The sequence below is a fragment of the Saccostrea echinata genome, unplaced genomic scaffold, assembly GCF_033153115.1.
Source record: "Saccostrea echinata isolate AGI-Se365-2 ecotype Australia unplaced genomic scaffold, CSIRO_AGI_Sech_v1 ptg000064l, whole genome shotgun sequence".
Classification (NCBI taxonomy): domain Eukaryota; kingdom Metazoa; phylum Mollusca; class Bivalvia; order Ostreida; family Ostreidae; genus Saccostrea; species Saccostrea echinata.
The window spans coordinates 7501940-7574028 of record NW_026889813.1 but is presented as its reverse complement, the minus strand read 5'-3'; the positions used below and the strand labels follow the sequence as shown (position 1 = coordinate 7574028).

The 72089-nt window shown below is 33.2% G+C and overlaps 3 protein-coding genes and 1 long non-coding RNA gene across 5 annotated transcripts; 3 read left to right on the top strand and 1 right to left on the bottom strand.

Annotated features, from left to right (window-relative positions):
* Positions 1-25685: 25685 nt before the first annotated feature.
* Positions 25686-27883, bottom strand: LOC133175829 (schlafen-like protein 1). The gene is made up of 4 exons (XM_061310958.1): positions 27166-27883; positions 26785-26937; positions 26346-26488; positions 25686-25978 (listed from the first exon to the last, which is right to left on the bottom strand). The coding sequence occupies exons 1-4, from the start codon at positions 27857-27859 to the stop codon at positions 25862-25864; spliced, it is 1107 nt and encodes a 368-aa protein (XP_061166942.1). The 5' UTR covers positions 27860-27883; the 3' UTR covers positions 25686-25861.
* Positions 27884-29565: 1682 nt separating this feature from the next.
* LOC133175623 (Golgi SNAP receptor complex member 2-like) lies at positions 29566-30553 on the top strand. The gene is made up of 2 exons (XM_061310738.1): positions 29566-29922; positions 30167-30553. Exons 1-2 carry the CDS (start codon positions 29648-29650, stop codon positions 30531-30533), a joined length of 642 nt encoding a protein of 213 aa, XP_061166722.1. The 5' UTR covers positions 29566-29647; the 3' UTR covers positions 30534-30553.
* Positions 30554-32591: 2038 nt separating this feature from the next.
* Positions 32592-47186, top strand: LOC133175735 (coiled-coil domain-containing protein 13-like). Its single transcript, XM_061310842.1, has 17 exons — positions 32592-32799; positions 34420-34491; positions 34659-34755; positions 34873-35015; positions 35322-35393; positions 35549-35668; positions 36324-36428; positions 38078-38251; positions 38346-38422; positions 39968-40067; positions 40367-40573; positions 41791-41960; positions 42211-42378; positions 42899-43024; positions 45953-46083; positions 46280-46412; positions 46772-47186. The coding sequence occupies exons 1-17, from the start codon at positions 32617-32619 to the stop codon at positions 46935-46937; spliced, it is 2244 nt and encodes a 747-aa protein (XP_061166826.1). The 5' UTR covers positions 32592-32616; the 3' UTR covers positions 46938-47186.
* Positions 47187-52368: 5182 nt separating this feature from the next.
* LOC133175956 (uncharacterized) lies at positions 52369-53418 on the top strand. 2 transcript variants are annotated; one of them, XR_009719358.1, is made up of 4 exons: positions 52369-52447; positions 52784-52879; positions 53034-53137; positions 53341-53418. It is a non-coding gene; the product is annotated as an uncharacterized LOC133175956 (long non-coding RNA). The 2 variants fall into 2 exon arrangements; XR_009719359.1 differs by lacking the exon at positions 52369-52447 and having other exon boundaries at positions 52694-52885.
* The last annotated feature ends 18671 nt before the right edge of the window (positions 53419-72089 follow it).

Below are 72089 nucleotides of genomic sequence, written 5' to 3'. Positions count from 1 at the left end.
ATCATTTGAATATTTTCCCGGTGAACTTGTACTCTAAACTTTTGGCCATTGAGCAGTGAGGGATCTTTTTCATGCCAGCATCTACTGCGACACTGGACCTAAGTTTTTAAGCTCTCATTCGAAGGACCGGTCTCAACGTCCCGCACTGGGATCTTAACCTGTGTCTTAGAATTAGCTCCTTACTTCGGAAATCCAAAACGAAATGTTCTAGAACCACTTCACAATTCGAGGCCTTTGAAAAAGTACGCTACATATGTAAGCACTAGTTTGAAAAATATACTCGGATGTCCAGTTTTGCGTATCTGAGAATTTTGTCTTATTAAGGTACCGGTATTCAATGTATAATGAAGGGATTTTGAACAATTTTGAATCATTTAAAACTAGTCAAAAATGCATTGCTAGATAACGATGAAAGTGAAATGAACCAAGTTCACATGACTGATAACACATAAGAAACCGGTCATTTTGCACTTTAAAAGTTTTCGAAGAGTTATCTGCCCTTGATGCAAAGAAGAAAATTTTAATTTCGTCAAAATATCTGCGGTAAATGATTAATTTTATTTCATATTTTAATAAAGAGAGAGTGTATGCATAATTTCACCAAGAGCTTTTTATGACATTCAAATTACTTTTTACAATGTCTTAATAACACATGCATTGCCCATAGACTTCAATGTAAAATTCAAGGTGCAATTAATTTGACAATAATCAAAATTTTGTAAATTTCTTTGGTGGAGTATTTTTATTTCATAACACCTTCAAAATGATACCATAATTACAAATATAGGACCTTTCATGCATTAGATACAAAATATGGTCGTTATACATTGAATACCTTAAATATTCACTTTCAATAAATTCACTTTGTATGGCATGAGATATTTCACTAGTTCAATTGAATGTAGTTGTGAATTAATTTACCTCCAATATTGCTTTTAAGTGGCATTTGTATGTTATTCTGTTTACAAATCGCTTTCTTTTGTATTTTTTCTTATTTATAAAGGTATATTTTCAAAGCTGCTGTCAGAAAAAAAATATTTACCTACCTACCTACCTAACTTGGAATATATATCTACTACTTTTATATTGATTTATAGAAACATCAATGAAAATCTAAATATGATAGCAAACAATGTAATAGTTTTAAGCTGATTGAAATATGTTTTTCCACAAGGACCACTCTTTTTCAAATTTTTCTATGTGGAAATTTTTAATAGCTATACATTTTTCAATATTATATTTCAATTTAATATGACTCAAAAGCCAAAACAAAAAAAAATGGAATTTTACCATGCATTAAACATGTAAAAATGTACTGTTTTATATATACATGTAATATAATATTTTTTTTTTTACTTTTTGCTATATGTCATTGTTAGTTCGCCTAAAATAATATTTTCAACATTAAGGATACATAACACAAATAAAAAATTGATGCATGGGTTGTTATATATTTTTTGACTTATTTTGAATGGAAATGACAGAGATAATAAATCCCTAAAATTAAGAGAAAACGTAAGTTTTCTTTGATGCTTAGATATGCGACTTTGTGACCTTGTCTATGTAATTCTATACAAAATTTTGCACATATTTTGAACATTGTGACAAAATCTTATAAAATTCTCCCACTTTGCCTGGCAAACATTACTCAGATTACCTATTTGAATATAAATCCATGAGAAATATTGCTGATATCTGAAAAAAAGTTTGTTTGTGTTATTTATCCTTAAAACCAACTCTTTTGTTCATGTGTTATAAATATGTAAACTGAGGTTGAAAAGAAATTATGGATTTTTAGCTTAATTATGGTGGAGAATATGGTTTGATATTTCAAGTGAAAGTTGCGGATCTTTCGGTTGACCTTAAAAATCGAATTCCCTTGTCAAGGCAGGTGTTGGCGCGAAAAAGATCCGTTCATGTTCAATAACCCTGAGTGCCGAGTAAAGGTCTAAATGAAGCCCTTCCGATGACGTCTCATATGAATTAAAAAAATCGAGCAAGGGACGTAAACTATAATAATCCATTAAGAAAAAAAAAAGGAAAAAAAGAAACTATTTTTTAAAAAAAGGTGGCAAAACCTAACGAACTGTTTGAGCACATGAAAAAAGCTCCTCCTATTATATATATGCTTACCAATTTGCAAATTAAGAAAATTCAATAATTTACCCCCATAAAGTTTTTGGCTGATCATGTCGTTATTAGAAGAAACTGAATATTAAAAGATGCCAAAAATTCCGTCTTTGTCTGCAAAAAGGAAAAAAAACTGAAAATTCCAAAAGATTCAACGAATGTATTATTTAGACATATTTATGGAAATGATGTCACCTTAGTATGAATTTATTAGAATGTTAATACAGGTATGAATTTTAATGTTGATTTTAATATGAATTTTCAGTAATATTATAAAATTTTATATATTATATATTATATTATAAATATTATTAAAATTATTATTACAATATTATATATTCATAAAAAACATTAAATTTTTTAATCAAGCTGTGTAATAAGAAAATCAATTCATGATGTTTGGTTAATGATTTGTGATTTCTTCAGGTAAAATTATCTTGCTGCACAACCTTCAAGGGCCAATAAGTCATAGACACGGAAGCTGTTCACACCCTCACTATAAACTACTATTCCCTTGCGTCATTACTAAATATCTGCAACATCACGTCCACACTATAGCAATAGGGTGTGATTTCACCTTATATAAAAATCTGTCAGTTATCAAGGGTTTGTGCCAATCACTTTTTAACACTTTTCTTCTGTTGGTTTCTGATTCTTCTTCAGATTCTAAGGGTCTGTCAAAAGCTGGGGTTCTGGTTCTGTTTTTTTTTTATTCTGGTTTTTTTTCTTCTGAAAATTGACGCTATTTCAAAATGCTGCATCTGAATGTTGCATAACACAAAATGGAAATTAAGTGACTGGAAGCGGGTGTACCACAGTCTACAATTGCAAGTGGTTTTAATGTTGCACCAAACACCATATCTCACCAACCAACAGCATGTTACAGCAAATATGGCAGACCAAACGTGACATCAGCAGCACAGAATCTCAGACCGACAGAGTATGGCCACATCAACACCACTGAACAGTTTGATTTAGCTACCAACATGTTTATTGCGAGGCCTGGTGGAAGAATCAGCGTGCATAAGCTTCGTAATAAACATTTTATTGAAAACTGCTTCCGGGCTGTTGATAGATTTGGTGTTGGTAGTTTAATGATGTGGAAAACGTTCTTATATACAAACAGGACTGATTAGGTTCATAATTAAAGGGTTTTGATCGCAAAAAGTACTCTGAAGATGCCCTACCTGCAAATGTCTTTCAAATAATGCAGCACCCTAGAGCAGTATTTCCATCTGACATTACACAACCACATACGGCTCGTCTGACAAGCGCATTTTTGTAAAGCAACAGTATCCTGTTCTGCCTTGGCCATCTTAATCGCCATCTTTAAACCCCACTGAGCATGAATTGTACAAAATACGAGGGCCGTTCAAAAATTACGCGAACTTGTTGCACAGAAAATATATTTGACGACATAATCAAGCAAAAAGTCATGAATAATATAAAAGAATCTTTTCATATATGATCATCAAAATTTCATATCAAAATATTGTAAATTGGTATCAATTTCAAGTGATTTAACAGGACATCTCATAAAGTCACGGGGCAGTACAACTTCCAACGTCACGGGCATTTTAAAAAATGGGAGCTTTCATTTTCTTAATATTTTCCCTTTGTATTTGATACTGTATAGTTTGGGTTACCCAATCCACTCAAAATAAACATCCATATACCATTTCCGATTCAGCTTAAAAAACTATAAAAATATAATTGTGTGTTTTAGTTTGTGTTAAACCCCAAAACTGCAGATATTTCTGAGGTAAAGTTTGACGTCAGTCGATCTCAATCCCATTCTTAACAGCCCAGATCAGTGTTTTGTCGATGAACTTCATCCATCCCTCCCGGATTGCCTTTTAACTAAGGTCTAACAATCTAAAATTCTTTTTTACATTTTGTAGAGATGCGTCGGATATTCCGCTGGTTTACTACATGTTTCATTAGGATTATTTGGGGTCTGTATCGGCGTTTTCCCAGCATGATTCATGATTTGACAAAAGTGCGCTGCTCCGTCAAATCACGAGACGTCATTTTTGCAGTTACATCGGAGAAAAATTACAATATTTCTGTTTGTACTTCAAATATTACGCCAAAAATCTAAATACTTAATATTAAAAAAATAAAAATAAATTATAGAGAAAATTGATAAATAATATCGTGAAATATGGAAAATAACTGAATAAAATTTTGGATACCGCATGTTTGTTTTTCAACATTTTTGCCGTGCTCCGTATATAACCATCAGCAGTATCAAGACGGCAATAATTTTATGAGATATTAAATAAAATAAAAAAAATTACCAAGAATTTATTGGAATTTTCAAGAGATATGTTCCGTGAAATTTCAATTCTATAAGACGTCTGTAAGAGTAAATAATAGAAGAGTCCGCGTAATTTTTGAACGGCCCTCTTAGATAGGCATATCAGCCAAAGACAACTGCATCTCCAGACTCTGTAACAGCTGACCCTAGCTCTACATTTAGAGTGGGAGAGTGTGCCGATACAGTTTTAGTACATTCATTTTCATCCATTCAGGTGATGTTTTATGCTATCATATGTGTCAAGGGGGGGGGGGGGATACCAGAGATTGATCCTTAATGACCTTGAACTGTCTATGATTGTAAAATTCTTGTGTAATTATTGTCATGTAGATCGCAGACATACTCAGTATTTTTTACCACATTTCTTTGTCATCAATATACCATTCTACTAAGTAACATTCATGTTCAATGCGCCACTAAAATTTTACTGTGCGTTTCTTTTAAAAGTAAATTATAGACTAAATAAAATTGGGTAGTTAATATGAATTAATATTGATCTGAAAATATGGAACTATATAAACCATGAAAAAGTTCATGTTTTGCCTCTGATACTACCATTTATCAGATGTCAATCTTTATTGAAATACAAACAATCAGCACTTTCATGCATTCTAGTTTTATTCTATATATCTTTGAATGCATATACAATATTGTGACCTCTAAGGAAGTTAGAGGGCAGAGTTTATACTCGATCTATCTGTCTATTTATCTGTCTATCTGTCAATGAGGTTTCTCAAGAAGCTGGAAAATGATTTTTAAAAAGTTCAAAAATATATATGGTTTTAAATTTGAAAAATTGATTAAATTTTAATAGATACAGAAACAATGTGGTAACTAAATGATAACTAATGACACAGAATGTTGCATGAGTGGATGTCTTTATATCTACGTGCATTAATGATCGATATATTTATTTCACAAACTTAAGTGGACAGATTTGTACTTAAAGAAAGAAAAACACAAAGAATTAGAAAGAAACCTTTCGCAAGAATTAAAATAGATCATCATAGAGAAATGTTTTGTCATATTAATGTTGCTTTTTGAGTTGCGGGGATGCTCAAAAGTTCATTATTTGCTAGAAAGTTTATTTGATTTTATTTCGTCCTTATTTCTATTGTTGACGCATAAAACAACTTCATCTTTAAGATTAAGCATGCTTAAGGAATGTTTGATGTTATCATTATTAACATTCGAAAATGTTTTATTCCAGGAGCAAGCTCATATGTATGAACCAACTTCACACGTTGAAAAATCCATGAAACATTGAGCTTTTTTTTTACAGCCTTCTCACCTCACCCTGAGTTCGCCGTCTGGTCAGGGAATGGTCATCTTTTACTTTTGCGTTTACAATATACTTTCATCTACGTACATGTTTTTTTCAAAAAATTAGTTACATAATCACTTTTTATCTCATCTGGGCCACAGGCTCAAGTGAGCTTTTCTGTATTCAAATGAAGGGCTCCGCCCCTCCCAAGAGGGGAGTAGGCAGTTAGAATAATCAAGGTAGTATAAATAAGCAGGTGATATGCGAGGCATACTTATAATACAATAAAATCATACATAAAGTGTTTCAATTTATGTTACCGAGAAGGTGTCGTTTGAAAGGAATAGTTGAATTTACTGCATGTGCAAATGAATTATGTTAATGATTATTTAGTCGTATACCTACTCAAAAGATAAAATGTAATAAAATTTTGGAGTTTGCATTGCATATAGACAAGTCCTCAACTTTCAGGTATGTTAAAAACCAGCTGAATTTGCAAAGAACAAGGTATATAAAGGGGTCGCTTCTACTTGTAAAGAAGTGTGCAGGTGTGACAAATTGGTGGATAAAGGATTGATTGATTGTTGTTTTTCGTGAAATATATGGAGATAACGAACAGTATTCAAGCTTAAAAGTCCATTAAACAATACAAAATAAGAGCAAACACGGACCTCTAGATATCAGAGGTGGGATCAGGTGCCATGGAGGAGTGAGCATCCCCTGCCGACCGGTCACACCCGCCGTGTGCTCCTTGTCATGATCGGGAAATAACGGAAAAATCCGTCGACAATTCAGTGTATAAATAATACGTCTCATTCGAGAATTTTTCACTCATATATAGACGTCACCATATACCGATGAAGGGCTTCAAATTTAGACCTTTACTCGGCACTAAGGGTCATCGAGCAGTGAGAGTTCTTTATTGTGCCAACGCCGACCGTGACACTGGGCCTCGGTTTTAAAGGCCTCATCCGAAAGACACGCAACTTTCACATCAAAGTGCCATATGCTTGGCGAAGGAACAGTTGCTACCTATTTTTATCGACTTAGGTCAGTTGCGGCGGTAATTCAAACAAAACCTTCCGATAACGGAGCGAGCGCTCTACCGACTGAGCTACCATGACGGCCGCGCGTAAAGGAAGAACCTAGACATTAGCCTCGAAATAAGTCTGATTCTAAATTTTAAAAGAAACCTTAAATTTTAATATATTTTAAAGAAACCAGAATACGTGCATTATTTGTTATTGAAGTATAATAGGGCTCGGAGAGAATACCGAGGTTTTGAAATCAAATAAAGATAGAGCTCCTTGTTCTGTCCTTATAAATATTTTTCCTGTATGATTGATTGATTGTATATTGTTTAACATCCCATTCGAGAATTTTTCTCTCAATTAAAGACGTCATTGTATGCAGGTGAAGGGCTTCAAATTTAGAGCTATACTCGGCACTCAAGGCCATTAAGCAGTGAGGGTTCTTTATCATGCCAACGCCTACCGAGACACGGGACTCCGGTTTTTAAGATCTCGATCTCATCCGAAAGACCCGCGACTTTCACTTCTAGTGCCAGACGTGTAAAGACGAATAATGACCCCCGTAGAAAAATGACCCCATATCCGTTGAAAAATGTAAATTTTTGTAGAAATATTCCCTTGCCTTTTTCTGATTAAGTCTGGACACAATCAAAAGTATTTAACAGCATTAAATGTGCTCTTTTTATTAGATTTATTGTGATTTCAGCATACCAGTGAAAGTGCACAATAGATACGTCACAGTGGCTATTGGTTAAAGCTGTTATGTCGACCAGAACTTTAGTTAGGACGACATATTGTTATCGCTAGACCTATTATTTTGTCCGAGCATTTTTTCAGAGATGTCTTGCACTTAAAATGATACTTTTCAGAAATTAAGGTCAGCAAATCTAAATGTTCATTAAATATTTCAATTTTCTAAACTTACCACAATTGCCATGGAAACAAAAAAAATTGACAAATTTTATCAACGAATGTTTCACGGTTGGCTTGGACAATTTTAATGAAACTTAACAAATTCATTTACATTTAAGATTTTAAAACCATTGCCATGGAAAAGGTTGGACAAACCTTTTTACATAACGAACGATTTACCTAACTTGTACAGTTCGATTTTTTTTTTCCGGGAGGTAGAAAATCTGTCCTCATGTGATCATTATGTATGGATCACTGTGCATGCCTATTGCTTGCAATAGCAAACATTCTAGTCTCAATCTCTTTTTATAATCTGTTTCAAATTTCAATATTTTCCTCATAATAGATGTTTATGACCAACTATCAAGCGGAATCGGCTTCCCCATCGCCAACTTCTTACATGTATTTATGTAGTAATATTCCATTATCGCCTGCATATGGTGTTTTTTGTCTACCAACTTATTCGGTACGCTAGAGCATAGTCTGAGTACAAAATATTTATGTGGATAAATAACTTCTTTCTTCGGACAAATTAAATATATTCGTACTCTAGAAGATTAATTGTTTTTATTTTGAAGAATCGGATGTTTACTTGTATAATTTAGCGAATTACATATTTGTTCGAACAGATCTGATGTTTCTTCTTTGGACCAGACTTTTCTCTGAGAAAGGAGAGCATCCAGAAAATCAAACATAGTACATGTATAAAGCACATGGATCAAGCGCACGTTGGTTACGAGATATGGATATTTTTTGTATTGATTCTATTCCTTTGCAGTTTAGGTTAAAATTGCTTTCATCTCAACTTTTGTTTTCATATTTAGTTAATTAATGCTTCTTCTTTCGGTTTTCATGAGAATGTACGAAAGTCTCTAAAACATCACGTAATCCTTCTTATTCATATTGTTCATTGTCTTAAAAAACAGACACTTGGACGCAACTTAATTAACAAGCAGATAGACATTATCAATGGGGTCTTATGTGCCAGGGGCACGAAGAGGATAGGTGAGATGAGGTGAGACATTATCAACAATTCTCTAGACTCTAGAAGTGTTTGCTAAAAAAAGATCCCTCATTGCCCAAAGGCCGTAATTGTTGAGTACAGTCTAAATTTGCAGCGCTTCATGAGCAAGTGGTGACGTCTCAATATAAGTGAAAAATTCTCGAAAGGGACGTTAAACAACAAATAAACGAATCTCTCTCTCTCTCTCTCTCTCTCTCTCTCTCTCTCTCTCTCTCTGGATAATTTAAGCGAAAAATGAAAAAAAAATCGATTATATTGTTGTCAATTTATCATTAAAAACATTTGAAAGATTTCATGAGAACAAACGATCACCGCTGTATCCTCAATTTACATCAGATGAGCATTTTGATCCACGGGCCTCTTGATTTATAAATCTTAGTCTTTTAAACCAAAAAGAAAATATAACCCTAATAAAATCTACAAGGGGTCATTATTCTCCAGGGGTCATTTTTTTTTACGTAGGGTATGCAGATTTTAAGGGTGATGCCACTTTTCTACAGGCAAAAGCGTCATTTTCAACGTCGAATAATGACCCGGAATCATCTCTCGACGTCGAACAATGACTCCTGGTCATAATTTTATGGGGGGTCATTATTCGTCTTTACACCAGGCGCTTGGCGAAGGAACAGTCACTACCTGTGTCTCAGTTTTGACGCGGCGCGGCGAACGAGAATCGATCCCGGACCTCCCGATCACGAAACGAGCGCCCTACAAATTTTTTACATTTTCATTCTACACATGTTGTATAACTGTGGTAATAAATATGAAATGTGAAAATGAGGAACAGTGATCATTCTTAAAAGTCCATTAAACAATCAAATTATGAGCAGAGCCAAAAATAAAGGTGGGATCAGGTGCCATGGAGCAATAAGCATCCACTGCCCAAAAGGCCATTCCTTTGTCATGATCGAGTAAACGAAAAATCCGTAGATTTCAGTGTGACAATATGTATGACCTGACAATATGTATGAACAAGATGTGTTTGTGAAACACTGATGCCCCCGTAAGGCAACTTATAGCAAAGGTTAAACTTTCTCAAATGCAAATCAAATATGTTGGTACCCAAAGTTAGGTCTTGTCTCGAAGAATAAACCTGTGAAATATGAAAGCCCTAGAAGCAATCATTGAATAAATATGGAAAAGGTTAATTTTTTTTTCAAAAGTATGTCAAACATCAAGATCAAGGTCAAATGGTCAAAATTAATGGTACCCAAGGAAAGATCTTCTCCCAAGAAATACACAGGAGAAATATGAAAGCCGAAGCACCAATCATTCAAAAGTTATGACCAAGGTTAAACTTTTCAAAAAGTAGGTCAAACTCCAAGGTCAAGTCAAAGGGTCAAAGTTGTTGGTATCCAAAGGAAGTTCTTGTCACAAGGATTACACATGTGAAATATAAAAGCCCTAGCACCAACCGTTCGAAAGTTATGGCCAAGGTTAAACTTTTCCAAAAGTAGGTCAAACTCCAAGGTCAAGGTCAAAGGGTCAAAGTTGTAAGTATCCAAAGGAAGGTCTTGTCACAAGGATTACACATGTGAAATATGAAAGCCCTAGCACCAACCGTTCGAAAGTTATGGCCAAGGTTAAAGTTTTTCAAAAGTAGATCAAACTCCAAGGTCAAAGGGTCAAAGTTGTTGGTATCCAAAGGAAGGTCTTGTCACAAGGATTACACGTCAAGTATGAAAGCCCTAGCTCTAATTGTTCAGAAGTTATGGCCAAGGTTAAAGTCTCATAAAATTTTGCAAAACTGGGTCAAACTCTAAGGTCAAGGTCAAAAGGTCAAATATGGTGGTACCCAAAGAAAGGTCATGTCACAAGGAATACACATGAATGTGAAAGCCATAGCTCCAACCAATCAAAAGTTATGGGCAAGGTTAAAGTTTTTGCGGACAAACAGACAGACAGACAGACAGACGGACAGGGCAAAAACTATATACCCCCAAATCTTCGATACGGGGGCATAAAAACGTCAGTCAACTTAAAAACAGATTGTATTTGCAAACAAGTTCATTGAATTGACCGTTGAATTTGCGAAATGTTGACTTTAAACAAGATTGTTGATATCCATGTATCATCAACTTATTTGTCAATAGCCTTCTTCGTTTTAGAAATTGTTCGTACGTTGAGCATGGTCTTGTGTATCGAATCAACTGGAAGACAGCTCCATATGTAGGTGAAAATGGTATATCAATATATAAGTAAGGGGAAATGACGACAGAAAAGTTGAGTCACATTTATCATAAAGTTGTCATTTTGCCATCAATGTCTTTCTCTAGTAAAACATTCAAATATGAAACAGTAATATCAGGTTCTGTTGTGTCTTTTATTTCGAGTTCAGTGGAATACATTGTATTCTTTTCATGTAGAAGTTTGTTTTTTTTTTAATAGATGAGTATACAGGACATAATAACATACTTTTTTTTATTGCTTCATCCATCTTATTCATGCATGCTGCGTTAATAAATTGGAAACACGGACAAAAATCGGCCTTAATATATACCACTTTACTGTAAATTAATACGAAAATACATGCACAGTTTGATTGTCTGGCCTTTAATTAGATAAAATACATATGTATATAATAAATTATGTTACAATCCACTAATTTTCAGATTTTGATTCATTGTTCCTTTCGTGGGACATTCTCATATAAATCCTAAGATGTAAATATGCAAAATTTCCTGTTACTTTCAAATTTGGAAGTGTTCACAGATATAATTTTGCGACACTACTTTAAAAAAAATGGCCAAGACAAATCTGTAAATCAGGCTCTGAGGATAGAAAAGTACTGCACTGTAGTTTGATTTTATTTATTTAATATTTTTTTTAATTTATTTATTTAATTAAAATAATGTTGTATAAAAACATGCTTCATGGATACACAGCACATATATATGATCGAGGAATTGTCCCAGCGGTGGTTTCCATCTGCCCTGTAGTGGTGTCTGTCCTAAGATACAGCTGATTGGAGCCTGTACCGGGTTCTCCGGAGTCCCACCGGAAATACGTCACTGGAGTACCGTCATCGTACAGGAAAGGATCCGAGACAGTGGCCCGTTTCCCTTGGAAATACGTGATACAGAGGCCATTCACATCTGAAATGCCGTTTAATTCAAAATGATATAAATACTTTTCCTCCACAATTAATACTACTAAGATTCTAAAGTGGTGCGGTTTCTAATTTTGACTATATTTGGCTTGAAGGAAATACTTGAAGGAAAGTATTACCTCCTCACGCATTTGTACAGTTTAAGAATATGTATCGCCGTTTGAAATAATGCGTACTTAAAAGAATTAATGCATTACATGCCATTTTAAAAATTAAAGGCCATTATTTAAACTTCATATATGACCGTGTTCTATTTGTTTTCTTCTTTCACTACTAGCCTAAGTGACAGACAGAATCTGTAGGTATACATATAATGTACCGGGTATGTGTTAATGTTTACCAGTGAATTCGATATTTCAAGAAATTCAATATGTTTGAACAAATTATAAGCCTAGACAGCTTACTGAAAATAAGTTGAATACAAGGGTGTCTCTCAACATTTTGCGTATTCTATGGTAGACAGAATGAGTTTCTTGCGAAACGATCTGTTGCCAGGTCGAATATTTACCGACGTTTTTCTGAAACAAATTGCTAGGTCATTATTTTCATGCTGAATTGTCTCGACGGATAATTCCCTTTATCGATGAAGAAAAAGGACTCGGGTCGGGTGCGATCGGTGGGCAGGGAATGCTTACTCCCCCATGGCACCTGATCCTCTCATTTTTTCTTGCTGAATAGGACCTTTAAGCATGAATACTGTTTGTTATCTTTACATTTCATGTGTAGTATTCCTTCAGTTTTAAGAAACCAAGATACATGAATGTATCAAGAGGATACATATATTGAGTGATCCGAGTTTATTTCGAAGAAAAAAAATTAACTTAATGTAATACGATACTAGTTGTAAAAATTATTTTATGAATAAAATAGAATTAATTCATTTGTAGGACCCCAAGAAAAAGATATGAGAAGATATTTTGATGCTGTGTATAATTTTGTTTCAATATTTCCAAGGCAAGAAGGGTATAATTATATGTAATATGTTCCCAATCGCTTGACACATAGTTCTAATTTATATTCACAATTACCAATTTTTCTCGAAGAAAACAAGGATTCAAAATTATAAAGTATGTCCCCATTTTTTAACTTTTTTCTAATAATTATGACCGACAAATTTTCATTGCATAGTTGCTTCATAATGATATTGGAATTGTAGAGAACAACTGTTTCTACAAATAAATGCATGTACTCCATAATTTTTTTTATAAGAGTATATAATTAAATACGTGCATGTACGTACCAATCTGTTCTTGAACAAAGTCATATATTGCATTACTGTTGATCCGTATCAGTTGAGCGTTAGGTCCGTCTGCATTACACGCGGAAGTCGCGTCAGTGACGGTAAGTCTGGGTTTCCTGACGACTTTGTAGCATATATTGTAGGTGTTATCGTATTTATAGGCAGGGTAGGCATCACAATAGGATGATGGTAGAATTAGGACAGCTGTGGCGAGTGATAGCCCTAGCCACTCTGGAAATGACAAATCGGTGACTCCTGCTGTAGAAATGAGAGATATTGCTAGATCTGATGTATAAAGAAAAATAAAGAACTTTACAAAATTGTTGTCCATGTGTTGATATTGAATAAATGATCTTTTAAACTTTTTTGATTTATTAATTAAGTACTGAATACGACGACTTCTGTCTAGTTGAAAGAGTCTGCCAGCTTTTACATCGTCGACTTTCCTTATTATGTAATAATATTCCGATATCAGCTGCATATGGTGTTTATGTCTCCCAACTTATTCGTACTCAAGAGCATGTTCGGAGTATGATTAATTTCAAACTGAGCAGGCTACTGACTGATAAGTTGATGTTACAGGAATTTCAACATCCTCGTTTACAGTCAGCATTCCATAAAGTCTATGATCGTGAAAATGACCTTGTTAGCAAATATAACCCATCACTGGGTCATATATTTTGACTATTTCATATCAATTATTAGGCCTTTGTTTTTTTTTTTTTTTTTTTTTTTTTTTTTTTTTTAACTAAATTTGGCTACGGAATATTCCGTCTACATGATCAATACATAGGGCTCACAGCGTTGTGACCATTCGACAGGGGATGTTTACTCCTCTTAGGCACATCTGGATTATCCGGGGGTCCGTGATTTCTTTGCTGTTCACAGATTTGTATTATGGATTTTTTTTTTTGAGATCGATCACTATTCGTTATCTTCACTTTTTCATAGGACATGTTACTTTAAGCGTACATTTATTACCTTCCTGGTACATGTATATGGTGAATTTGGGATCATATCACACTAATTATTTATTGTTCCATTTTTTTCTTGAACAGGTTTGGAACAATCGCCGAAATGGGATATAATAACCCGTCTGGGATATAATATCCCAAATGGCATATAAATTTACAGTGCAAAATATGAAAATTGTTATTTTGGCTATAGATATCATAAATCCGCATCAAGATACTTTAAGATTGATCCCCAAGAAGTTTAGGAACTTCTGATGGATCAATCTCTTAAACAGTGGGCATACAGAAAAACTTGTTAACCAAAAGTTATTCCTTTATAAGTATCTTGATGCGGATTTATGATATTTATAGCCAAGATAAAAATCTTCATATTTTGCACAGTAAATTTATATCCCACTGGGATACTATAACCCCGACGGGTTATTATATCCCAGACATGCGATTGTTCACAACCTGTTAAATAAAATATCGGGATTCCGATAAAAGTATCCAATTTTTATAGTTAGGTCTCTTACCAGCGTTGGACGCTAGTTGAGATACAACAGCACCAGCCAGGAGAGTTTTTACGACTGGAGTACGTGAGTGAGTGACCGGAAGTGTTAGATAGGCCAAGAAAACCAGCAGAGGGAAAATCCGGATATTCATCTCTCAGTAAATTTAGGTCTGAGCTGTAATGCCCCCGAGACTGTAATAGTTACATTTTATTCTACAAAACACAAGTTAATCTGTAAGAAACAATTTGAAACATACGTATACGCACTGTCAATTTCTTCACAGGTATTGAACGAAATGCTTTTATGGATATTTATTTTTACTGGACATATATTCTTTTTCAGAAATTATGTGAAGGAATTTGACACAAATATGAAACTACAGAAAGTGTTCTTCAACTCTATTTAGGGTTACATGAAAATAAAAGAACATACTCTTGAATAACTAAACTTATTACAATATGGATTCGATTAGGAAACAAACCTTATCTGAAGACAATTCACTTCTTTAAACTACATGTATTTATATCCACAATTTTAATGTTTTTTTCCAAGCAAATGACTAGTTAAAAAACCCAGCAGAGATGAACATTATAAAAATAAAACTTTCAATAAATGGTCCTGTAATAATCCAAGCAAAACATAATATAAACATACTACATGTTTGTAATGGATATATGCCGAATACTGTTCTATATGTAAAATTATCAGACTGTTTGAGGCCCGTTAGGGCCGAAAACAGTCTGATAATTTTACATATAGAATTGTATGAGGCATATATCTTACTTAAAACATTGCTATTTAAATGTCCAAAAGTTACCTGGAGGAGTCCGATAATTACACAATAGGAGTTCAGGCATCAATAGTTTTCTACCTGAAACCATCTAATAAGTAGACAAAAGAAAAGAGAATTTTTTTTCTTTAGACAGTAAAATCAGTGAGTGAACTCTTTTATTTCATTCATTCAATGGCAGTCGTTTGGCTGAGCAGGAACTATGGACGGTGGTCAGGTAATGAAGGATTTTTTAATGATTCGGAATATTTTTTTTTATTAAGTGCGTTTGACATTGATACAGATACAGTGTTGGATGATATCTTCAAAATGCATTTAAAGTAAAAATACGGATTTTGATCTAAAATTTTGATTGGATGATATAATGAAAATCTTGGGTTTCAAAAGTGCGGTATTTGGCGAACAAACCTCGTTAAATGAAGAGATTCGCAGACTGGTTCTTTATCAGAAATGGATTTAAATTGGCTTATTCACAGTGCTGTATCGAAAATGCTTTGAAAAAAAAAACACATGGAAAGTGTTACTTTTGAGGAAGTTTAAACTCCAGTTTCTTCTTGGATTTGCTATTTTTAACAACTTAATTTCCTCGCGTTCGCTTTCCCTGAATTTTTTCTCCCTAACTTTTTTTTTTTTTTTTTTTTGGTTTCTGGACAAATTAAACCTTGATTTCACTCTAGTTGTTGTTTTTAACTACTGTCCGATTTTGTTATCACTGCCGTCCGATAATATATTATTGGACTGCTTATTATTATTATCGGACGGCTACAGGTAAATTTTTAGACAGCAAGAACAAAGGCATGACGTCACAGCAATGTTTTAAATACATGTAGATGTAAATGCGCAAAAGACAGTTTACACATACACGCTCGAACACATACTCAAAGGGCCAGTAGTGTACAACTGTGCATCAAATACATTTTAGAAAAGGTAAACATCTATATATATATATATATTTATATATATAAACCTGCGGGAGGTGGCTGAAAATGTTCGAGAGCATATAGGATGTTCTAAGATCCCACATCAGTACCTTGTCTCAATTTGCATTTACAAATTTCTAATTTGAAATTAATAATTTGTCATTGCAAATTGATACTTTGTAATAACAAATTAAGAAAAGCCCCTGGTGTGACCCTTAGAAACATGTAGATCTGTGCGTCATGAATTTGATGAGGATGTAGTAAAAATGCATGGTTCCACTTCGCTTCCTGCCTTGTGATTGTTTAGGAAAATCAGTAAACTTAAAAATATATGTAGGCTACTGGTATACAGGATGGTTTCCTAAAAGTTCGTGGGCAGTTACGAGTACATTTTTAAGATAAATTAATATCATATAAATATTGCACCCCAAGAAAACCATTGTCAACCGAGGCGCAGCCGAGGTTGACGATGGTTTTCGAGGGGTGAAAATTTTCAATGTTACACTCAGCTACATGCAATATTTATTATTTTATACTGAATGTTTTATACAAATACATTTAACAGTGAACTTTGCGCGCATAAATGTTGCGCAGTCACTATTGCTTGGAATATCACCCGTCGTCAAGCAATGTTGACTGTTGCTACGCTTGAGGGCGTGGCTTCATCATTCAGCGGGCAATAGTGTGTTTTAACAAATGTCTCTCGACAAATCAGATTCAATTAATTTACATGAAAGTATGATATCAATAATTATACTGTTGGATGCATAAAAACATAAAGTATACAAAACTCTTTATCAAACAATTGACACAAATCTGATCAATATTTGTGTATAAAGCAATATTTCTCCTATTCATGTTATGAATCACGGTAAGGTTAAGAAAAATATGAAATACACAATGGAACCAAAGCCATTCGACCAAATTGAAATTTAGAAATTAGAAATAATTTAAACACTAGTATATAAAAATATGGAGGGACGATGAAAATGAAAGAAAAGATATAAAATAAATCTTTAAAAAAAAAATCTAAATAAAATCAAATATACAAAACCATTCCTATAGCTCCATAACAAATGAATACAGAATTACTTACTTGATTTAAAAATATTTTAGACCATCTGGACATAAACTTCAGCACATTTTACTGGTAGGTCAAGCGTCTACGATGATTTGGTGACGTAACTGACAAGTATGCTGAAGGGTCACAGAGGTGACGTAATTAGTCGAACACCATAGACTACGTATATTCCCATTTCGCCCCAGGAAGAAAATTAATTTTTATTATTCCTTCAATAGCTTGTACTTTTCAGAAGATTTTTACATCTACTCTATTAACCCCTAAAGATAATTGGGGCATAGAACTCCACCCTAGCCTCACCCCCTTTGTTTTGTTTTATGTTTTTCCTAATCTTGATACTAGCTGAGATCGATGACAAACTTTTCCTTCTCATCTTTCTAACTTATAAAATTGTATAAACATTATTTTGTTGACACAAACACAATTACAGTAATTAGCAAAGGTCCAAGGTGTAAACCGTTTAAGACCATAGTAAAGATATGCATCAATCAACATTTTATTTCATGTATCATTTGCAAATATTTGTTAATAAAATTAATGAGCATGTTATTTTTAGTATATTTTAAACATTTACTTCACAAAGCTTAACTTTTGGAGTGTCTTACTAAGGTGATATTCCAAACTTTTATATAACAGATGTTAAAAGTATGATTATCTCTTTTGACATATGAGTTCATCATTAAAAGACTACAATAAGCTCTCAACTAATTGATGTATTTTTTTTCTGTCAGAGAAAATGGGACAAAAATGTTCTTATGTTTGCAAACAAGACAACCGAGCTCTTTAAATTTGCTAACTAATAAATAATATCAATACATAACAATAAAATCAAATAAAACATGTCAAGTTGACATTTTAGCATTTCTTTATCATAAGAAATAATTCATGAATATGAAAAGCATAATTTGTTCACTTTTTTTTAAATATATGGATGAAATATTCAAGAAATTGAAATAAAAATTTCGAGATTTAAGAAGAATCGTTATACAAGGTTGTATAATACAGTACTCGGGTGACCGTCAAGGCCCTCGGGCTTCTTGTTTTATGTAAAATTAAATCTTTTTTTTTTCAAATTCAAAAAAATAATGTCAATATAACGCAGTTGCCACGGAAAAATCAAATTGCTTAATAAGTTAAGCTAATTTGTAAACTATTTAACAGCTAAACGATCTTTTTGTGAAAAGTTTAATATTTCCACTTAATATCCACTGAACTTGGCATCAGCTTCTTTTAGATCGGCATAGTACTGTAGACTATTTTTTTTTTCTATTTTGCAATGTTGTTTTGATTTCTTTTTTAAGTATGATTGTATAGTATTTCTTTCATATATGTAAAATGTTTTTGGAAGAAATCCATAGATTAAAAATAAATTCACAAATTGTGATTTTTTTATGTTTATAAATATTTTTATACTAAAAAAATTAAAATGCTAACTGACTCTTCTTGACATGTTTTATTAGATATTTTAGTATTCATTAATATTAACAGCAAATTTGAAGCTCTCGGATGTCTTATTTACCGGTACAACAAAAACTTTTCCCCTGAAAAAATACAAAAAATTTTTATTGAAATAATTAAGATAATTATTTTGGTCTTTAGATGATGAAATCATATTTCATAAGAGATACTTTAAACATCCAGTAAATAAAACTTTGGTGTGGCACACCTCCTGAATCTCATTCTTCTATCAATAACTGATCGGTTTGGATTTCTTCTGAGTATGTCAATTTATCCGTGGTATGTAAAAGTATAAAAAAAAATCACGCGATAAAACTTTAGTTTTGGTGAATTATCAATTTTTGTAGCTTAAGATTCTTCTTGTAAATATTGAATTGTTATTCTCTTAGTAATTTGTTTTATTGAACATTCTTTTTTCGTACTGTACAGCAGGAAATTAACTCGCGGAGTTAATATTTGCGGAAATAAAAATTCCGCGAATTCAACATACAGTGAATAATTCTTCAAAAATTGATAAGGATAAATTGAAATATTACCGATGTCTGCGATTAGATTTGTTAACTCTATTTGTGTTTTCTTGCAAATATAAAAGCAGTAATTAATATAGCGGAGATGTAGACTGTCTTTCTAATTATGCTGGTGTACGGATCAATTACTAACACGTAGTTGTTGTTTTTTTTTAAAGCTTAATTGATAAAAAACATCTATAATAACATTTAATTCTGCCACCCAGTAGAGGTGCGATGTAATTGTCTATAAAACACGTATTGTTAGATTTCACCCGTGCGTATCACTTAGTCTTATTATCTTACGTAGTAAAGACAACACTGTTACACATTAATTCAATTTTATTAATAGTTCAACATTCTGACTATCGGTACTGACAACTGATTTAGATTCAGAGGGATTTAAACATATTGCAATAAATACTACTCTTTACTCTACTCAAAACATACCTATGAACAAACACCTGCCAAAGAGCTTCTTTTCTTTACATGTCATTGAATGTTTTGGATACGACTTGAAATCACTTGAATAAATCACTCGAGTCTAGACTCATATGTATTTCAAAAATATTTAATAAAAAGAAAGAAAGAAAACACGAGAAAGAAAAAAAATTTATCTGAATGCGTAACATTGTAAATCGTGCGACATTTTGTCTTCTAATCGGGATCAGTACGGTGTTTCGTTCTATTTAATCGGGTTCAGAATTGACACAATACGCAAGAAAAATATTTGCAGTGCTGAAAAAGTTTTTTTTTTTTTTTAATAATTTTTCCTTTCTGCGAATACAAACGACCGCGATTTGCTGCAAGTTGAACAAATTGCTATCTTTTCAGACCGCGATTTTAACCAACTGTACAGTATTACATGAAATTGAAAAACTTAATTTGTTGAAAATGGAAAAAATATTATTGTTGTTATGATGTGATCAACGTCTCTTTTACAAATTGTTAAGCCGTTATTTTCACGTTGAAATGTCTACGGATTCATCCGTTTACCCGATGATGACAAGGAGCACACGGCGGGTCTGTCCGTCCGACAGGAGATGCTTACTCCTCCATATGACACCTGATCCCTAGATTTAATCTATATTTTTGAATATACAATAATTATAATGTACCTAACAAAATGAAAAGAAGGTTGAGTTTTCATCCCTACTACATGTATCTGTCTGTTTATCCTTCTACAAGTCCATAAGATTTCTCAATAAACTGAAAAGTGATTTTTCTTTAAGTTAAAATGTAAAATAAAAAAAAAAATGATTAAATTTTAATAGATACAGAAACTATGTAGTGATCGAATGATAACTAACGATACAGAATGTTGCATTAATGATTACCTTAGGATCTACATGCATTTATGATAGAACGCTCGCTCCGTGGTCGGGAGGTCATGAGTTCGAATCTCGGCCGCGACTTACCTTAGTCGATAAAAAATGGGTAGCAACTGTTCCTTCGCCATGCGCTCGGCACTTTGAAGTGAAAGTTGCGGGTCCTTCGGATGAGACCTTAAAAACCGAGGTCCCGTGTCACGGCAGGCGTTGGCACGATAAAGATCCCTCACTGCTCAATGGCCGTAAGTGCCGAGCAAAGGTCAAAATTTGAAGCCCTTCACCGGTATATGGTGACGTCTCTATATGAGTGAAAAATTCTCGAATGGGACGTAAAACAACATGCAATCAATCATATTTCATCAGTGGACAGATTTGTACTTATTCAAAATTCTTTAACATTTAGGATGACATTGCTATCTATAAACGTTATAATTTGTGTCATTGGTGGACGTTGTAACTTTGGAGGCTAACGTAGTGATTCAGTAATGATACAATAAATAAATATATCATTAGTGGATGCTATGTTATCCTCAGATGCTTCATCATATCATAGTTGATTTTATATCATATGTAGCTGCTGAACTGTAGTGTTACAGTTTTATATTTTAGTCTTTGACCATAACGCTAATATAATGCAAATATGGTGCAATTTAGGCGGAAGATTTTCTGCGCATGGTTGGGGATGTATTTCTCCACTTTCCAGCATTGGTCAATCAAGTAACTTTCATTCCCTAATTCTTGACATATTCTATTATCAACCTTTATATTTTATCCACATTCCAACAGTTTGCCTGCAAGATGCCCAGGAGCAGAGAAGATGATTTTCAAAGAAATAATGCATTTTCACCATACATTCAACATGGGCCAACCCTAACATTAGAACCCTTGACCCAGGGGCCAAGAAATTCACAAGAGGCATTCTTGCTCATCATAACCAGGCACTTAGTTTGTTTGCTTAATACCTAGGGGCTGAGAATTTTCAAAGAAATGATGCATTGTTACTATATATTCAAAAGAGCCCCGCCCTTACACGAAAAACCTTGACCCAGGCGTAATGAATTTACACTTCTTGAAAAGGCATCAATGCTTATCATAACCATGCACTTAGTTTATCTGCTAAATACCCCAGAGCAGAGAAGAAATGTTCAAAGAATTAATGCATTTTCGGTATATAATCCAGCCCTAAAACTACAACCCCTGACCCGGGGGCCATGAAATTCACAATTTTTGAAGAGGAACCATTGTTCATCATAACTATGCGCTTGGTTTGCTTGTTAAGTGCCCAGGAGCAGAGAAGAAGATTTTCAAAGAAATAACTTAATGTACTTCTACTATAATCAATAGCCCCCCCCCCCCCCCACCGCAGAACCTCTCACTTTAGGGCCTAAAATTTCACAATATTGAAAGAGGCACCCTTGATCAACATAACCATGCACCTAGTTAATCTGCTTTAAATACAGAGGGAAAGAATAAGATTTTTAAAGATTCTATGCATTTTCTTTATATGATCATTAGAGCCCCATCTTAACAACAGAACCCCTGACCCTGGGGCATAAAAGTGTTAGTCTTTCCCTCATTCTGTCAATAACCAATTTTTCCGGTTTTCCTCTGAGTTATGATCAATGTACCTCGGCGTTTAGAATTATCAAAAATCAGTTGATTAAGTTTTAGTTTTGGTGAAATATATTTTTTGTAGATAATATAGTTTTTCTCCGATTAATTGAAGAAGTAAAGAAACGATGGGAGTAGTGGTATTTCAATTTGTGTGGACTCTTGCTTCATAGATTTTAAATGCTTATGTATTATTATAGTAATAAAATGGCTCCAAAATTTTATACATGAGTATACAAAAACAAAGGTCTAACAATTAGTATGAAATGTATCATCAAAATACGACCCAATGATAGGTCATATTGCGTAACAAGGTCATTATAACGACAACAGAATTTACGAAATGCTGACTTTAATCAAGGTTATTGAAATTCCTGTAACTGAAAAATATACTCCTGTCTATGAAGGTTGTCTACCAAAATCAACAAGGAGCATTATTAGTTTTACAGTGTATACCGAGTACTTCCTTTATAAAAGTAACATGCGTAATGTGAATTTTTTTTTTTCTATAATTACAGAATTTTCATCCGTATTATTCATGTTATTATAAAAACCTCAATTTTCACATCAATGAACTGATGTTACAATCAATAGATATGAAGCCATTACTGAGGAAATACAGATGGATCGGCTACGTCTTAAGAAAGCCAACAAATGACAAAACGAGAGTGGCACTCAGATGGACTCTAAAAGGGAAAAGGAGGAAAGGTTGACCAAAAACAACTTGGAGGCGAACAGTTGAGCAAGAACTCAGAGACATGGAATTTCCTTGGGGAGAGATGGAGAAAATAGCTCAAGATAGAGCAAAGTGTTAATCCCTTGTCCTTGCCCTTTGTGTCTCCGGGTGCAGCAAGGACTATGTACAGGTAGGTAGGTGTTACAACAGTCAAAAAGTTTTGCTTTTTAAGGTAACACGGACAGCATAACCAATAGTTTTATGAATCTTAGTTAAAATAGGCTTTTCTGACCTTTTCCGTGAGAACTGTCATAACGTTGTTGAGCTCTAATATGTATTTTTTGAAAATAATGTATGTTGACAATATAAACGTTTTGGCTCATTGAGTTATTTGCAATAATCGCCCTTTCAACTGACACTCATTTTTAAGGAATGACTGTCTAGTTTTTCGGTTAAAATTACATGATCAAAAAGTTTGCTCACATGATAATTTGCGTTTTTGCATAAAATTATCATGAGAACAAACTGTTTGATCATCATCATAAAACAAAAAACAAACAAACAAACAAAAAACAGGACAAAACAAACAAAAAAGTTTTTCCTTATATTTAAATTTTTACTTGGTCTTTGATTAAATAACCAAAAAATAAGATATCTGCGTTATTTTTATTCAATAATTAGAAATTTAAGACTTGTCTACAAGCCCCGTCCAAAATGTAAATACAAGTAAGTAATTACTAGCAGCCAGAAGGCAGTTCCGTCACGTGATGAGTAAAAGGCTTGATGAAAATATAAAGCTTTTCCCCTTATTTGTAGTTTTATCTCAGAAAATTGAAAATTTTAAATGTGTATGGAACAAAAAGAATTTTGAGACTTTGAAGCTTTTGGAAGTTACGTGTTTACATATTGATCCAAAAAAGATCAAAACTCAAAATTTTGTCCTACCTTCACTATTTTAACAGAGCTGCGCTAGTAGATATGACTAACATCGACTTGCAAATGCATAATGTTGTTGTTTTGCAGTGTTGTGAATGAAATAAGGGGTCTCCAAGGTAGATTTACATGTATGTTAGTCATATCCTCAGAGGAGAAGTCTTTGTATAAGCTGATACAAAAACTGGTTATAATTATCTCTGAATCTACATTGTAGATTCTTTTCTGAACTATACAATGTAGACTCTTAGTACTGCATAAAAATAAATAGCTTTAAAACTAAAAATCACAGAGTTTAAAAAAATATATTTATTGACTTCCAATTCACAATACTGATATATCATATCACAGATAAGCAAAATCACAAAAAACTAATAACCGGGAATGCATATATGTATGAGTATAAAATATAAGATGACAAAAATTACACATTCAAGAAATATTTTTATATAAATTATGGATGTATTCTTCTGATGTGTCAGTCATTTTTACTATTCTTCTCTCCATCAAAATAAGCATATTTTTTAAATTTGCCCACTAATTAACAACAACCCCAACCTTTGATTCTTTGTAATTTTGAAATCTTTAAAAAAAAATATTTTAAAAAATTCAATTCTAAATCATTTGTTTTCAAAGACGACTTCATTCAAGTCAAAGAAAAAGCCAAAGAAATCTGGTTTCTTGCAATATTTTCAATGCCTTATATCTCAAAAACCTGATCACTAACTCATCTTTTTTCTTTGTTTCAAAAAATGAATACTTAGTACATCAAATTGAAATAAAAACTGAAAAGTTGAATTTAATTTATCTCTGCAGAGTACACGTATTTCCATAAAGGAGAATGACCTTCTGCTCACTATTTTGTTATGATGACAATTTTCGGACGGAAGAACGAGAAGATGGAGATGTATATTTAAGGAATCACTGTCTAGTTAGTAGAGTATGCCAGGGCATCAACGATAGTTGGAAACGTGGGATAATTTGCATAACGGGCCAAGCCCGTTATGCATAAATTATCCCACGTTTCCAACTATCGTTGATGTCCCTGGCATACTCTACTAACTAGACAGTGATTCCTTATATTTCCATTTCATTGTGAAATAAAATTGTAAATTTAGATTTTAAAAATGTAGATTAATAGATTTAAATTACATGAGGCCTCACATGTCAATTTCAATAGTCCCCGCCCACTGACGTCAAACACAAAGACAGCCGCATGAGATTTACATGCATATTAGGCCTCCTTAGAGTCAGACACAAAGACAGCCGCACGAGAATTACATGCATATATTAGGCCTTCTTAGCTCCTGACATTTCGCTTGGCGAAATTTGCATTCGAGTGGAATGATCAAGAAATCAACTCTCCTAACTTTCAAAGAGTTATCACAGAGAAAACAAATCGAAATGGAAATATATAATATATAATAATATATATAAAATTAAGGCAAATTTGGCATAATATACAGAGCCAATTTTGAGACAAATCATTGAAGATGAAAATTTTATAAGGATTGAAAGTTTTACAAAGGAAACATGGCAGTTTATCAATGTAAGTGTAATCTTTCTAGGCAGAGGGTCGTTTTTCCTGAATCATGTTTTTTATCCTATCCTGGAAAAGAGGTGCATCACATTTTCTATTTTAGAAAAGAGGTGCATCACATGTTTTCTATCCTAGGAAAGAGGGGCATCACACATTTCCTATCAAGGGACAGTCGTATCTCAACTTTGCTGATTAAGTTGAACATAAATCCTAATACACAGAAACAATCAAATTGCACAAAAGAAGTAAAAGCAAAAAAAATATTATGCATACTAATGTTAATGATTTCAATTAAAACAAATCACAGCAAACATATATTCTTTTTAAATTTAAATTGAACTACATGTACTGTTAAACAGTGGTATCTATTAAAAAGCTTCAATATAAAAATCTTAAGGTGCAACAAGACTTGGAAGTCTTAAAAGCTATTGCTCAATGCATTGAAAGTAAATGAATTAAGTGTCCTGGATTTTTGTGTGTTGAGCTAGGAGAGATCTTTTTCCTCAGGTGAACAGAACTACATGACAACACAGACTCTGGATTTCTTGTCCTTTTCCTCCTGTGTTCTCCTCTCAAATAAGTCCTCCTGTTTCTGGAGCCTTTCCTCCAATCTTCTTATTTCTTTCTGGTGTTTCTGATGAGGAAATTTAATCAGAAATCAAATTTTAATTGTAATTGCATGCCTTTTACTTCCAGCATTGGACATTTTAGTGGATTGAAATGCCTTTTAGCAGAAAAAAAGTGGACGTTTAAGCAGAAAATTTATGGATATTTTAGCAGAAAATTTATAGGACATTTGAAATTAAAATAGGATGTGGACATTTTAGCAGAAGATTTATTGGATACTCTAAATAAATTAAAGTAGGATGTGGACAGTCAGAAACACAGTATATTTACAGTGTTTACATCTCTGCTTAATATTTCTATCTGAAAAAAGGCTTACAATGTTTCCAGTTGATTAATTAACTGTTCTCATTATTTGTATCTGTATTTGGATTTACCTGAATTGACCACTCCTGAATCTCTGGGACAGTCAGTGATTGCACCCCTCCATCCCTCCTCAAGAAAACTCCATGGGGAGAATGATACAATCGGTCTATATCCCCTGTGCCATGGACTATTATTTCTATTACTTTATAATCCTCTGTAATTGTCAAATTTTAGCTCTGTTACTTTCTGCATGCATATGAACATTTTGAGATTAAACAAATGCTGGTACAACTTATTAAGTCTATACTTTCATTGCAACCTTTCAGATATGGATTGTAATATGTTAGCATACATGTAATTTGTTACTAATAATAAACATATTTTTTCCAAGATAAAATTCTTTTTATTCTCTCTCAAAAAATAAAAACAAAGTACAGTATTTGTGGCTTAATATCTAAACCAATTAAAGCCACAGAATACTTTTCTTTTATTATAAAGGTAATGTCATACCTTTGGGGACTCCTAATTTATAGAACACAGGTGTGAACTTGACTTCGTAGATGTTTGGGAACACAGGAGGAATGATAGTTTTTATTGCTTCATCAATGTCCAACCTTACCCCATCCTCTCTGGCCTGTTGGCAAGGGATTCCCTCAACACACCCTAAAAGGGAAAATGTGTGGATAATAATTTAGTTTGAGCCATTAATTAAGTCACCTTTCTTAATTTTTTTTCCCTCTTAACTGTATATATAAACCTTTACTCTAATTTTATACCTGTAATTTGAAACATATCTACCCCATAATGCATTTCTATTAAATTACACAAGAAATGCTCTTACATAATGAGTGTATTTGAAAGTTTTTTTTTTAAATTAATCTATATACTTACCATTGTCATTTACCCCTAGATACAAAGTACCCTCCTCTCCGCTGTTCAGAAAAGCACACACATACTTTGAAACGTGTTTTTTCATTACATTTTTAACATATTCTCCTCCACCTTTTTTGAATTCCTTATTTCTAGTTTCATTTCCAAGTTGTTCTCCATCTAAGTATATCCCAAGAGCAGGCTGGTCAATTTTCTTTGTTAAACCTAAGAAGTTCTTTCCACTCTTTAAGGAGGGTAGGCTAGTGTAATCATTCTCTTGAAGCGGCTTTTCTCGAGTTAAGTCCTCTGGGTAATATTCATCAAATTGCTCTGTAATATCAGGGGAGTCATTACCCTTTGGTTTTCTCTTCTTTCTTCTTGATTTCTTGTTTTTGTGTTTTGTTTCACGTTTGTAGTCGATCAACAAAGGCTGAGATCCTTCACAAATGGAAGTAAAATTAAAGCGAGTGTGTCTCCTAGACTCCCATGTCTCCAGCTGATCAAGGACAAATTCTGCTTGGTGTTCCTCGTGACAATTTACAAAAGCATACCAGGAACCTTTCCCATGATTCGTGTGTATAAAGATATCATCAAGGGTAATTCCGATACCCAAGTAGTGTCTGAATAGATTTAGGATGTTATCTTTGAGGTTCTTCAGGCCTGTGTCACTGCGAAGATTTCCTAGATACACCACTCTATAGTTGATCAATGCCATGGTAAATGACAGATGATTTCACTATGATCATCACTGTGTCCCTAGAACTATAAGTGAAAGATCCATGCTACATAAATGAGGAGTCATTTGAGAGAATGGTCAATTTCAAATCCAAAAATTTTACATTATTTTGTACAAAACCACAAAATATTCTACATATATGCACTCTAAAACTATATTTCTTTGCAAGCTGTCTAGAAGGATGGAAGATTTAAATTGTAAAAGTTTGTTGCTTGAAGTTACCATAAATGTATTTGGTGTGTATGACATTGGACAGAAATTGTTTTTTCAACAAATAAGCATAGATTTGATTTAGCACTTTCTGAATGTGCTTTATATGTCAATGAATATACAGTTGAACTTTGGTATCTCGAACACGGATATCTCGAATACCATGTATAAGTTGAAGTCATTTTGAAGTCCCAATCGCTTATTTCTTTTCTAAATTACGATTCAATCCCTCCCCCCCAAATAAATATAGTAAAGTTTTACTCTTCTTCGTCTGTTGTGAATTAAACATTGAAGTATATTTTTTATGGCAATAATATACATTTATACAACTTAATTATATACATGTATTTATAAATAAATTATAATGCGGCGTATTTAGCTTGAAATAATTTTATATTACGTGCTATGTGTACTTATAAAAACATACTACATGTATATCACCATAATAAGATAATTTGTTGAAATCCCGAAAAATTTAAAGTCCCGAACCGTCTTTACCCAAGTCCCGAACTGTCTTGTCGCTAGTCCCGAAACGTCGTATTAGTCAGGTCCCGAAACGTCGGGGTCCCGAAACATCGTGCACCCGACATATTCATGCTCATCCACGCGAGTTCACATGGAAAATCACAGTCCTATTCGAAAAGAATCTTAAGGGAAAGTTATTTAATAGAAATGTATAAATATATTAGTTGATGATTTTGATACCCTGCAAAAGGTACATAATGTACACAAAAAAGAATGAAAACTTCAAATGAAAGAAACCCACAGCTAAAAGACAGAATTGCAAAAGAAATCAATTGCATCATGTATAGGAAAGTTGATGAAAAATATATTTTATGATAGAGTGTGTATAATAGCTACAAAAAAATCCCTTGCTAATGCAGCAGTGGTTGGAGCATGGGATTCAAGGAAAACATCAAATTAAGGGACATATAAAAATACATATTTAAGGGACGTATATAAATACATAATTATTTAAGAATGGTGTGAATCCAAGTCAGTTCTGTTAGGCTGTGTGTGCGGTTTTTTTTTTTTAATTTCTTGTCATGCTAAATTAAATGTTTAAACCAAAAAACTATCGCAGAAACAATGATTTTACTAGCAGTGTTTAAAACTGTTACTAGAAATTAAAAAAAAAAGAATAAACTCACCATTGAAAAAAAGAGAAAGGGTTTTCATGCTTCACGCATTGTAAACAAGGAAGTCCAATGTAAACATTGTAGATGCGCGGTGAATAAATTGTGACTAGTAGGCCTATGTTTATTAAAAAAAACAATAACTGAAGAAATATTTTATACTTCATATTAAGGTTTAATTTTTATAACTTTTATATTATCATGATTATACAATATTTTAAAAAGAGCATATTGTGGATCTTACACGAACCAGTTCATGTACGAAATATCACACATCTGTCAGAGCGGAAGTGGCTTTTGTACTGACAGCTGTCTTGGTATGACACGTAGGTTTTTGCTATTTTAGAGCAATATTTTCGTTGATGAACACTTGAGTTTCTTTTTAATACGTAGATTTGGTATATTCAAAGGCGTTTCTTCAATGGAGTCCTTATATACCAACACAAACAAACTTATTCAGGAGGTACAAAGTGATCTTGGGAAATTGGCCAGGTTTACAGATAAAGATGGGGTTCATCTTTTTGAGAATGAAATTCAAGCAAAAATTGACATCATTGTTAGTAACTGTGAGCGACTTACCATTCTAGTCAACAAAGAACCTCCCACAAGGAGAGCCAATGCCAAACTGAGAGCCGACCAGCTGAAGTATGACTGTCAACACATCCAGTCTGGACTTCGGCAACTACAACAGAAAAGGTAAAACTCCTGTTTCTGTTAGTTTCATTTCTTAATTTACACAACAGAAGGTGTAATTACTGTTTTTATAGATAAATTGCAAGTAATTATTTGAACTTAGTCAGAATCAATATTTATCTATTGACTAACCGTATTTTGGGACGAGCACACATTGTATAATCCATTGCAATAATATGCAATATTTCAAACCTTGGAATGGATTTATTGCCATTTGTTCCTATCAAACTTTATCCTTTTTTACAAGGCATATGTTGGAGCAACAAGAACTAGATAGAGAGGAGTTGATGTCAAGGACCTTTACGGCTAATGATCAAGACACCTCAATTGAAATAGACCATGCTGTTCAGCATCATGACAGACTAGCGTTTTCAAACAGGGAAGTGGACAACATGATTTCATCAGGCCATGGAGTTCTTGAAAACTTGAGGTCTCAACGCTTAACACTGAAAGGGGCACAAAGAAAAATTCTGGATTTAGCCAACACACTCGGACTATCGAATACAGTCATGAGACTTATTGAGAGGAGAACATACCAGGATAAATTCATATTATATGGTGGAATGATTTTGACTTTGATTATTATGTTTCTCATTTGGAAATATTTTTCATGATTAAAATGGTTAATTTCTTATTGTTGTATTTTGTGTTTAAATGATATATTGATTTTATTGACACTGGTGATGTGCATTTTAAAATTATTTTTATAATTATGTGAAGTCTACATGAATTTTGTGATAAAGGAAGTTTTATCACATACTTGGCCAAAGTTCAAAAGCTTCTAATGTGCTTAAAATGATCTCATTTTCCCTAAGCTTTAAAAGCAAATTAATTTATTATTCTGTGTTAAATTTCACTGCTTTGTAACTACTTTAGGAATGGGCAATAAAACCCATCTATTACACTAGTGAAATTGATATTTGTCTTTTGCATTACATGTTGAAAATTAACAATTTATATTATGCTAAAAAAGATTACATTGAATGTCAGAATATGATGATGGGAGAATTGACATTATTTACAAACATATGCATAAATTCATGAAGAAGACAAATTTTCAAACAACAAATACTTGTACTTAAAGGAGATTCATCAATAAATGAAAATTAAAGAAAAAATATTGTTTGATAATCCTCTGAATCAATATCACTAGGATTTAAGCTCACCTGTCATTTGTTGTCTAAGCTTTTCATATTTTTGACATTTTCTCTAGAACCATTGTGCCAGTTTCAAACAAATCTTGCACAAAACCTCATTGGTGGGCTTTTGAGTTTATTGAAATGACTGGTCACACCCTTTCAAGGGGAGATAATTAAAATAAAAAAGGTGAATATAACAAACAGTGTTTGATATCAAAAATCTTTTAAATAAAAGAAATTTGTGAACAGGGCATAAAACACAGACACCTTGATACTTCAGAAGTGGGTTCAGGTGCCTCTAGCTAGGAGGAGTAAGCATCCCCTGTAGATCAAATGACTGAACAGCTACTTGTCACAACTGGCCTTATAATTATGGTATGAAACGTGTCAGTCAATTAAAATGCAACCCATTGATTGGTTGTATATGCAAATAAGGTTGTTATAACAATCATAGAATTTTTCGAAATGCGGACTGTAGAAATCCCTGTAATATAACAACTTATTTGCCAGTAGGTTTGAGGTCCCAGGGTGGGGCCTAGTTTGTTATGTATTAAAAATGCTTTACATTCACACATAACTTTTTGTATACTCTTAGTCAACTGGCTAATTGCATAAATGATTGTAATGAACAGTTATCAGTTTACCAACATTGTGAAATTTGTCCCTGTGTCCAGGGATCAGGCCTAGGGTGGGGGTATAAGTAGTCATCCTCACAGTGAGTCCACTCATGGTTTTGGGACCCCTGACAAACTTCATTAATTTTTTACAGCTTCTCTCATGGAGAAGCACAAATCAAATGGGGGCCTTCATAAGTTGATATAAGATGTGAACAGAAAGTATAAGCAGTTGACACCTTTTGTTTGTAGTCGAAAGGTTTAATGTCATTTGTCAAGGTATATAAAATTTATATTCTTTAGAATTTAACAAAATGGGAAATGATATCAGCTATAGATATCAAAATGTAACATAGGCATAATATGTCAGGAATTCATGTTTTAGGTGCTTAACAAAAATCATAATATTATAGATGTGTTTGGGGTATTAGGCCTACATCATCCATGTGTCACGTGCCTGTATAAAACATAAATCATTAAATATTTTGTAATCCTATATAAGTATGAATTACGATGTAAAATACAGAGATTTTCTTCTGTCACTCAGAGTATTTCCCCTTTACAAGATTTAAATTTCCCGCATTTTCATAACAAAAAAATCAACCACTCAGAGCGCGCCGATAAAGTCGGTGCGATTCTAAAAATGCCATTCATCGACTTCCGTTTTGTTGCTACCTACGCGAATGGAGACACCTGAATGATGCTCTTTTTCGCGTTTATCTATAAAAAATTAACATTCAAAAGGTTTGGGGAAAATCACGAGGTAAGTATATCATAATTAGTTCAAATATTTTCTTGTTCAATTATTTTATTTGATACAAAATTCAAATAAATAGCCAATATATACATGAATTTTTATCCGAATTTTCTCGCTATATATATAGATATTTGTGTTATGTAAATTTAATTACAGAACCGAATAAATTAAATACATTCACTGGATCATGGCCACAGAAACAGCAAGTGAGACACTAAAGCAACAATTTTTACTGCTGCAAGAACAGCAACAACAAAAACTGTTAAGACGTAAACAAAGAAAAGAAAAGAAAGAGAAGGAGAAATCAAGCCTCACTAGTAGAACAAGCTCATCGGTAGCATTTGGGGTAGAAGATAACTTAGACCTTAAGGTATACAGATGATAAGTCTATAAACTCTGTAAGAAATAATTGTACTTTGCAATAAATTCATTTAATAGAAATCTCATCCTACAAAATGCAGGGCCATTATATTCTCCCTCACTCTGGTTGTCTGAATATAAATTAATTATACTTTAATGTTAACAAAAGACTTTGTATAAGAATGATGCTTGATTTGTTTATTTATTTTCAGTAACATTTATTACAGCATTCATTCAAACGAAATAAAATGACATGTGTATCCAGCTATTATCAGTGCAATTTATCATAGCGCTTGATCATTCAAATAGCATATAGAGACATATGTATCCAACTACTCATATATTAATAAACAAATAATAATTTGGCATGATGAACAATCTTGTAAACTTTAGTTCTAGTGAGTAGTAGAATGACTTGAACAGCACAGACTTACTATGTATATCATCTATCAGTCACAAAAACCATAATAAAAGTAAAAACTTGTCCAAGCATATTATAATTAATAATGTTCATATTGGGATCCATATAACCAATTTTTTTAAAATTATTATTATTATTTCAAATTCATAACTTTTATCTCAGCATTAAACTTATTATTTATATTTATTATTATTTTTTAAAATAAAAATCTAATGATACATGTAGCAGCTGCTTACACATGACTAGAGGAAGTAGGGGTGCCTTTATTTTATCTTATAAATATTTAAATGAACAGCAATAAACAAAACAGTCTGAATTTTAGGACTTGAACTCATAAAATAGTAATAGATCTAGTTAATGAAGTTAACATATTTTGGGTGTGTACAAGTTGTTATTTACACCATCATTTTGTTTCTCTTTGTGAACAAAAAAAAAAACAAAACAAAACAAAACTATTTTCAATGACTCCATTGACAGCATACTGCAACATCTAGGGCATTGTCAAATCACCAGTTACAAGTTCAACTCAACCTTGACACACAATAAATTATAATTATGTCCTTATAATGAAAAGTAAAGAAGAGTATCAGTCATTTTAAAAGTTATCAAATGAAATATTCATAATTTATAATAATTATCAGCTTAGGAATTGGAATTAAAATATTTTAGGCAGTACTTGTATTAAATTTTTAAAGTTGTGTGCCTTGTATTTTAAATTAACAATTAGCAATTAAAACCACAACACATTGTTTATTGGAAAGTGAGTTAATTTCTCCTGGATAAATATGGGGGAATTCAACAGGATTTTCACAAAAAATTAATTCAACTTCATTCATACAAGTAACCTTCGTGAACACATTTATGAAAAGTTAATGTTCACAGCAATTAATCGAAACGTCACCGTTTACACAATCATGAAATCATTTCACTCCTAGTAGGAAGCAATTTCAGTTGGGGGAACAGTTGAAAAGAAATTCCTTGACAAGAAAAAAAAAAGTAAGAAAAGAAAAGAAGAAAAGTTAGCCATCAGATGTTAGTGTTGAGGAGGCGAAACTGCTATAGCTCTATTTTCTATCTTGTACATTAGCAAAATTGTTCCCCTTCTCCCAGAAAATCATTTTTTATCAACCCCTCTCTGGTTCCACTTCCTATGGCCATCATAATGGTCATTATTATGAAATATTTGAATGAATATTTTACATTTTGCAGTTAGCTGATGCCACTGCCAAATCTAGTTTTGTCTCAGAAGAGCTTGTGGACCACCTTAATGACCAAATTAGAGTAAGTATATACTGATATCTCTGTAAGTCATTTCAGTTTTATATAAACTGTACAGTTATACCTTTAATTTTGTTATGGGAAAAATTGGGGAGTTTTAAGACTGAAATTTTTTTAAGTTTTGAAGGATGTTGACTAAAACTCTTAAAATATATCATTTTTTGCAATAGGAACTGAAAGATGAGAATGCAAGGGTTTACAAGCTCCTCAGTGAGAAAGATTTTGAAGTTCGTCAAATTAAAAAGAAGCGAGAAGACCAAGCAAGAGGTACATGCTTACATTTTAAGATATTCATTAACATTAAGCATTATGTTTAATTCAAAGATAATGATTATAAGATTTAATTGTAAGTCAATTACATACTGATATTTTTGCAACTTTTAGTTTCAGGAGCTGTTACTAATGAAACAGCTGCCACAAAAATTGTGGAATTATCCAAAAAGGTCCGAGATCTGAATGCTGAATTAGAATCAGAGAGAACTAAGTCTAGGCAATATGGCAAAAAATGCATGGATCTACAGACTCAGGTAGAAGTTTTAATTTTGTATTACGTGGATGATGTAGTCTTGTGTGTGCATGCATTTTGATGATGCTGATTTTCATGAGGTGATCCAGATTTAGCTATTATATGGTCTAATGTCTCATATGTGTGCAGAAAAGGAAATTTTTTCTGAATCTACCTGAATATGGAATTTCAATTACATTACTCTTTATACTGGTATAGTATAGACAAATGAAACTCAGATTTATTTATCCACGGAACTGTTAGTATACCCATGCAGTGTAAGGTCATTTAGATTAAATATTAAAGGGACTTTTTTTTATTTTTATAGCTGAATAAAATACCTGAAGATACTAGGTCAATGATAAGTTCAGCGATCAGCCGGTCCACATTAGATGATAAGGTATTAATACTTTATAGCTGTCATCCTTTTAATTTCATTTGTCATATAAATCATGTTGTAGCACTTTCATAAAGGCAGCTTCTGCTCTCAGGTAACATGATATTAAATTACAATAGCATGTTTTATGAAGGTTTATTGTTTATTTTTACTTGTAGCCAGATGATTCTGTAGATATGAAGGCTTTACAAGACAAATTAAAATATGCTGAAAACAAAATGGCTGAATTCAGAAACCAGACCTCCGTACTAAAACAGGAACTCAAAATGGTTCATAAGGTATTAAATCACTTTATGTGAAAAAAATCGGATGTAAAGTTGCATTCAAAAAGAGAAGTGAAGAGTTTGCATGAAGCAAAGCAAGTCAACTAACTTTATTTTTGATTAAATGAACAATAAAAAAAAGCGCAAATGTAATTCTTATGTAAATGATATAAGGCATGTTACAAGTGACTAATGCAGTTTATGATACATTACAATACTTTTTAAAATGACATTTATTATAAATACTGGTACAGAGACATTGTAAATTGTAATATTGATTGGAATTCAATATATTTCTTACTGTAAAAGTATGTGTATATGAATTGAGATGAACCAGTTTAAAGAAAAAGTATTCTTTTGTTATCAAATAGAATAAAAATGACACACAGAAACAGCTGCAGTTGTACTTTGGTATCTCTATTAAACAATGCTATCTCATATACCTTGGATATGTTGAACTAAGTTGGAAGTCCCAACCACTTGTTCTTTATGTTTTTAAACCTTAGTACATGTATCTTGAATTCTTGGAATCTTGAAGTTTATTCTTGGCCCTGTGGAGTTTGAGATAGCAAGGTTTGACTGTACTTTCAATGAGTTTCTATGATTAGGGTCATTTGATCTGAGATTTCTGAAGTAGATGGCTGTTTTTAAGAGGTATTGTGTCTTATAGGTGCTAAGTCAGGAGCTGGGAGACAATGTTAACATTCAGTCACTACTGAACAGCCAGAGCAACTGGAAAGGAAGGGCTCAACAAATTATGATGCTACAAAAGAAGGCAAGCATAGATTGAATAAGTTTTGTAGATTTCTCTGTCTCTCTCTCTCTCTCTTATTTAATCAAAAATTTTCCAAAAATATCCTTAATTTAAAGCAACATAAGTTTAACTGTAGGAATGTTTTTAGCTCACCTGAACCGAAGACTGGATTGGGCTATTTTGATCAAAATTCATCCGTTGTCTTTCAGCAGCGTCATTAACTTTTCACATTTTAATGTTCTTCTCCAGAATCAATCAATTTTCAACCAATCTTGGTACAAAGTATCTTTGGATGAACTAAACCTTGGAGTTTAGTTCAGACTTTTGAAAGGCTTTAATGTTGGACATGAGCTGCCATATGGGGGCATCAGTGTATTTTGGTTTGGTTTTTTATGCTCCGCCGGGGCATATAGTGTTTGTCATGTCCGTCTTCTGTCCTTCCGTCTGTCTTTCCGTCACACTTTGCATTTAGCTCTGTTCAAAGCTCAGTTTCAAAGAAACTATCCAAGATATTTTTATCAAACTTCATATGCTGATAGATATTGATGAGAGCTATGCAACTGCATCAACATTTTTTGACATTGACCTTTCATTTGACCTTGACCTCACTTTTCTTAAATTGGTGTTTGGCTCAGTTTTAAAGATACCATTCAAGGTAGTGTAATCAAACTTCATATGTTGATACATATTGATGTAAGCTATTCAACTGCATCAACATTTTTTGACCTTGACCATTCCTTCGACCTTGACCTCACTTTTCTTAAGTTAGTCTTTAGCTCAGTTTTAATGAAATCATTCAAGATATTTTTATCAAACTTCATATACTGATACATACTGATTTAAGCTATTCAACTGCATCAATATTTTTTTACCTTGACCTTTCCTGTGACCTTGACCTCACTTTTCTTAGATTTACATTTTGCTTAATTTTAAAGAAACCATTTAAGATATATTTATGTAAGTTTATGCACTTATACATAATTTGGCGAGAATTTATCATCTATATCCAACTTCTTATATTTCAATTTCAATTTTAAATAAAAATATTCAAGATATTCTCATCAAATTTCATACACTAATACAAAATTTCATGTTGCATTACTAATATACCCTTGGCGGGGCAATCATGTCCTATGGACATATTTCTAGTTTTTTTTAATTTTGAGAGAAGCAGGATGATACAAAATCATATAGTAAACATCCCTATATCATGTTGATTGAGGTTTATCTAAATTATGGACACTGGGGTTGGGGTGGGTTAAAATTGGGGATCAAATTTTACATAATACAAGAACATGTATATAGAGGGGGGAAACTTGGGAAAAAACATCTTGTCCAGAACTGCATGTTAGTTTCATTAGATATTTAAAATCCCTGTGTATTGTGCATTCAAGTTTGGTCAAGCCCTGGCCCATTGAGGCTAGAATGGGGCCATATTTTGGAGTCAAAATTTTTCAATGGATTATAGAGGGAAAAAATTCTTTTAACAACCTGATGATGAACAGCAGGGCTAGGGTAACTCAGGTGAGCATTGTGGACCATAAGCCTCTTGATTCAATTGTCCATTTTTAATTTCTATTTTTAAAAAGGATGAGTACAGAGAACAAGCTATAAGGTCTAGTCTTTCTATAAATACTTGAAAATCATGGTTTTTCTTTCTGATGGTGTAGGTGGATGAGCTAAAGGCAGAGATTTCTACAAAAAAGCCACAGAAAGAGAAAGAGTATGATCTGGAGGCTGAGATGCTGGGGACTGGAAACAGTTCTGCTCGACAGAGAACGGCCATAGAGAAGCACAGAGAACAGCTGAGAAAGATTGAGAAAGAGAGGAAGGAATCTCAGGAAGTAAGAGAAAACCAAGACTTAATTACTCTAAAGTCTTTAAAAATACTAATAATCAAAGAAAAATTTTTTGCAACTTTGGCATTAACTTTTGTAGAAAGCTGCCAACGAGTTCAAGGCATTAGAAGAAGAACATGCAGCATTAAAGAAGAAGTTTGATGCAGCCAGAACTAGGTAGATACAATGGAAACTAAAATTTCAGTATCGATCCCTTTTTGGAATAATTTTTTTTTCCCCCTTCGAAGAAGAAGGGAGGGCATATTGCTTTGCTTCGGTCGGTCGGTCCTTCTGTCGATCCACCAACAGTTTCCATTCATTTTTTTCACAGAAGTTGCACATACTGAAATGAAATTTGGTATACAGATTTTTCATCAAAATATCTAGGTCAATTCTGTTTTGGGTATGATCGAGCAATTTTTGACAGAGTTATGCCCCTTGGACTTAGAAAAATTCCAATAATTGTGGGGGGGGGGGGGGCATAAGTGTTTCACAAACATCTTTTGTTACATTTATTTCAGAGTAACGGTAGATATTTTTAAAACTTGCTTACTTTATTGATTGTGGAGTGGAAAAAATAACAAACAAGGAAAAAAAAAACAGATGAGTGAACATGCAAATGACAATGAGGATACTTCATTTCAAATTTTCAGGAACCGTATTTTGTCAAGTGAAGTCCTTGCATTGAAGGGTCACTTGAGGGTATTACTTGACAAAGGGACCCATGATGATGAATTGATAGAAGCTTTAATGGTATAGGAGTAGATTTATCTCTGTCACTAACAGATGGCTATTTGTAATGATATAATGATTGCTTATGTTGTAATGCTTCACAGTGCATTTCAGAGTTGATGTATACATAAGTAGACTATAATGTCAGCATTACTTTAAAAAAGATATTTGTTGCAATTTAGTGTCTCCAATCCAACTCTATTGTTGATAAATCAGAGTGTTTTGTATTGGACATTTGTGGTAAATAGAACTTTGATAACATCAACTTGTCAGTTACTTTAAAAGCATGGAGGCTTAAATTTGTTTTCAATATACATAAAACCATTTTTCTTGCATGAACATTAACATTAGTCTAAAAAGCATACTGTAAATGTATTATATATTTAGCATGTACAATACAGTTGAACTTCAGTGTCTCAAAAACAATATCGCGAATATCATGGATATGTCGAAGTGACTTTGAAGTCCCAAGTACTTATTTCTTAAGTATTTTACCTTGGATATCTCGAATCCTCGGTTATCTTGAAGTATTTTTTTGGTCCCATTCAGTTCAAGATAGTGAGGTTTGACTGTATTTGGCAGATATTGATTTTTCAGCAAGCTGGCATCGATTTCCGAATGTGCAAGATATAAAAGCTGCTTTCCAGCGAAGGCTCTCAAAAGAATACCCAGCCAAATGAAATACCTTTACAGTAACTTGACTGAATTTAGACAACGGTGGTTTCACACTGTTATAATCTGTATACCTGTAGTTTATCATCGTTCAGGTTGACGTCTTTACCACAAATGTCCATTACCCTGAATAGTTTGATCTTCAGTGTTGTTCATGTTTGATCAGATTTTAAATTTAATACATGTATGCTTGCACTTTCCGTGTTCAATTCTGTAGTCATTAACAATAATATTTAGTAGTTGACAATGATTTTACTGTTTGATTGCATGATCATCAGTTTGTCTGATTTGAGCTCTGTTTGAATGTGTTGCTTACAGAAATAGTGTGCTAGCAAATCAAAACAAGGGCATTAAAGAGCAGATGAAGACATTGTTGGATAAAGGACACCATGATGATGAACTTATTCAGGCTTTGATGGTAGTGAAATTGCTGTTTACTCACAAATGCTTTGATTTAATATCTTTCAAACATTTTGCCTTGTACAAGGACACAATTAGGAAATCATGTTTTATTCAAGTATTTGTATAAATTCAAGCTACTGATATGTTTCTTTATTTAAAAAAAAAAAACTGAATAGAATGCACTTATTGTGCAATAAATGTACATGTAGTGCACATCCTTAAAAATCACATAAGTATTAAAAAACGGATTAGAATGCACTCACTGTACAATTAATATATCCTTAGAAATCACTTAAAAATATCAAATTACCACAGAAACAACAGAGCCATCTACAGCAATTGTTAGAGCAGACCGCCAATCAGCAAAAAGAAACATCACAGAAGTCACAAAACGAAATTAAACAAATGTCCATGAAAACCCAACAGGACAGTAATGTGGTGGAACAACTCAAGGCCATTGTAGCTGAAAAGGAGGCCAAGGTTCACAGGCTAGAAGATGAGATTCAGCAACTTAAGCTCAATGTAAGTTATAAGGTCGGAGAAACAACAGAGTATGATACTAGATTAATAGGAAAAAGTATTTTAAAATGCTTCATGACTTTTTTAAAAACCAGTTTAAACATTACATTGAAAATACTTTATCCAAGTACAGTTGAACCTCACTATCTCCAGCTTGACAAGACCAAGAAAAAACTTTGAGATGATCCAAGGGTAAAGTACTTAAATAAAAATTGCTTGGGACTTCCATATATATCCATGGTATTCAAGATATCTGTGATGAGATTCTGAAGTTCAACTTCATGAATATGTTTTTAATTCACCAGAGCCTATGAAGCTCTGTCTATTAATTTTTCAACTTCTCAATAACCACTTGGCAATTTTCAACAAAACTTGGCACAACTGAAGCATCTGTTGGTGAATGAGATACAAATTTGTTTAGATGGAGGACTTTATCCTTTCCTGTTAAATTTGGTGCCATATATTGACCACCCCTAGACTTTCAAGTGAAAGTCCTGGCAAGGGCAGAAGAATCTGGGTTAATTTCTTTGGGGGTAAATAAATTATGGAGGGTGGAATGTGGTGGTCAAACAGGTTCCATCAACAGTGGTCAGATAGCTCAGTTGGTAGAGCACCTGTATTAAGTGTTCATGGGGCTCTGATTTGATTCCTGGTCTGATGCATATTGCATTTTCTCTCTTCCTGTTATATTTGGAATATAAATACAAATGTATTTAGTATTCATATAAATAAATGGCACAACAGGGTAGGTTAATTTAAAAATTCTCTTCTGAAGAACCACTGAGACAAAATTCATATGAAGGCTTCCTTATGTGTACACTTTTAAGTTTGTTATTCATGAACCAGAGTCTAGGGATGTGTACAATAAAAAAAGCATTTCAACCACAATTAGTCAAAGTAGTATGTAAAAAAAAAGGATTTTAGTAATAAGCACAACTAATTATATTCAAATATGCAAGACTGATCCCCATTTAGTGTGGTTTGTAAATTCAGATTTCCTCAATTGTGGCCTTGAGGTAAGAGTTATAGTAACAACAAGGTTTTGTAAATTTGCTAGCAATGATGTAGGTTAATAATCGTAAAGTAATAAAGAGTTTCATTGTGCACATTTTCTGTCAGATAAAAAAAATATGACCCAGGTGAGCATAATGACCTTGGGGCCTCTTAAGTTGGCTTTTAGTTTTGTGTCACATGTTGATTTCTGGATTGATTCTTTGCAGCATCTACAGAGAGCTCAGATGGAGTCGGCAAATATGCTTTTCCAGCCAGCAGGACAAAGACCACCCTCCTCAGCTCAGGTGACCCAGAGGGATTCCAGACCTGCAACAGCTGAAAATGGGGACATCCAGCTGGACTTCCAGTTAGATCCACACACACCATCAAGTTCCAGGTAGACAATCAGGATTTTTAATTTAAAATTACTTATCATTCAATGTGGTATATATCATTATTTGATATTTTATTGACATGATTTGGAGGCAAATCAGAAGAATTAAATTCACTAAGTTATATGCGTTGATTTGAAAACATTTTTTGAATCTGCTTATAACTTGCATACTTAGCTGTTTTTTCTCTTGTGTAACAATGACATCATCAGAAACAACCAAGCTTGATATGTATTATGAAAATGCTGTTCGCAGAATGAGTGATAAACCTCCAGTCATAAACAGTGCACTGGACCGGTGTCCCTCTGTCACAAGTACAGTAGACACGGCACGTCCACCATCCAGAAAAATGGACAACAATACAGCAGAGGTTACCAGGAGTGCCTCTAGGAAAGGAGCTGTACGGACACCCTCATTTCACATGTAAGAAACAGACATAGTATTGGTTTAAAACAGTATTTCTGTTACATACATATACTTATCAAAACTTTTAGTGATATGTGTATCAACATTATGTCTTGTAGATATATTCCTAGTTCTTGGCTTTTTAGAATATTACTAATACATTTATAAGCATTTTTGATGTTTATGGTCAGTTGTGTTCAATGACCAAGCATTACCAAAAGAAACCTGTGTATATTTTCATAAGCTGTATACCGAGAAATTTTTGCCTCCATTTCATTTCCACCCTTGTCTCAAATGGGTGAATTTAAAATGGGGCAAATTCAAAGGAAGCATCATTATCACTTACTAGTACATCAGCTGTGTCTGGGTGAATTTAAAATGAGGCAAAATTGTTTGCAAGTGTAAAAGGGCAAAAATAACATGGGGCAGAAATAACTCTGTATACAGTAGCATTGCAACTCAATTGAGTGGCGGATTTGAAGTTTCGATAAGTACATAAGCTTTGACAGATTTGATGATTACCTTTTATTTTCACCAGGAGTAATACTGATAAACAAGCCATGGCTGAACTCCAGGCCCAATGTCAGGAATACAAGACTATATATCAGGTGGCTCAGGTGGAAAGAGATAAACTATCGGAACTAGTCAAGGTGTTGGAAAAGAGGTAGGTTATCCATCTTATTACAGAGAACAGAGAAGGTAACTTTTATTAATCCGATAGTTCTGTGGATAATGTTTCAAAAGTATAGTTGACACGCTGTAGTACCTAAACGGTTGCTATCAGAAAAAATGCGCGTACATTACTGCTATCTGAAAATTGTACGGTTGCTAATGGAAAAAAATGGACGAAATGGTAAGTATTTTTCTTCGCTGGCTCAATGAAATGGTCAATAATTCAATTATCAAAGTTTAGCTGCTTATTTTTTGCACCCTTACGGAACGTAACATACCTTTTAAAACTAATATGTATCTCTAATTTTTTTTATGAAAAAAGGATTGTTGATGTATAGAACGAAAACTGTCGAAAGTCTCGGACACACTTACATGCACATAAGAAATATATTCAATTAGCGTCAAAATGTTTAGATATTTGATAAAAATGAATCGACAGATCGGTGTATTTTTGTAAAACGTATTGATTATTTCATAGAATTACCCATTTTAATAGGTTTCTTAAAAACAAAAACGTTTTTATGTGGAGAAACTTATGTTACGGCTACTATTAGACAACAACACCGGTTTCTAATGGAAATGTCTTAAGTTTTCAATTTTTCTTTAATACACATCCTTAATTTACATCTATTATGCAATAGTTTAGAAACTATATTTGAAATGTTCATTCTAGATTCTTTTTAATAACTGACTTGTTTATATTACCTTGATTTCGATCCTATAACGATAAATTGTTTTATTTCTATATGTATGATATGACTAATAATAATAGTAGTGTTTGAAATACCCTGTACATTTACTAAGTATCCTGCACACAATAAAATTGTTACATGTATTTTTTAAAATATGTGCACCTTCTATTGAATTTATTAGATTTCACCTGGGTAATTATGCTAGATTCACAAATAAAGGATATCTCATGGTTTTTTTTTTTTTTTTGGGGGGGGGGGGGGGGGGGTTAGGATATAAATTTTTATCCAATGAGTTGTGGTAATATAGTTTCTTTAGAATGGACTTATTCCAAACACTTTTCAAAAATTGAAGGCCAGATCAGCAGCATCGGATCCTATGTATAAGCAAGGCAACCGTCCTTACAAGTTTCGTCGAAGTGAGCAGCTTGCTCGAATAACAGACCTTATTATATATGCTACCATATCATACATCCAGTTCAATAAACTACTTTTGTAAATTCAATTTTTGATGTACGAGTAAAGTATGCCAAACACTCCTAATGTCCAAAAAATATGTACATGTATTGAAAATATGAAAGTGGAATTGCACACAATTGCCCACCCCACCCCCCTTTCTATTTCGAAAAAGACTACATATGTCTGTAAATAATTGTAATGCTCTCTCCTTTAAATGTACATAATTATATATTACTTACTGGATAGAATACATGTATTAGCCTTTTTCATGTTCGGATCTCCACCTTTTTTAAAAGGGGGGGGGGGGGGGGGGTCCAAGCCCACTCAAAAGAGACAGAGAGAGAAATAGAAGTAAATATAAGAAAATTGACAAGCAAACAAGTAGAAGTCTTCTCCATCTGAAAAACCTCCTTCTTTCGAGCCTCCCGGGGGTGAGTTTGATTGTCTCTTCTATCTGTATAAATTTAATAATCCAGAAAATCACCCAAAAGGGGGAATCGGACATCCTCTCCATTCAAGATCTGATGGTTTGAATAATGCGTGTTAATTGTATTTTCTGATGCTACAGCGTACCAAAGCACTACCATCAAAGGTTATACTGAAAATTCACTAAGTGTACATATAGACTACAAAAATTAAAAAAAAAAATTAGTTTTCAAAAGCTTAAATTTCCAAAGCTTTTGAGGTACTGATGGTAAAGTTCTTTCATTTAATTTAAACTTACATTTCCTTTGTATAGCTTTCTTTTTGATTTTGTATAGTGATGTTTTTCGAAGCTCAGCTCTACTTGGCAGAACACAACAAATTCGAGTTAAGTTCATAAATGTCAATTGTACATGTCGACATTGTGTTCCATATGCTCTTTGGATGTTTTAAATATATTTTTTAGGCCTGTGCAGCCATAAAATTTTTAATTTTCTGTTTCTTGATTGAAAAACAAGTTATATTTCAAATAGCAGCCGGTGCATTATATTCAGTTTATAGCCGGTGCCTACATACCAACATTTCTGATAGTAACCGTAACTTAAGAAGATCGTGTTTTGTCCAAAAATCTCTTTCAAAATACACTTTTTAATAAAATATTATCATATCTACAAATTATTATAGATTGACGCATCTTTACGTACCAAAATGAACTCAAACTAACCTATAAATGATGAAAAGAAGTATGGAAACTTGGAGTATATTGACTTGCAAATGGGTACATACTTCGGAAAATTTACTATATTTAAATTTTTAGAAGGTTGTTCTACAAAATACATCTGGCATCATTTTAAGAAATCCCTTACTTGTTCCGTGCACAAGGATTTTTCTGAGACTTAATCGATTTGGGGTCACTTTCTGACAATTTTACCTCTCGTTACAAGTTCCTCCAACATATTTATTTCAGCTAGCAGCCGTAAAATTTACGAATAGAAACAATGAACGCTTTTTTGTTCTGATAGCAACCGTTTAGGTACTACACCGTGGTTGAACTTCAGTATCTCAAAAATGGATATCTCAAACACCATGGATATGTCGAAGTGATTGGGATGTCCTAACCACATATTTCTTAAGTATTTTACCCATGATATCTTGAACCCTTGGATATCTCAGAGTTTTTTTCTCGGTCCCATTGAGTTCAAGATAACGAGGTTTGACTGTATTTTATTTTTGAAAAAAATAAATATTTTCAGTTACATTTATTCATCACAGATACTGAACTTGGAATGCAAATCACTTATGTATTTCAAAAGCACAAAGAGAAACTTTAAAGATTTATTTGATTATAGGAATGAGGAGGCTTCCCAAAAATATTTAGAATGTCAGAATGAACTTGTCCAACAAAGACGCAAGAATGCTCTACTTGAAAAACAGGTTGGCAAAAGTAAAATAGATCAGACTGGAACAAAAGGGGGAAGTGGTGAGTAATAGATGTTAGGAAATTGATAAGATATTTTCTTTTAAGTTTCCTGTACACATAGATTGACTTTTAAATGCTTATATAAAATGCTCAGAGAGTTAAATGGGGAGACTTAAAATAAATAGATAATTTTAAATTTAAAGTGCATTTTAAGTGCAAGGAAATGAATTTAAAGTAAACAAAGAATGATTTTTAGCTGCAGTTGGAAAGAAAAAGGTGCTTGGAAACAGGGCTAGCAGCATGACAAATGTGTCAGTGTCAGCCAGTTTTTCTGCAGGTTTGACAAATGAAGAGAATGAATTTGAAGATTATGAGGAAATAAAAACAAAGTAATTATGACATTTTTTCCATTATTTTCATCTAAAACAGTAAGAATCTTCATTAAGCTTGTATTACTCCATGTTTATTTGAGTTTTACTTAAAAATTCATTAAGTGACCCTTTGATAAGGGAAATAACTCTCACTGGAAAAAAAACATTATTCCTTTATAAAATTGTCAAGTTAAAATTTGATTTTTGTCGAATTTTGCCCCGCAAGATTTGCTGACTTTGTGTGTATTCTAATTATGTATTAAATCTCTTTTTGAAACATAAGTTTAAAGCCAAATTTTTAAAGAATGAATAGAGGATTGATTAACTTTAAACAAAAGAAATAAAAAACTAATGTCTCATTTCTTTCTTTTTTTAAGTCTAGAGATTCAGAGGGATGAAAATGAAGCTCTGAAAGCAGCCCTGCAAAGTACACTTAAGGCAAAAGAAGAGGATCTCCGAATGTTTGGAGAAATGATGGAAGAGACGAAGCAAGTGTTTCTACAGGCACTGAGACAGTACAAACAAAATGCACAAGGAACATAATCTTAATAATTAGGAATTTTATTTATTTGTTGACATTATTTAAAGACTGTTTTGACATTGTGCTCAAGTTGTTGTAAATAAAGTAATGTATACTTGTGCATCATCGTCGGATACACATGGGTGATCTCGTCTTTTACTCATCACCTGTGGGCAAATTCACCAAAAAATTATCGTATGTAATTAATATGCACAGGTCATTTGATTGGCTGCACCACAGAGTCGTGATGGCAAATCAACAAATTAAAGTTTATGTTACATATGTACGTTCGGCAATGACAAAAACTTTTCTGTAGTTAACACACGGATTGCAAATAAATCCACTCAACAGTGCATTTTGCAGTTTGAGAAAGGTACTCCCATATAATTTCTTACTGGCATTTGATGCAAGTGACCTGTATGATTTGTCCTTAATCGTTTTGAAACAAAATTTGCACCTTTTAACGAGCGTCAAGATATTAAGCATAAATAGCAAACTAATAAAATTATTTTCAAAATTGAAGAGTTCCAATTTTCTGATTGGTTGTCTATAATCAACAAATTAGGCTAAGCATATTTTATGACGATATTTCTGCAAGTTTACCCATGGGTGGAGAGTAAAAGATGAGATCAACCGTGGGTATCTGAAGATGCTTGTACATGTATTGTAAGGTTTATTAAATTTAACAACAGGAGTCCTAAATGTGAAGTATGCATGTATCATGGTTCCTCATTGTCTGAGAAATAATTTTGTAACATGTCAGATTCAATCCATTTTAGGATTAAATCCATCTTTTTTATTTTCATTTTGTTGACTTTTACTTAACTTGTTGGCTTTCTAGCTCACCACCACAAAGTCGAGGTGAGCTTATGCTATACCCCAGCTGAGGTGTTAGCCTCGACATCCCAGTTAAAGTTTTAGGAGCAAGTCATTCCTAAGGAACTGTAAGTCCCACCGAGACCAAACTTTCATGGATGATGCATCTATGGAGTTCACTACCAGGCTTAATCCAGGTCATGGATCTGACCTACATTTTCCAGATGAGTGAACAGGCTAAAGTTTTTGAGCATGTACATTCCAAAGTAACTATAACCTTACTAGTGCAAACTTGCAGGGAAGATGCATCTCAGGATGTGCACTACTTCGGATGGTGGATATGACCTACATTTGATGGATATAGGGATGGACAGTATTAGACTTGCTTGGGATTCTGAATCTGACCTACATTTTCCAATTGAGAGACCAAGTTCAAGTTTTTAGAGCAGATACCTACCAGACTTCCTTTGGATATGCAGAATCTGACTTACATTTCCCAGATGAATGACCAGGTTAAAGTTTTTGGAGTAGTGCATGGATGATCATCTAGTGATGGACTCTACCAGATTTGCTTTGTTGCTTGATCTGACCCTCATTTTCTGGATGAGTTAATTAAGTTTGTAGAGCAGGTACATTCCCAAGTAACTATATCACTGCTTGAAAAAACACCTTTACAAAACTTTACTTGCAAAGTAAATCTCATTAAAGGTGCTCCAAAAAGCAAGGTCATCTTTGTATTAACTTTACAAAGAGTAAAGCTGAAATGGTAACCTTTACTTAAACGAAAAGGTAATTAAATTTAACCTTTCACCTTTAATCCTGCATTAAAGTTGATATAATATATATATATATATATATATATATATATATATATTTAAATCCTTATTTAAATACAGGCTTTTTGTTTAATACACTCTACTTAAGATTTCAACAAATGGTTTTTGACTTTTAAAATAAATAGGTATCTGATGTGTCTATTGTGATACCCCCAGGCCATTTTTGTTGAACTCGATCTTACTAAAAATACACAAATTTTCAAGCATTATATCAATCCAGTTGTGTTTAGTATTAGAGATTGTCATCTACAAAATATAAAAATTTATACTATTTTTGTATACTGTAGATGGGCAATCAAAAATGTAAAAATGGTATCAGATATCAGAATATAGATATAATTAACTTTAAAATTCCCTATGACTTAACCTTTAACTTATCTGATTTGCTGATATCTGATAGATGGAGAACTCTTTTTTTTTTGCTTTTAGTGTAGATACATTGAAACCTTTTTTGTTATAATTTCTGCTTCATAAATATCTACCAAAAACAGTTACAAACATTACAAGATTACATCTTGTACTTGAACAGGCAATAAAATGACAAAGAATAAAATTAAAAAGGTTAAAATACAATACAATATTATTTATCCTTTATGGTGGATGTACATGTGTTAAAACTTTGCAGTTTATATGGAACTAAAAATGCCATACTCGGTTATTACTCAAGATCACTGACGAGAAACTACACAACATAAATCAGGCAAAGTACTAGTATTTCCAACTTAAACTATTAAAGGCTATCTAATGAGTATTTATGTACAGGTTAATAATGTTGACATCTTGTAAGCATAATGGTGCAATTTACATATTCACAAAATAAACAAAATTGCTTAAACACCTATTAGAATATAGGTTCAGATGTAGTTCTGCAAGATGCATAAGTAAATGCATGTGTCCAGCTTCACGCAGTGAGCCTGTTTGAGCTTGACTTTATACTTTTTACTAAATGTTACGTGTATTGTGTCTGTGGTAGGAGATTATGTTTACATACATGTTCATCTTCACACGCCTTGGAAAATATGTAACTGGTTGTGGTAGATGCTTGAGTGTTTGCATATGTGTCCAGCTTCACACATTTTCATGTATGTGCTCGACTTCACACGCCTTGGAAAATATGTAACTGGTGTTGTGGAAGATGTTGTATGTTTGCATATGTGTCCAGCTTCACACATTTTCATGTATGTGCTCGACTTCACACGCCTTGAAAAATATGTAATTGGTTGTGATAGATGCTTGTGTGTTTGCATATGTGTCCAGCTTCACACATTTTCATGTATGTGCTCGACTTCACATGCCTTGGAAAATATGTAATTGGTTGTGATAGATGCTTGTGTGTTTGCATATGTGTCCAGCTTCACACATTTTCATGTATGTGCTCGACTTCACACGCCTTGGAAAATATGTAATTGGTTGTGATAGATGCTTGTGTGTTTGCATATGTGTCCAGCTTCACACATTTTCATGTATGTGCTCGACTTCACATGCCCTGGAAAATATGTAATTGGTTGTGATAGATGCTTGTGTGTTTGCATATGTGTCCAGCTTCACACATTTTCATGTATGTGCTCGACTTCACACGCCCTGGAAAATATGTAACTGTGGTTGTGGTAAATGCTGGAGTGTATGCATACGTGTCATGCTTCGCACAGATAGAAAAGTTTTGTGTGCTCTTTTCTAGAAGATAATGATTATTTAAATATACTCCGAATACATCCCCTAAAGAAATGGATAATCATAATGAGTTTCATACCAAGTTCCTCAGTGCACAATATACACAATTTTACTGAAAATTAAACTTGTGCAAAAACTCTCTTGCTGAATAACTTTCATTATTATAAATGCTTGAATGTTCATCTATATATTTTCAGATATTTTCTAGTCAGTGTATATATTCTTGATCACGATGGCATCCACATTTGATTCCCCTCTCTGTCATCTTTTCTTGGTCACCAATTAATTCAACAGTAGGCTGGGTACTCAGATCTCTCAGGTGTTGGACAAAAGGAGTGCTAATAATAAACATAATCTTCGAAATTATAGAGAATAACATCCATTTCTTTTCCAGGTTTGGATTAATTAGTTATCTTTTGAAATTAAAGCACTTCTGCAATAACCTTGAAAACTTGCCAAGACACTTTAAATGTTTGTAGTGTATTTTAACTACTTTAATTTTATTTTTGGAAGTTTAGAATAATAGAAAAACAAGTTCAAATATAAAAATAAAATGTAAAAGATCTTAATAATGAAGATTCATTTACACAATGTGATAACACATTGAAGTCATTTCCTCACCTGACTTGCTCATAATTTATCTTCATAATGGAGTTGATTCTATGATGATCACTTTCAATCATTTAAAAGAACCTCTTCATCTCAAACTATCTGAAGGTCATCCATCTTCCCAACTGCCACTCACCCAAAGTGTACCGAGACTTCTGACCTGTATAATATCCAAATTCAAAATTAAAATTTAAAAAATCTCTTCACCATACTGGTCTCTTTAAAAAATGTGAGAAAATAATTTAAATACTTTTCTGAAGATGGAATAATGTAGTGAGTATCTAACAATGTTTAAAAATATTTTGATCTCTGTACAGTGATAATGTATGAAAAGGTCATGTCCCTTGTATTTGAAAAAAAATTCCATTCTTAAGGACATTACCCAATATGGAAATAATGTACATTTGTCTCTGGCACAACCAAACCACAAGAGACCTTTCCATATTTAGCACCATGCATTAGCTCTTCACTCTTTGTTTCTACAAAAGATAAATTTAAAATTATGAAAAGGTAATTTTTTTTTTTTGACAGCTAAGTCAGATTAATTATTTTCTAGTCAGTGATGAACAGAATATTTGATTTCCTTAATAATCAGGGACAGATTATTCATGTTTATCTTAAATGAACAAAGTTTGACTCCCCCCCCCCCCCCCCCCAATCACCACTACAAAAGGAAAAAATAAACTGACTCAGAAACTCTTATTTCAGTTAGGTAAAGGGAATAATGGCATCAGACAAGGAAAGATTATTAATCACTTTTTTCAGTTGAGATGAGATTATATCTTTTAAACATTTTTGAGGTTAATATATTTTTACCCCCCCCCCCCCCCCGCATCAAACAAAAAAAAAATTCGCCCTTTTATTTAGCTGTCCTAAATCTATAACAAAGTTTTTATTATGATTTTTTCCATTTTAATTTATTCTATCCTGATACTGATACCACCACTATATAGTAGATGCAACAAATTAAGAGGTGACCCCTCTTCTTCCCTCCCTCCCTAGATGTTTCGTCTAAATGTTAAACGACATTGTTCAAAATCTTGAAAGACAGAAACAGTTATACACAACAAATAAGCACATTTTCATTACCTTGCAGTCAGTGTCGAGTGATACACGTAAACAACATCCCGCAATCTCTTTGTTTATTCTTGGCGGAATTTTGTTGCCTTGTAGACTGGTTCCCATACATTGCAAATGCCCTGAATAAGTCATACGCTTATTAGTTTTGTTTATAAGAGGTAATATCAGTAATATGTCCCGTTCATTTGACAACCTTTACTTTAAAATACTGAAATATATTTTATCATATATGCAGATGTTTTCCACCTCAGTATTGTGTAATCCTCTTCATCCAAGTCTTCCCGAATTCAAAACGAACGATCTACTTTTAACAGTAACCCAAATATGGCACTGTGTATTCGAATGAATAGCCAATCATTTCAAATCTAGTTGAGCGGGTCTCATCGGTATTTTCTGGTATTTTTGACGAAAATATGCAACCAGTGATCAGTTGAATTGATACCTTTTCATCTATACCAGAAGATTTAAGGAGGTTATTACTTGGAAAACTGCTCGAGCTCTCGGGCTGGCATGCACTGCAGGTTTGCTTACGTTTTCCATTTGTTTTCAGCATACATTGTGAAACATTGAAACTGATGAAAGTAAGGAAAAACTACTCTGGATATGTGTTTTAGATAAGTAACTTGATAAATTGGGATAATGTTCCATTTTCTTCTGTAAATGATCATGGATTAAACAAGACCAAAAAAAAACCAATTCTAGGTCACAGTTTCAGAATGTTTAGCTGTTTACATTAGTGCTAGAAAAAAAAAATGTAGAAGCCAGGGTAGGGGCAATGTTCTTAATAGAGGACAAGTTAGGTTATATTTTATAGATATTATTTTGTATTCTAAACCATGTCCATTTTTCAAAAACAGGTACAGTGAAATCAATTATGCAGGTTCTTGAAGAAAGTCATGGATGACAACAATGTATGATTTACCAGACCAAGGGATCCCAATGTTTTTTTGACGGTACTTGTACATATTAGTTTTTTAAAAAATCAATAAATAGTATCATAAAAATGTTACTTAAACAATTATTTACATTATCAATTGCTTGATTTGTTTGGGAGTCAGTATAATTTTACATTTCTGTTTTCAAAAAATGTGTTATTACTTTTTCCAGGCTCCAGCTACTCAGCTTACTGTGAGAGAGTTAACACCTTATTGACATATCTTTCATGAAGAAGAAACACTTGAGAAGAGTTCAAGAGTTAAATTTTATAGATGGTAAGTGTTGCTTAGACCCAAATTATTCTTTAATTGTGAAGAAAACAAACATAAGGGTGTTCGGCAATTCATAACTATTAACTGTGATTGCATTGTGTATTTTTAAAATCATTCTTTGGTATGCTTCAAACTCAAAAGTATTTATGAAAACATTGACTATATTTATCCATGAAATGTTTATCAAAGTATAAATTCCATTTTAGCATGTTATCTTCAAAATGAGGGACCTGTCAACTTTTACAATTCCAAGATCAGGAAATAATTCATGAGCAGCAACATGCTACTGGAAGAAAGGTACATATATATATCCTAAACCATAACTTGAATATCATACTATAGCTCTATAAGTAGCAACTATTGGTCTTTTTGTTACCTGATGACTAAGAAGTAAAATGGAGTTAATTATATGTGTTCAGTAATTATCCATAGATACTGATGCCAGTACTTTTTCACAAATTATCTTGCAAATAAGACAAACATTTTCCAATTCTGCAAAAGTATCTTAGCTACAGAAGGTCCCGAGAAATCTTATATTACTCCTACATTAGTATATTTTGTAAATAATCCTTTCAAAAGAAAATTAGGTAATGATAAACAAAGAAATTACAGAGTTATTAAATTTTAATCTTAGGGGTAAGATAAGGGCTAGTGGCACAGTCCATTTAATATATCATAAAATAAGTTAATAGCAACATGTTCATCTGTTTGTATCTGTCTTCTTTAATAAGATTAACATTGTCTTTTTGGTAAAAATAAAGGCTGACATTAATGGTTCAAAATATGTTCTTTTTGAGGTTAAATGTCATGTATGAAATTTTTATCTACATGTATTGATATGGTTGCATCTTGTTTCAATTTTCATTAGTCATGATACTGTGAATACTGATATCACAGTTTATTTGAATTTATAACACAGATGCCTATGAAAATATTCATATTCATGTCACTGAAAATATATATTTTTTTCTTCTTTTAAGGAAAACAATAGAAGACTGCCTGCATGAGAATAAAAGTTTTGGACTCTGAAAAGGAATCTATATGTGACAAAATATATATTTGGACAGTTGTTGATTTCCACAGAAACACATGTCGAGTAACAAGAAAGTGGAGCACAGTTTCATGTCAATTCAAATCTTTAAATTCAAGGATGAACAATTGGTTCTTTATAAAACAAAATGACATGTTTGAAAAGGATTTTGGTGAAATGTACTCTGTCCTGGATACTTATATTATTTATGTGTATGGGATTATATTTGCAAGATAGACTATGAACAACAGATACTGTCAAGAAATTTGATGTTTTTGATTATATGTTTGTATAAAAATGTTTGGTATAGTAATAAACAAAGTTAAAGTCAATCTGTTGTTACTTTGTGTATTAAGTATGATGTCCAGACTTCTTTTGCAGTTTCAATTTGGAAGGAAAAGCTTATTTATCATGTGCACAAGCTTTATTCAAAAGAATGGAAAACAGTAATTAACTTTTGTGGCTATTAAAGATGTTATTTAATTAAATTTAATATTTGTAATTATCAGATTTAATGTACCCCAAATACTGTGTTTAATGTTTGTAAATATTAACTTTACTTTTTTGTAAAGTCAAGACAATGTGGGACATTACATCATATTTAAGTGCATGTAAAGTTAATGTAAAGGTTACCTTTTCCAACTTTGACTTTTTTCAGAAAAGCCAATTAAAGGCATTGTAAATAATAAATTTACATTATCTTTACTTGTTTTGTAAAGCCAAATTTTCATGCAGTGATATAAGTCCTACCAAAATAAAACTTGCATGGAAATTAATTTCGGGAAGTACTCTCACTAGGAAAAATTTGGTGTGAGACTTGCCTTTCTTATAAGTAACATTTGTCGAGTTGATCATAATCTTTGGTTTGGGGTAGCATACATAATAATTTCCATTACCAGTTACGGGAAGAAGCACACATTTCTAATAATATAAGGCAGCTACTGTAGCTCCACTTTTTTTCCTCTTCAAAAATGAATAGCTTCATCATCCATCTGTGCACTTCTAAAATTTTGCTTTCATGCTAATGATTTTCTAGAAGAAATCAAATTCATAATTAAAATGCACACAATTTTTAAGCATACCTTGTAGCTGGTTTCTTCAGCGGGTGTAAAATTTGGTGGTTTGTTTGCCCAAAGATGTGCCAATAATTTGAAGAATTTTTTCTTGCAGACACAGACTTTCATGACATTGCAAATCAGTAGAATTATGCCACTCAAAAGGAGAATGCTTCAGGTATTTTATATTCAAAATAGGTCAAATCATGAATAACAGTCGTAATGAGTTCATTGAAGATGTGCAGAAAAGGAGCTTTGAAACTGATCAAAATTATCTTTCTTGCATTTAGTACTTATACACAATCGGATGAAAATTTAGCAATTAAAATTTTAGCGGATACTACAAAATGCTAAAATAAGCCAAAGTAAGCAAGTGCTAAAAAATCTTGTCATACAGTAACTTGCTATGCATAATTTGCCATAATGGCCTCTTGATAGTTTTAGAAAGGAATAATGAAAACATATCCCAAAAGTGTGACCAAAGTGTACATGCATGTGTCTGATAATCTTCTTCCATATGTCTTTTGTTGTCTTTTAGCATAATTTTTTTTAAAAAAATGTTTCTCCAGAACCTCCAAGTCTGTTTCATGCAACTGAAAATTAATTGATACATTATGTCACTGCATGGGTGAATGGGATTTAATTTTGTGTAACACGTAGGAAGAAAGATGCAACAGACCAGACCAGGATTCAAACCTGTTCCCCTGAATCTTTGGTCAGGTGCGCTACCAACTAAGATGTCTGGTCACTGGCGATCAAACCTATCTGACTTTGGGCCTCCTGAGTCAGTAGTCAGGTGCTCTACCATCTGAGCTATCTGCATGGCCACCAGTGATCAAACATGCCTGACCCCCAAATTTGGTCAAATGAGAAGTCTTTTATCTTCCAAGGAAATAAAATTGAGAGAGAATACATGTATATGAAACACAAAGATGATTCATCCAAAAAAAAAACAACAGTAGAACAGACATCATTTTTTTGTCACCTGCAGAGCGACACTTATAGGGATCACTTTAGCCTGTGTCTGTCTCAGACACTTCATATCTTGAGAACTGTAAGAAGTATGGATTTAATGTTTTGCACATACTTCATAGCTTAGTACTATGGCTTTTGTAAAATACCAGTGTTACCCACCTCTTGACCTCTGACCTACTTTTCAAAATAGTTCATAGAGCCAACACACATGTACAGCTTAATTATTTTTGACATTTGAGAGGTAAGTCTATGCTATTTTGCATGTGCACTGTTTATCAAATTAGATACATATGTACCAGGTACTATGAAAATTATCAGCATGACAGTCCACTTACAATGTAACCATGACCTTTGACCTCCTTTACAAATTTTTCAATGCAACTTTATTTAGTTTCTTCAAAATCGTTTTGGAGCAATTCTGTAATTTTCTGCTACATTGCCGGTATATGGGAGGCATTCTGACTGTGGTGAGGGCCTGTCTTGAGGCAGAGTTAGATAATTATACCCCATGCAACAAGTTGCGGGGGTATAATGTTTTTGACCTGTCCATCAGTCAATCAATCTGTCAGTCCTGTTTTTTTGTCTGCACAACTCCTCATAAACCGTTGCACAGAATTTGGTCAAACTTTGCAGATATTTAGGACACAATATATAGATGTGCATATTACTAGGATATTCCGATTCCTTTATTTTTTCTGGGAATTTCAGCACTTTTCAACTTAGATTTTTGGCTATATCTTGAATATAGAGATGAACAGTTTGTCAGCGCAACTCCTCATAAACCTCTGCACAGAATTTGGTCAAACTTTGCAGATATTTAGGACACAATGTGTAGCTGTGCATATTACCAGGAAATTCTGATTCCTGTATTTTTTCTGGGAATTTTGGCACTTTTCAACTTACATTTTTGGCCATATCTTCAATTCAATATAGAGATGAACAGTTTGTCAGCACAACTCCTCTTAAACCGCTGCACAGAATTTGGTCAAACTTTGCAGATATTTAGCACACAGTGTGTAGATGTGCATATTACCAGGAAATTCCGATTCCATTATTTTATTTTTGCCCTTAGAGTTTTGCCTATTATTGAAGAAACTTTCCAGCTAGGTAATAAGGAAATCCACTGGAATCAGCTTTTGTAATGAAATTTTATGTGAAATATTTTATGACCTTAAAAGACCCCTATTGATTTTGAGATCAAAATATTAAATTAATGATTTAACACACACACACACAAAATCTTGGATAGCCCCCCCCCCCCCCCCCCCCCAATTGGTGCTTTGCCTTAAATAATTTCATAAGTACAGTATATAAACAAATTCATATGACTACATCATAATTTTGTTTCCATCAATTATTAATTGTGTAAATTGTCATGTGTTGGACAAGGACTTACACTCATTAACAAAGTGAAATCACTGAGGAATTTAAATAACAGTTTGTCAGCATAACTCCTGCACTGAATTTCCTGAAACTTTATAGGTATTTCAGACATAATGTATAGATTTGTATATTACCAAGAAATTTTGATTCCATTATTTATCTAGAAACTTCAGCCCAATTAAATTTGTAACATACAAAGATTTGAATGTCCTTATATGCAAGAAGTTTTGATGTGATGATTTTTTGCAAGTAATGCCCCTTTTTGAATTAAACTGTGTATTTAAAATGCACAGTGCCATTCATTAGGTGTTGCATTGTCGAGTTTTGGGGGAGCGTGGGGTATGTGAGCTTGCTCACTTTTTCTTTCATTCTAACTAGGTGGAGCCATAAGAGGGGATAAAAGTTGTGTATACTGGATTAATTCATTTAAATTTCAAATTATGGACCCTAGGTTAGAGTCATATACAGCTAAAATAATTGGATCAAATTTTATTATTACATACTGCATGTATACAGGAAACGAATTTTCTTCTCCGTAACTGAAAGGCCATGTTAGTCATATTATACTGAAACATCCCCATGTTGAGAGGACAGAGACGGTACATGTACATGTACGTCTTAGAGTGGGGCCATAATATTGGTTTCTAATCAAGACTTGAAACCTGGAGTCCACTCGAACTCAGTACATCAACTCGTGACGTTTGGGTGACGATTTTTCATGGGAATATAAAATCTTTTTATAATCTGTAGACCAGCAGGGCTTACTAAGGTGAGCGTTGTGGCCCATGGGCCTCTGTATGAAAGAGTTATCTTTCGTTGCGTATCTCGAAAAGATGGACTCGATGATAGCGGCAGACAGAGTAGACCAGATGTTGTGTAACAATTTGTGGAATATTTGTGAGTAGATTTTTTTTCATAAGACTAGTTGTGTCGATAAACACGAGTTACCGATGAGTTAAGCATACATTATACTGCAAAACCAAACGAAATAATCCTAGTTTCACTTTCACTTTGAAGTTGGAACGTTCATATATTGTACTGCGGACTCGGTTTAACGAAATGTGGTGTGGCACAGGGGCTTGCTCCCGGCGTGTAATAATTATTTATTAAAAAAAATCATATACGGTAATACTATTACCGTATATGATTTTTTTAAATAAATAATTATTACAGTACATGCCGGGAGCCAGCCCCTGTGGGTGAGGGTTTGTCCCGAGAAACAATTAGATTATTCTAAATACTTTGAAGTAGATTCTAAATCAAGTAATTGAAGAATTGGAAGTGTTTGTCACAATAGAATCTTTTTTTTTTCATTTCATTAGTAGTTGAAAATATTGATCATTTTGATCAACAAATATCCTTCAATGTAGATCTACATGTTCAAGATGAAAATGATTGATTCATGCTTTTTTTAAATAGAAGTGGCAATGTTTTTAGACAGTAGTGTGAATACATATCACAGATTTATATATGTGTGTAATTTGTAAATAGACATAGTATATAATGAAAAATTATAATGCATATGAATTTATGAATAAGATGTGATTTCCTTGGTGCTAGAAATTGATTTTAAAAGGTGCTTAATGATTAACTTGCATATATATATATACCGGTATAATTAAATCAGTGCAATTTTATCAGAAAGTAAGGCCAAGAATTAAAAAATTATTTCCACTTTCAGGCTGAAAAAAATTATAGGTAATGTCACGTAGGTAGGCACTTAAGGAGGAATTCTTGTCTGGTTTCTGACTTGATGAAATATTCAAAGTATATTTGCTTATATGTTTTATATATTTAGATGTAAGAGATTTAAAAGATCATATTTTTCTTTCCTCATCACAATTGTACAACTTTAAATAGAAATGGTAAACTGAGTTTGAAATCTACCAGGGACTATATTTTTGGCGGAATGGCGGCATATGAAAATATCTTCTTTTCTGCCTCTCAAAATAATTATAGAACAATGAATTTAGTTATAATTTTTACACAATCAAAGACTTGGAGAAAATTTTTAAATGCAAGTTAAATTAATGATAAGGAACTTAAGTTTTAAAATATATCAAATAAATATGATTTTCCAAACAAACTACAATTATGTAAGCTTTTAAAAGCTTCCAATCTAAGTTCAGATTTGAGCCAAAAATTCGTAAAAAGTGTTTTTTCTCTCTTAGTAAACGGTCAAAACTTTTAGTTTTTACGGTTCTTCATGCCTGAATGGACACAACGTACAATCTGGTCACCTGATCAAGGACAGCTCGAGGGAAGACAGGAACACACAGTCGAATCCGCTTCCTACATTTGTTCATCCAAAACCTACGAAATCATGCAAGTAACAAACCTGCACGCCCGGCGAATAACGACGCACCATGCATCAAAAGTAAGGACCATGGATCAGCTGATATTTTCGGGTGACGTACAAACGGGCAGCGCGATATTACATTTCCGGCATAAAGAAACAAACAACTTATGATGGAATAAAAAACTACCTTCAACAGAAAGGTGTGCACGTAACACACCTGACACTATTTAAACCAAAAGGTATTCGATCGGTGAAAGTCAATGTGTCCCCGCAACACGCTTCAATCGTTGATGCACCCGATTTCTGGCCAGAGGGCATCAGCTGCAGAAAATGGCATAGTATTCGCGGTTGGAGCAAAATTTGTGAAGAGCGCACATCCGAAGAAGACTGGGACTCCCAATACAACAATGAAAACAAATAAAATGACTCTTTCATTCATCTTGTTAACAGCATATATTTTGTTGTTATTATTATTGCTCTTATTATCATTTCCAATGTTTAAAATATTAACTTGGAATGTCAGAGGTATTATTTCGTCTACCTTACCTGTCTGTGCTGTACTAGACAAAACTCAATGCGATGTTGCTATAGTATCTGAACATAAACAGTTATTCTGCAACTTACCTTGACAGTATTCATGCAAACTACTTTAGTGTTGTTAAACTTCATAGTGATAATCAATCGCATGCATCTTTATCTCCTGTGCGTGGTAAAGGAGGAGTAGCTCTCCTAATCAAAAAAGATCTAAGGTTTTCGGTAAAAGATAGGGTATTCAAACAGAATGTCTTGCAGGTATACAAGTCATGTTGCAGCAAAACACCCCTATTTATGTTTTTTGTGTTTATGGCTCTAAATTCGCTCTTGAGTACATCTGGGAGGACAAATAAAGAATTCTGTAGACACGTTTTTTTTCTTAGATTTCTTTATGTGTATTTGAAGTTTTGACTCTAAATAGGACAAAAAAATGTTTGAATAGATAATCAAGTCAAAAATAAATATTTTATTAATGTTTAAAATATGTGTCACGTAACACATGACAGACATATAACGTAACATGACAGACGTATGATAAAACGTGACATGATTAAATTACATTTCTGATGCTTAGCAATACAAATAATCCGTAAAAAATAAAATTAAACAATTTCTTAAACAATGCAAAATTTTTTTTTCACTCTTACATATAAGAAAAAAGTTTTTTAAGCTACTTTTGATGTACAAACTGATGATCGTAACACTGACAGACTCCTTTGCTTAGCCAGCCAAATAAACCATAAACTTTCATTATTTTATCAAAAAGATAATGTTGCCGTAAGAAATGGACATTATTCAAATTTTGATTCTTTATAGATTTTAAATTTGAATTTTTAAAAAATAGATCTCTGCTATACGCTTTGTAACATACAAAATTTCCACCATGTCTGTCATGTTACGATATTTCTTGAGCAATACCTGTTTGAAACGAGCCAATAAAATTTATCATTCAAAGCTTATCTTTTATTCTTGGAATTTATAATACACAAGACATCATTTTTTATGAAAATACTAATGAAATTTAAAAAATAAATTATTTCATATAGATCAAACCTATATCGTAACATGTACGGATGCACGTAACCCTGACAGACTCGTTTTAAAAACTGCAAGAAAAACAACTACAAAATTGTATTGTTTAAGTTATAAAGACAAATTTTGCCTTATGATACACTAATATTCTTAAATAAAAATACTTTTTGGTTTAATTCACTGAACGTATAAATCTGAATGCACCCGTTTGATTCACGTAACATGAACAGACATTCGTTTTATCCGTCACCGTTACGATAGTGTCTGTCAATCGGTACGTTATGTAAGAAATGTCAAATTTTAAGTGTTTATGTAGTGATGAAGAGCGTGCAAGTTCATATTTTTTAAAAATAAATCCAAAATACACCTACTAGCTGACAATATTTGATGATATGTGTTTAAAATCTAGGATAAAGACAACTTATATTTTCATGAACGTAACATACTTTGTGTAACGTAACACTTGACAGACAAACGTTCGTGGCTTCTCGGCTCTCTCTGTAGCTCTTCTTATCGAAATGTAAACACATTTGCATAGAACACTGGAGAACATTTTAATATTCATAACCTTTAATCAAATGTATAAGAAGAAGCATCTCCAAGGCTCCATTCTTAAAATAGAACGTAACGCCCACTTGCCATGACAGACACCGGAAGCATCCCGCAGATTTGTTAATTTCTAAGCACACGTGCTTTTCTGTTGAATCTGCGATCCTAATTGATAAACAGGTAAATTTTCTATCAGTAGACAAAAAAAGATAAAATAGTTTGCATAAACAATGGCCCATTTTTTAACAATGTACCCGGTGTATTGAGTCTGACAGACGTTACGTTCAAAATATGAGAAGTTCTAAATAAATTCCAATTTTTCTTTTTTATATATTTGCAATATACTTTTCAATATAAAACATTTCTTATTTCAATTTTTTAAATAATTTATTTTATATTCCTCTTGTTAAAATCATAGGTCAAGATGTACACAAGAGCGAATTTAGAGCCTTATCTACCATACGACAGTGACATTAATCATTATAGGTATATTGTAGATATTATGCACGGTTTATACGAGTATTACTCTCAGTATGGTGATGTTATTTTTGCTGGTGATTTCAATGTAAGTTTACTGCGTGAATTACATACAAATGATGCCAAATCAACAATTTTTTGCGAATTTGTAGATCAATGTAATTTTTCAATTCCCCTTATAGATTTTCCAGTTCAGGGCGAATTGTTTACTATCCTACCCATGCAAACCATGTTAGATTACATTCTTTTTAATCACGATGCCACTGCATGTCATTATGAGGTTCTTAAAGAAGGGTCTATATCCTTAACCAGCTGTTAACACTGATCTGATCATCTACCCGTAGTGTGCACCCTACATTTTCAAACCAAGCGAATTATCTTGCAAGATTCTACCAGTAAACTCCTAGCATGGCATAAAGCTAGCACAGAAGCTTTGACGGAATACAAACTGTGCACTGATGTTGAACTGCAAAGACTATCCAATACCGACATTCACTCAGCTGACGATATTGAACAGTTCAATCAGGCAGTGATAGACAATTCAGGGATTTTTTTAGGGTCTCTCTGGGGCCGAAATTCGGCCCCATTCCCAATGCTGAAAAGTGCATGTTTTTCCCAAAATTATACCTAAAAATTCCCAATATGAAAAAAGTATTAAGTTGTAAATTATTAAAATAAAATAATTTAATTTTGTTTGTATTCTAGCCGCTGATTGGTTAATATCCAAAAAGGAACACAAATTATTTCTGTATAACCTGGTTTGGTATGGGGACACCCCCCCCCCCCCCCGACAACCAGCTGAATCATCTGTATCCATACAATCCTCTCATTTCCACTCCTCGGGATTCATGGAAAATTCCAGATTTAATAAATGTACCAAACATAATTCGATTTTACCACATGTAAACAAACAACAAGGCTGCTAAACCTATGTATCAATTTTTACCTCCCCTCGCTTCCCATCACTTCCGGTACTTCCGTTACTACGGTTGTATTATTGAGCGGCAAATTTGAACTAATAAAAAGCAACGGAATTTTACACCCATAGTTATTTAATGATTTTAAAATTAAATTATAAGGAATGACTCTAATTCTTGGCCAAATTATTCGAGTATAACCTGGTTTGGGTCAGTTTACGCTGTTTTATAATCCGCTTCGCGGATTATAAAGCGTAAACTGACCCAAACCTAATCTCGGTGGAGATTCGGCTGGGCTAGATATTTGGTCTGACGCCCACCGAATCTCGGGACAGTCCTTCATAATTCATGTCTGGGAATTCAGCCCCAACTTCGGCCGGCTATAGCAAGAATTATTCACCTAGGCGACACTGCCGTTCGCTTCAATTAAGTCATTTAGTTGTTTAATTAACTCTCTGTCACTATTACTTTCACATTGCTTACCGTCTAGGCATATAAATCCCACCATAAAAACATTCACTAAAATCTCCGTTCAAAATATGGCTCCCCTGACGTAATTGTTTATCTCCTTGCACTAAAGAGTTCCTACAGTCTGTTTTCTTTTATGTAATTAGCCCTTTCACGATAACTGCGGTACTACTCTTTTGCAGGGCAAAATAACAACATTTGGCAAAGTTTTTGATGACAGATAATTAAATGACGTATATTAAACAATTAATTTTACGTCATATTTCACCAAAATATATCATTTTGCCCTGCAAAAGAGCAGTACCGCAGTTATCGTGAAACAGTCCATACTGAACCTTTACTGTGGCTTTTAAGTATTTTTGATAGAAATGAAAACAGACCATAGAGGAACTCTTTAGTGCGAGGAGATAAACAATTACGTCAGGGGAGCCATATTTTGAACGGATATTTCAGTGAATGATTTTATGTTGGGATTTACATGCCTAGACGGTAAGTAAGGTAGAAATAATAGTGACAGAGAGTTAATTAAACAACTAAATGACTTAATTGAAGCGAACGGCAGTGTCGCCTAGGTGAATAATTCTTGCTATAGCCGGCCGAAGTTGGGGCTGAAATCCCAGACATGAATTATGAAGGACTGTCCCGAGATTCGGTGGGCGTCAGACCAAATATCTAGCCCAGCCGAATCTCCACCGAGATTAGCCCAAACCAGGTTATACTCGAATAATTTGGCCAAGAATTAGAGTCATTCCTAAAATAATGACAAAAAGGTGTTTATGTCCTCTATGTGCGATGTACGAGCCATCTGAGGAGTTCCGGAAAGTTATTCGGAATACTACGGATGTTGTATGCATACTTTTTAAAGCGGGATCGATGTTTAAAAATTAAAGTCGGGATTGTTAATTAATAAATAAATAAAATACATCATGTCAGTCTCTCCAGTTTGCCTAGGGCGGTAATTTTCAGGCTGTGTTGAATCACCCTTATTCTTATAAATTAGTCAAACAATACCGATTAACCACTCATCTGGAACAAAACCCACTATCAAATTTTATTTTATTTTAAAGAACTTCTTACGTAAAGGTAAAAAAGATGACAACGTTGTATAAAAGTGTTCATTTATACAATGTTATTATACCCTGCGGCTTTACCATTTTTAAGGTCCTGAACAGTTTTTATTATTTCATATCACTAAAGCTGGTTTAGGTCAGCTTCATACTATAAAAAAATAAGAAAAATGATTAAATATTTGACTTTTCCTTGTTTTTAGCTCTACTGGTCAGAGACCAGAAGAGCTTATGCGATAGTAAGGTGTCCGTCTGTTTGTCTGTCTGTCCGTCCGTCTGTAAACAATTTTTCAAAATGCTACTCCTCCTACAGTTTTGGTCTGATTTCAATATAACTTGGCACACAAGTAGACTACACTAAGATACATAATTCTGTGTATCGGTTTTTGATTTCGATGAACGGTGTTGCCATGGATACTAAAAATAAAATTTCTGTGAAAAACATTAAAAATGCTACTCCTCCTACAGTTTTGATCTGATTTCAATATAACTTGGCACACAAGTAGACTATACTAAGATGCATAATTCTGTGTATCGGTTTTTGATTTCAATGAACGGTGTTGCCATGGTTACTGAAAATAGAAATTTCTGTGAAATAATTTCAAAATGCTACTCCTCCTACAGTTTTGATCTGATTTCAATATAACTTGGCACACAAGTAGACTATACTAAGATGCATAATTCTGTTTATCGGTTTTTGATTTCAATGAACGGTGTTGCCATGGTTACTGAAAATAGAAATTTCTGTGAAATAATTTCAAAATGCTACTCCTCCTACAGTTTTGATCTGATTTCAATATAACTTGGCACACAAGTAGACTATACCAAGATGCATAATTCTATTTATCGGTTTTTGATTTCGATGAACGGTGTTGCCATGGTTACTAAAAATAGAAATTTCTGTGAAATACTTTCAAAATGCTACTCCTCCTACAGTTTTTATCTGATTTCAATACAACTTGGCACACAAGTAAACTATAATAAGATACATAATTCTGTGTATCGGTTTTTGATTTCAATGAACGGTGTTGCCATGGTAACTAAAAATAGAAATTTCTGTGAAATACATTCAAAATGCTACTCCTCTTACAGTTTTGGACTGATTTCAGTATAACTTGGCCAACAAGTAGACTACACTAAGATACATAATTCTTTATATTGATTTTCTGATTTCGATGAACATTGTTGCCATGGTTACTAAAAATAGAAATTTCCTTCAAAATGCTACCCCTACAGTTTTGGTCTGATTTTAGCATTACTTCGCACACAAGTAAACTACACTAAGATACATAATTCTCTGAACCAGTTTCGGATTTCGATGAACAGTGTTGCCATGGTTACTAAAAATAGAAATTTTCTTGAAATACTTTCAAAACGCTACTCCTCCTACATTTTTTGTCTGATTTCAGTATAATGTGGCATACAAGTAGACTACAGAGATACATAATTGGTGTTATTGTTTTTTGATTTTGTTGAATGATGTTGCCATGGTTACTTAAATCAAAATTTCTGTAAAATTTTTTTAAAAGGCTACTCCTCCTACAGTTTTAGTCTGATGTAATAATAAATCTTGCCACAAAAGAGACTAAAACCAAAGATCATTATTCTATTTATTGCTGTTGCAAAGTTTCAAGTCCAAGTGCTACTTTTATCTTCCTTTATAAGTACAACCGGTAGAGCTACAGTCTCGTCAGAGACTTCTAGTTATTTGTATGAAGATATTTTTCCCAATTTCAATGAAATATCGCTATTTTCCCCAATCTTGACGGCCCCGGCCCCTGGAGTCAGAGGGTAAAAAAATCCCTGGACATTTTATCATCTGTCTCAACTCGCTGTATTCCTACATCCAAGTTTAACCCACATACTAAACCTGGTTGGACGAAGACTGTCAAAGAATTTCATGCGACAGAGTGAGCTAAGCATCGCTGCTGGATCCAAGATGGGAGACCCAGAGATATGCAGTTCGACTCATACCGCGAATATAAGCGAGCTAAACGCGCTTTCAGAAATGCCCACAATAAAGAATACGACATCTTTCTCCAGTCAACATACCGTGAAATAGACGAAGCTGCAGATCTTGACCTGCGTCTTTTTTGGAGACTAGTCAAGCAAAGACGCCCAAGATCTTCCAGGTATTTTCCTGAAATCCGTGAAGCTTCCGGAGAAATCCATTCAGAGCCAGATGGCATAGCAAATGCCTTTGCCGATTTCTATGAAAATATCTATAGAAACAGCAAGAACAAAAATTTTGACAATAAATTCAAAGATTTAGTAATCTCAGAATACATGCGCATTAAGGCAGAGTGCGGCAACTCCGATAACTCTATCTTCATTTCGCATGATGACGTCATTGCCGCCATATCCTCTCTCAAGCGTAGAAAAGCCCCAGGTGTCGACTACATTACCAACGAACATGTTCTTCATTCTGGCAACTCCATAGCTGATTGTCTCAGCAAACTGTACAATGCTGTAATAATTAAGTGTCGGATGTGTCCCCTTACAGTGGAAACGCGGTTTAATCGCTCCCATATATAAAGGAGGTTCCAAACCTAAACACTCATGTAACAGCTACTGCCTGGTTGCTCTATTGCCTTGCCTCTTCAAAATATTCGAAAAAATCATATCTGTCAAAATATCTTCCTTGCAACTGTCTCAACCTTTCCCAAATATACAACAGCAAGGTTTTCAGAAAGGATAAGGATGTCTTACAGCCTCATTTAATCTTCATGAAACTCTGTATCACAACCTTGAAATGGGAAGTAATGTTTACATAAGTTTTTTAGATACAAGCAAAGCGTTTGATACTGTTTGGAGAAAAGGCTTGATGTTCAAATTATATAAATTAGGCATTTCAGGTCAAATCTGGAAAATCATCGATGACTGTCATTACAACACTGAAAGCGCTGTAATTGTTAATCAAACTATGTCTCGTTGGTTTCCAGTACAACAAGGTGTCAGGCAAGGGGGGGTTCTTTCGACTTTTCTCTATCTTGTTTTCACTAACGACTTGTTAAATGAGCTACAACCTCCGAACTCAAACCACAGTGTTATATTCGATAACAATTACCACTCTCCAGCGCTCGCAGATGACATTGCATGCATTGCACTCTCTCCCTCATCTCTGCAGTCGATGATGAATATTGCGCATCGATATGCCTGTCTATGGCGCTTTGAATACAACGCTTCTAAGTCGAGCATTCTGCAGTTCCGCGCTAAAGGCCAAAGACATCCTGCAGAAAAAGACATTAACTTGGGAGACTCTAAAATACAATACGGAAAAGTATACGAACATCTAGGAATACCTATTAGCAGTAATACTAAATCAAGATCTCGAATCATTAATGCTTGCTCCAAGGGATGGAAATCATTCTACGCTTTAACTGATATGGATATATCTTTTGTAAACCCAAGGACGATGTCTCATCTCTACAGAACTGTAGGCATGCCATCTGTTCTTTATGGCTGCAAACTGTGGAACCATACGGTGAACCAAGATATAAGACGCCTTAACACCCTGCAACATGGCATATGCAAACAAGTTTTGAACCTTCCTAAACTTAGCAGATCTGATATTTGTGAACAACTCATGGGTCTCCTTCCAATCACTGCAGAAATTGATACCAGGAAACTTCTTTTCTTTGGCAGACTTTGTAGACTAGATATCAACTGTCTTTCAAAAAAGATCTTTACTTCGCACTTATTCTCCTTCCTCTATCAACTAAGTGAGGACCAAATGGGATTCATCCCGGATGTATTATTTCTTCTCCAGACATACCAACTTTCCCATTACTTGAATATCTGGCTTTCTTCTGGATCATTCCCATCAAAATTATCATGGAAATCTATAGTGTGTTCAACAGTTTACAAAAACCACACTCTTCAACGTACCGATAGAACTGAGTTTGACCCAGACTTTTTCAGATTTAATGCGGTAATTTGTATATCAAAGCCTATCAACATGTGGAAAATTGCAGATTCTTTCCGTGAAATTCAAAACTTTAAATACATCTGTAAACTCATTGTATCAAAACCCGCTCAAAATCCGTTTGCATGCATGTTATGTGGTCACCCTGTTACTGACGTTTTTTCCCATGCTACATTATCCTGCCCAGCCCTTTCGAATCAACAAAACATATGGTGGAACTCTCTATCTGAATCGTTTAACGTTCACCTTGAAGCTGAATTAAGCGGTCTTCCAGAAGACAAATTATTCAACATTCTTCTTGGAAGACCAACACAAACAGTCATGACTGCAAAAAAAGAAATCGAATTTAAAAAACTGAATTCCATACACATCGTCTCCTCCTGTGCACTCTACAACAGGCAATGCAAACACACATCCACCCCCTTTACCACAAAATAGTGTATGATATGTGTATCATTTTCTGCATTCACAGTTTTGCGTATTTTTGTTCTTTGTTTGATTTTTTTTTCTTTTCTTTTTTCATTACTTATAATATGTATTCTTTCTTCTCCTCACACTTTGATTGATTTATAATTTATTTATGTTATACTTGTCATGTTAAAAATCTCTGTAATAGAGGAAATAAATGATGAATGAATGAATGGGAGCCAGCCCCTGTGGGTGAGGGTTTGTCCCGAGAAACAATTAGATTATTCTAACTACTTTGAAGTAGATTCTAAATCAAGTAATTGAAGAATTGGAAGTGTTTGTCACAATAGAATCTTTTTTTTTTCATTTCATTAATAGTTGAAAATATTGATCATTTTGATCAACAAATATCCTTCAATGTAGATCTACATGTTCAAGACGAATATGATTGATTCATGCTTTTTTAAATAGAAGTGGCATTGTTTTTAGACAGTAGTGTGAATACATATCACAGATTTATATATGTGTGTAATTTGTGAATAGATATAGTATATAATGAAAAATTATAATGCATATGAATTTATGAATAAGATGTGATTTCCTTGATGCTAGAAATTGATTTTAAAAGGTGCTTAATGATTAACTTGCATATATATATACTGGTGTAATTAAATCAGTGCAATTTTATCAGAAAGTAAGGCCAAGAATTAAAAAATTATTTCCACTTTCAGGCTGAAAAAAATTATAGGTAATGTCACGTAGGTAGGCACTTAAGGAGGAATTCTTGTCTGGTTTCTGACTTGATGAAATATTCAAAGTATATTTGCTTATATGTTTTATATATTTAGATGTAAGAGATTTAAAAGATCATATTTTTCTTTCCTCATCACAATTGTACAACTTTAAATAGAAATGGTAAACTGAGTTTGAAATCTACCAGGGACTATATTTTTGGCGAAATGGCGGCGTATGAAAATATCTTCTTTTCTGCCTCTCAAAATAATTATAGAACAATGAATTTAGTTATAATTTTTACACAATCAAAGACTTGGAGAAAATTTTTAAATGCAAGTTAAATTAATGATAAGGAACTTAAGTTTTAAAATATATCAAATAAATAAACTACAATTATGTTAGCTTTTAAAAGCTTCCAATCTAAGTTCAGATTTGAGCCAAAAATTCGTAAAAAGTGTTTTTTCTCTCTTAGTAAACGGTCAAAACTTTTAGTTTTTATACCATTTTGTATCTTTATGTGACAACTTTACCATATGTGAAAATAAGAAAAATTTAAATACATATAGGAAGCATACAAAAATAACTAAAATATCTTAAAATTTTAAGAAAAGTAGAGAAAATTCGGATTAGCCAATATCCATTTTAGTTAAATTATTTATGTCAATTTGGTAATATCATCTTATAGACCCAATATGGTAATATCTCTTTATGCAGAAAGAAAAACATTTAATTTATTGAAATAGAAGTAGGCATCGCGTGATTGGCAACAGTAATTTTTTATTCTTAATGTCCAGGGAAAACGAAGGTACTGACCTTGACCTGACCTTGCCTCTAATATAAAACGGTCAAATTTAATCCAACTGATACCATCACTTAGTGATATTGTCTTCTTGATTCTGTGAAAATTTCATTGATTTTTAAATATAAGAAATAAGTGTTTTTATGAGAAGAATCCCTCCTTAAAAAAAATCCTTGACTTAAAAAAAAACATCCAAGAAACACTGATGATCAACAAAAGAAATAGTGTTTTTAAAGAATTCTGTGACTTAATTAAATTGATTGCAGAGATTCTTAAACATCAGACAAAAACTGAAAATTCAGATTTTCACTAAAAAAAAAAAAGCATTAATAAAAAATTATATATAAGGTTCGGTGAAGAAAGTGGAAAGAAATGTTTTTTGCTAGGCCTACCAAATCATATCTTGCTAATTGAGAGATGAGTATTCATTTGATATCCTAGCTGATGCTTATAGAGTAAGCATTAGGTCCCACATATATAATACTGCAAGTTAAGAAGAATTTAAAACTTTAATTAATTAAATTCTTATTGAACAGATACATAATGTCTGCAGGGACCTAATACACTATACTACTATATACTACATGTATGCAAGTGACTCGTTAGCTTATATAATTTTTTTCTGTATTAAATAAATAATAATAGAGTTGTCATTAAGCATGATAAGTATACATATGTACGTTGTTAACACCTGTCACAAGGTCTAATTATCAAATACCAAAATACTTGGGAAAAAAATACAATGTAGAAATCTGCAATTCTTCATTAAAAATGTTTGTTTTCCATTTAAATGGCTATAATAACTTAACAAGGGCACCGCAAAGCGGAGCATCCCCTCTCAAAAGAGCACGTCAATCCTGATATGAATTATTACTTGCTTAACTTTTGTTATGCATTCACTCACTCCCCTCCCCCGGGCCCAAACACACACACACAAGCATTACTACATGTATATCCTCTCCAACTTTGTCTGTCCATCCGTTACACTTTGGGGTACACATCTCTTATCTGCAACTCCTACTCACTGAATAAAATTTAATGATACTTTCGCAGATTCTTTATTACATAGTGCCATTGTGCACCTCCTATTTTACTATTTGATCAGACACATATTTTGGTTTTCCAATAGCACAATATAGAACACTACCATTCTTTCTGTAATATTCAGGGGTACCCATCTCTTATCTGCAACTCTTCCTGTACCACTGAATAAAAGTTAATGATACTTTCACAGAATATTTACCTGATATTACAAAATGACATTGTGCACCTCCTATTTTACTATTTGACCAGACACATATT

Coding starts and splice junctions, on each gene's coding strand:
- LOC133175829 (XM_061310958.1), bottom strand. CDS start 27,859: ATGGCATTGATCAACTATAGAGTGGTGTATCTAGGAAATCTTCGCAGT. Junction 26,489..26,784: donor TAAATTAGGAGTCCCCAAAG/GTATGACATTAC, acceptor TGACAATTACAG/AGGATTATAAAGTAATAGAA. Junction 25,979..26,345: donor TTCAGGAGTGGTCAATTCAG/GTAAATCCAAAT, acceptor TTTCCTCATCAG/AAACACCAGAAAGAAATAAG.
- LOC133175735 (XM_061310842.1), top strand. CDS start 32,617: ATGGCCACAGAAACAGCAAGTGAGACACTAAAGCAACAATTTTTACTG. Junction 32,800..34,419: donor AAGATAACTTAGACCTTAAG/GTATACAGATGA, acceptor TACATTTTGCAG/TTAGCTGATGCCACTGCCAA. Junction 46,413..46,771: donor TATGAGGAAATAAAAACAAA/GTAATTATGACA, acceptor TCTTTTTTTAAG/TCTAGAGATTCAGAGGGATG.
- LOC133175623 (XM_061310738.1), top strand. CDS start 29,648: ATGGAGTCCTTATATACCAACACAAACAAACTTATTCAGGAGGTACAA. Junction 29,923..30,166: donor CGGCAACTACAACAGAAAAG/GTAAAACTCCTG, acceptor CTTTTTTACAAG/GCATATGTTGGAGCAACAAG.